The sequence below is a fragment of the Hippocampus bargibanti genome, linkage group LG12 (genome assembly GCF_051943395.1).
Source record: "Hippocampus bargibanti isolate YZ-2025 linkage group LG12, ASM5194339v1, whole genome shotgun sequence".
In the NCBI taxonomy this organism is placed as follows: Eukaryota; Metazoa; Chordata; class Actinopteri; order Syngnathiformes; family Syngnathidae; genus Hippocampus; species Hippocampus bargibanti.
The window spans coordinates 8,614,704-8,686,792 of NC_142745.1; the positions used below are offsets into that span (position 1 = coordinate 8,614,704).

Sequence of the window (72,089 nt, forward strand, 5' to 3'; positions counted from 1 at the left end):
TCTTTATCCTGCACAGTGTAATTATCCCCAGTCACTGTCCATGTAAACATTCTTATGGACAAAGAGCCACTGAGCACCAATCTGCAGGGGACGCATGTTAAAACCATCTAGGCAAACATCTTAGATAGGCACCAAAACCTTTTAGTTTTGGACTTCAGGGATTTTTTTTTTTCAGCGAGTGATTGTCGGAAAACATTTTAATCAAACTGTAAACTTTAAAATGACATAAGTGAAAGGATATCTCTAAGGGTAGTTAAACAAATATGTCAAAATGTGCTTCTTACATTCACTTAAATACAGGGATTCGTGTATTTACTGTATATTGTATATTTTCGGGTTCATTTCACCAAAGCCTTCTACTTCATCAATCCTCTTTCGTGATCATCAAAAACGGTGTCATTCTATTGCAAAAGCATCCTGGAAAAATGCAGCAGAGGATGTACTTCCGGCCACTGCTGAGGAAAGATTGACACAGACGCTGTTGAGTCAGTTCTATATAACAGTCATCGAATTGTTATTGTGCTCATTCATCACGGTCTGGTTTGCTGCTGTCACAACAATGGAAAAAAAAACGACAAAGGAGGGTTCGGACACCCCTCCCCAACAAAAAAAACTTTGGATTATTTGATTATTCTCATTCTGTCACTGCAAAATGCTGTTTCGTCTACTGCCAATGCTCATATAGTCTCTGTGGAAGATCTTTTTTGACCTTTGACCGGTTCCTAGACTATTGCAACGATAGATGTAAAATCTTCACATCCCGCACAGCCTCTTTGTCCCTATCGTCAAGTCTTTGTGAGTCTATGTGTATGCTTGATGCATTATGTCTATCAGCAGCCTGCAGGAACGAACACACATTCACCACGACTTCCTTGTTGAGGGATGGACGAGGAGGTCGGCAGGAAGGCACTTTTGGGAAGTCTTACAACCTTTCCAAAAGTGCGATCGCTGCACCCGTTTGCCCATCACCACCATCTTTTTTTTCTTCTTAATATATAATGTATTCAGGGTTGGGGTGAGAAAATCAATTTTATTGACATTGTTAAAAAAATCTACGAAAATATACAAGTTGCTCAAGTATATATTTAGTATATATTTTGAAGTGATTGGCTTTTTTTTACACCCCTCGTTCAACACTAAACCAGTACCAGTACAGTACTCTCAATAATTCCTGATTTTAATTTCTTTTAGATAGTTATCATATAGGCCGAACTGAAAGTCAACTTGGGCGGCCTGGTAGTCGAATAGTTAAGACGCTTACTTCACAGTGCAGAGTTTGTGAGTTCAAATCCCGCTTTGCATGTTCTCCCTTGGCCTGTGTGGGTTTTCTTCGGGTGCTCCGGTTTCCTCCCACATTCCAAAAACATGCATGGAAGGCCGATTGAATACTCTAAATTGTCCTTAGGTGTGAGTGTGAGAGCGAATGGTTGTTTGTCTCTGTGTGACTTCCGATTGACTGGCAACCAGTTCAGGGTGTCCCCAGCCTAGTGCCCAAAGACACACATGTGCACACAGTTTTGATTTTTGCTGGCAAAGAAGAAAGACTGCATACAACCCCCTACCCCAATGATTATGTCATGTTTTTTATGGTGCCTTCTTCCCGTTACCACGATACCTGTAGTTCATGTTCTTTCCTTTCCAGTTATTCATGTAAAAGTCCATCTGTTTTTTCAGGTCATTTTAACGCAAATATCTTCACACACCCAATGAGGCTGATAGCATTTCTTCCTGGGCCTTATTTACCTTTAACAGCCCAGGTCGCTGCTGTGTGTTTGTTTGCAGTGTGTTCGTTTGCCGCCGTTTGAGGTCACAGGCCAGCGTTTTTTGTTTGTTTTGCTCTGTGTGGACGCATTTAAAATGCTTTAGCTCCATTCACTGCTGCCTGTGGCCCTGCGCTACCTTTCAGGTGTTTGCATTCCAATTGCAGGAGAATTCTTGATTTATGAGGAGGGAAAAGATACTGTAGTTGGAATGCCATTTCTAAGATGATGATGATGAAGTGATGGAGGAGGGAGAGGGGGATGGTCTTTTTTTTAAATTAAAGATACCTGTGAACCGGCCGTATTTTGTCGTATTCTGCACGATTTTTGCACATTTTTAGATGTGTACGGCATACAAGAGTTTGTGAGGGAAATGCAAAAATTGTTAAATATAATTTTGAGATTTTTCCGATTCTGTTTCCCTCATTAAATATTAGCAGTAATGTTAATTATAACAAATATCGCTACTCCGCCCAGAAAACAAATCCGTGTAAAAAGTGGAATTTTATTTTGAAATCAGTTAAATTAAACAGTCTACTGTGTTTTTTTCCCGTAACATCATTCATATTTTTTTATAAACATTATACATTGTAAGAACACAAATTCAACAAATTCAATTTGTCCACAGCCAAAAAAGCCACAATGATCTACAAATAAGAACATAATTGATTATTGCTAGAAAGATGTTATAACTTGTTAAAAGTATTCATGTTTACATGTGAAATTTTGTTAATAAAATTGCACAATGAAATATTACATACATGTATGTTTTTTTTCTATCCGTAAGTAAGGAAAAATTGAGCCATTAGTAAGGTCACACTGTCTTGCGGGTTGACAGGTATGGTTGTTTTTTTTGTTTTGATGCTATTAGTACAAAGAATAAACAGCTTTATTTGGGTCAAATCGAATTGGAGGGTGAAATGTTGTCTCCTTCCCAAGTTGTAGACACACACACACTTAAACAAGTATCGATGGATGGGCCAGGATGATTGAAAATACTCTTTCTCAGGTTTCCCAAGTGTTTGTTTTAGGCGAGCTTAAAGATGGCGATTATTTGGAAACTGGACTTTTTGAAATTCATAATAAATAAGCGTTACATGCATGAGCGGATAGAGTCACCCCCACATTTGAGTATCCCAATTTAACAGCGACTCATGGACAATGTTTTAACGCAAATAGACAAGTGGATGTCATTCGAGTTGTTTTTCTCCCTGTTCAAAAAGTGACGTGATCCATCTGATTTCCAAACCACAAATCAGGTTCAGAATTGCGTTATGAAAGGCAAATATGCTTACAATTGGTGAGCAGCGACATGTGAAGGTTGTCTGCCGTCATGCCTGACGTCTCTGGGGAGCTGTTGTTGTGTTTGAAAGGCTGTCCATGTGTATAGCAAGCCCACACGACAAATGCCCCCTCCTGCCAGCTAGCCACATCCTGTGCATGGCTCGCCCCTCACTTCCTGACTTTGTGGGGGGGCAGGGAGAGACACTGGAAATGTGTGTACTTGGCATGGCATGACTAAAGACCATGGAAAGCAAACTCAGATATTTGTTTGACAGTAACTGCTGAAATCTGGAGCAAAGACTGAACTGTTTTTAGATGTATTATTCTCCTGTTTATTATGTTTGTTAAAGTCATTGTAAGTGCCTTGCACACTGGGTCCGAGAGGACAGTAATTTCATCTGTGCTGTATGTTATGCATATTAGCATATTTGACAATAAAGTTGACTTTGACTTGATCTTGCGCAGTTTAGCAGGATTTTGTTCAAAACGTAAGTCAAGTCAAAGTCAAAGTCATTGTAAAGTATCTTTGAGTGCGAGAAAAGCACTTTCAATAATAAGTGTGAGAAAAGCACTTTCAATAATAATAATAATAATAATAATAATAATAATAATAATAATAATAATAATAATAAAAATAATAATAATAATAATTTAATTATAATAAATTATTATTATTATTATTATTATTATTATTATTATTATTATAGTTTATTTAAAAATTTTCAAGGAACCACAACATATTTTTGTTTCATGTTAATTTCATCATCAAGAAACAACAATATTTCAGGCCCACAATGAAACTGAACTGAACTGTTTGTGTTGCAACAAAATTTGAACCCGGTGACCTTCTATGACACTTTGAGGCTCTGTATCTCAACGTTCGCTTGAGTGGCGTGAGGCCTCGGGAAGATTAAGAAGTAGATTGAAGGTTAAGAAGTAAATGCTGGCGTTTGACTTTGGATTAGATGTTCCGCTGGAGCGCTTTCAAGGCCTAATTGAGGACAGGCCGAGGGCTGTTTGTTGGAGGGGTGAAGGCAGAGTCGGCATCTGGCCGAGATGATACGCAATGTACGCTACATTGCGTAGCCTTGACTGGTGGAAGGACTTTAATGCAACGCACCTTTTTGGAGCGTGTGAGCGATTTTGTGTGTCCTGGCATGGCTCCAATTTTTCCTTTTAATAAAACCTCAGTGACCCACAAGCAACTTGGATCCTTGTGATCCTTATTACGATTTACATTGAGCATCATACTTCGACCTTCCTATTTGTAGTCCACGTCCTCGGGTTCTTGATGGGCATCACGTCACCTCGCAGAGGAAATTTGTTGTATCAATAAAGCTGCCTTGCCTTTTCATTGCCTGCGTTCATTCAGTGTTTTCGCTTTCTTGTTACATAAGTGCAGCGTTTTTTTATGTTGCTTGTTGATACTTGTACTGTATAAAGTTAACGTCGAATGAGTCGAAACGTACGACACATCAGCTTACCTCGATTTAACTAGCATAGACGCCAACACTGCATAAAAAAGGTAATGTAAGGTAGATGACAATAAATACTGAAAGCAGAAAAACAAAAAGGAAGGGAAAACTAAGCAAATAAGATACAGTGGGATCTCCTTTTGTCCAGTGAGCATTTCAATGTCATCGCATCCAAACATGATGTGCTTTGAGTTTTTATCTTGGAAGCTTTTTCGACTTTGTAGGTGTCTTAACTTTATATTGTGCAGGTTTTATAATAAGCATTTTATAAATAAAGGAGTCATTTTCTTTTCCAACTATTTTGTTTATTTTGGAATTACAACAAACTCTGATTAATTGTTGAAAAGGTTTCTTCAGACGTCATCTGTCCTTCTTTGAAGGTGTCGGATGTTTCGCTCCTCATCCGAAAAGCATTGTCAGCTAACCACATTTTTGCTGGTATAGTATTGTGTTTCACTCTGGAAGTTCCACTGCATGCAACAATGTATAATTCCCTCCAAAATAAAAGAATGCAGTTCACTGGAAAATGTGATTCTGCAGAGACAAAATACTACAACCAGACATTGTGAACATGATCACGTTGATTCTCATGTCACAGCCTCTGGTCATCCTCAAATGCCATTCAAGTAGCAAGTTGATAACTATAACCCCCCCCCCCCCCGGAGAACATCATGAAAGAAGTCAGTGTTGTTACAGAAGGAAAAATACTGCAAAGGCTCATTTACAGACAGTCCCGCTCCCATTCACAATCTCATGGAATCTCATCTCATGTCTGTTTAGTGAAACATCAGCAGTGATATAGGGGGAACGTGTAAACACCACTCCGAGATGTCCAATAGAGATTTGAACCAGGATCTCCTGACCTGTCAGATGCGTTAACAACCATCTTGACTTTATCAACCCTCATCTTGATCTGTTCCAAACACAATCATATTTTCCAACATTTTTTTATTGTATTGCATTGCTTGTACAGAGTAAATAAGTGTGGTTGAAAGGATGAAGAAATAGTTTCTAGATTTTTACAGAGTGCAATTAACTCATTCACCGCCAGACATGCAAAAATGTTTCCACTCCAGTGCCAGGGTTTTTGTCATTGTCACTCATAACAAGACCCACAGAATATTGAGCTTTAGGACTACATAAACATTCATCAGAAAAAAAATGAGTTAATTCCTAAATTATATGGACCTGGCGTTATATGAGCTTGAGATTAGGGCAGCTGTCCAAAATACAATGCAATACATATACAGTAAAGTCTCGTTATATCGATATCGGATATATCGATAGTCCCGGTTATATCGATACTATTTCTATGCACGCACGGAGAAAATTACATGCAAACAGGGTCGGATATATCGATAGTCCCGGTTATATTGATATTTTTTCGGACTCCCTTGAATATCGATATAACGAGACTTTACTGTACATATATATTGGTTTGTATAGTGCTTTAAGAACAGCTGAAGCTGGAACAAAGCGCTACCATGGAAAAAAGGGAAACGCTGCCCCCTTGTGGAAAGGAAAGAAAAAAAACATTACCAGAGGCCTGACCAGCGCTTTATCGGCAACCACCCTGCCAAAAAACAAAATCGGGAATGGCGCTCTACGTCATATTTTCAATTCCCGAATAAATTTGTGAATGGCAGTGAATGAGTTCAATCTAAGGAGTTTTATTTGAGTTAGTATTCACAAGAAAGGAGAAAAAAAACAGGATATAGAATCAAATGTAGCCGATAATGTCGTTGCATATTATAGGCTGCCGGCTGCCAGTCTTCATGAGCGAAGTGGCAGTAAAGTGATAAAAGTCCGAGTTGAGTGCATGCAAGTCCGTGTGCGAGGGGTGGAAGAAAGGTTTGAGCAACTGGAGTCCCACAGGGCATGAAAGTCGTTTCGGAGCCTCGCCTGCCCTGTTCCCTCCAGCGGAATCAGCCATTTTCTGGCTCGTTTCCACGCTTTTTGACGTTCCGACCAGTCGCCGTTTCATATTGACCAGAATGTCCTTCGCGAGACGCCGACCGGCATTTGGCTTGAGTTCTGCAGGTTCTGGACACTCTGGTAGGTCCATCCAGTTCTTAATTAGGTCTGCAAAACTGTTGTCCCCTAGAACCAGAGGCTGTCTGTTCCGTCTTCTGCTTAGCAATGCTGTCGTCCAGTCCTCTGGGTCGCTGGCCTCAAAGGAAGTCCAGCGCTCTAAGCAAGCGTCCGAGGTGGATTTGGGTCGGATCCGACTTCCCATGTTTGTACGGAGGCAAGCCGAAGAGGAAACTCGTACGTTTCTTGTCCTTCTCAGAACAACACCTTCATCATGCCAAGAAGCCTCTGAGTAACCAGAGTCAAGGTCCAAACTCTTTTCACTGTTGGGTCGACTTTGAGCCAAGCATCCGTCGGATTCTTCTTCTTCTTCCTCCAACGGGTTGGCGAGACAGCAGGCCGAGTCGTACGTGTTGGCCTCGCTAGCTTGAGACGCACGCTGGGTCAAGAATCGCTCCTGTTGTACCTTCTGCTTACAAAGGCGTTTGACGGCAAAGGAGCGATCGCACGGCTCGCTGAGGGGCCTCGGCCTGCTCGGATGCTTCAGGTCCTGCAGGGACGGCATTGTGCGTTGCGTGTCGTTCTGGAAGCGCTCCATGGAATCGCCCTTACACAGCTGGTGAAACAAATTGAGACAGAGAGAAAAATAATCACAATGAAGGAGTGTACACAACAACGAGGCAGTCTACCAAGCATATCCCATTTGAGAGGAGAGACCTCAACGCTTCCTTACGTTGTTTCTGGGACGGTGGGCTTTTTAGCAGCTGAGATCACCGGCCTCGGTGAGCGCGCAAAAACATTCCTGACAAACCTTCGGGCGGCCATCAACACGTCAAAGCGGTGAAAAAAACTAATCTGCGAGCAGGATGCACATTTTGGATGAGCATAACGCTCCCTGCTTCCTCTGGCAGGAGAGGAAATTTTGAAGGGGGGGAGAAATGCAGCTGAGTCGAATATATCCTCTCCTACAGGATGTTGACTGCTGCGTATGACCGTGCGAACGCAACATTGAGAATTTACACATTGAATCACAGTGACGGATTCAAAGTCAAAGTAAAATCGACAATGATGCAACGTCACGCGTGAATCATATGAACAGAAATGGAAATGCCTGGAAACTCAGAAAGTGAACTTTGGCCACATCCTATCCATAAATTGGACACTTTATGAGGTACACGCACAAAATGTATGCATGATTCATGAATATTGCGCTTTACAGTATCACCATACATCATAAAAAAGAGTTAATTCCTAAATTATATGGGTCTGGAGTTATATGAGCTTGAAATGAGGGTGACCGTCCAAAATACAATGCAATGCATACATATTGGGTTATATAGCTCTTTAACAACAGCTGAAGCTGTAACAAAGCGTTAACAAAAGTTAAATGCTGCCCTATTGTGGAAGGGAAAAACATTGCCAGAGCCCATGGCCAGCGCTTTATCAGCACCCAAACGAGAAAAAAAACAGAACAAATTTGGGGATGGCGCTCAACGTCACATTTTCAATTCCCGAATAAATTTGTGAATGGCAGTGAATGAGTTAAATTGTGTGATATAGATGTTCATAATTGTTTTGCATTTTTTTATTTTACCTAACTTTGTAGATTAAAATGTATGTGATAAATTAATTTTAAAAAATTAGACCAGCTGACTTTGGTGACAAAATACTCTAAACACAACAACCACTACGGTTACTGCTCATGTAATACATACTGCGTCAAAAATTCTGCCTTGATAAATAATGATCAATTTTTATTGACACTACGTTTTTTTGCTGTGGTGTATGTATAATACTACTTTTTTTGGTCATTTAGTTACATAAGAAGTAATAAGAAACATCCTTTACAATAATCGCAGTGCTTCATTATGGCCATTGAGGGTTTGTATTATGACTAAATAGAAGAAAATGTGTTAAACGTGTCCAGCCTTTCAATGTTTAGCCTTCTGAGACTCCATATGACATGATGTTATCACAGCTGTGAGTTCTGAACCATTTGGGACCCTTTTCCTCCTCCTCCTCTTCCATCTTCTCCCTCCTTCCCTGACTTTATGCTCAGTGGGGCAGCATCGCCATTTGCCACACTGCGCCTCAATGACAAAATGTTCTCCTTGACTGCTTTCATACTACACACAATTGATTTGTCCACATGTGGACTCTCAGTGAGAACTGTTAGTTTTCCTTAGGCTGCTGAATGAGTGGGTATTAGCACGCGGCGCCCAACAGATGAGGGGGCAAACAATGTTTTGCTAAGATGTTAAAGATAAATCAAAACATTCTCGCCAGCATGCAAGTAAAACGAGAGGAAAATAAACTTACCATTGCTTGGAAGTGTCTGCAGTGAAGTTAAAAATCACTTCAGTGTTCTGCAAAGCAAAATACAACAGTCATGATGAATACAAATTATTATATTTCCATAGTTTCCTTAGTGTTTATTTTTTGAAGTACATAGAAACATGAGAACTAACCTTGGCATATCCCAGCGAAAACACACCAACGCCAACTCCTCATTTTTCATTTAGATTTTACTTGGGATGATGCTGTGGCTGCTAAATCCTCACTGTTGTGTTCAAATTGAAGTCTGACAGCAGAGTTTGTTGAGGCCCAAGTGTGCGGCTTCAGCCAATGAGAGCAAGGCAGCCACAATTTCGTCCAATGGCAAGACGCCTGAAATAAAGCTACGCCTCCAGCAATTTGTCATTATGAGATCTGTTTCTGTGGTGTGTGACACCCATTCTGCAGAAAATAAAGGGTATTTCCCTTTTAGGGATTGTAATCCGAGATTTACATTTAATCTAATTTAAATTTTTACATCACTAAAACATTCATGCAGCTATTTCCAACACCGTTTATCCTGAAGATTCGCGGGGGATACTGGTGCCAATTGCAGCTTAATTCAGGTGAAAAATAGACTCAACTGTATGTAAAAGGACTTCACACCGACCTCCTTACCGTCACTGATCGCTGCCCCTTCACAAGTCAGAATGTACAACTAATTACACTCGGTGGGGAGGGGGGGTTCTCGAGAGCCATATATTGCAAGATTTTGATCTGTTTCTCGACTTCGACACACCTGATTTAATCGGTTCGCTCATTAGCAAGCTCTATGAATTAAATGTGTCAGGAGAGATCAAAGACAGGCAGTATTTTGATTTCGAAGAACCGGAGTTCCTTGCACGACCTTAGAAGCGAATTCTGTAACCCAGTTGAAATGCAACATTTTCCTGTGCAAACAGTGCATGATGATCAGTTCAAATGTAACTGGGAGGAAGGAGAATGTGTTACATTTGAGATGGGAAAGAAAAAGATGGCCTTCATGACTTTATGCATCCATCCATTTTCGAATCACCTTAATCCTCATGAGGGTCACGGGCGTGCTGGAGCATTAAAAATGGTCATTTTGAAACATGTAAATTGCATATAGGGAAGCCTGAACCCGATGTGAACCCATCACCCCCGATCACGAACCAGCCACCCACCGTGTCACCGTTATTTTTCATTTGGTAGATAATTAATTTATATCTAAGCTAAGCAATGAATGGTCGGTATAAACTGTCAAATAAAAAAAATCTAACGTGGTCGTTGAGCAGCAATTTGAGAACGACCCCTGCAGCGTAAGGCTCCCCCTGGCGGCTGCGTTAATACATCACATCATAAAAGATTAGTGTCTTTTGATGTCGCCTGAATGCAAACAATCTACGCACCTCTTCTTATGACTTTTCGATGAAAATTTAGCATTCTTTGGTATTTCCGGCAGTTTAGAGTTCCATACAAACCATTTGCCAAAGGGACACCTCATTTCGTTTGCAAGTGAGGAATATTAGCACTTAATGTGTTTCAGAACGGAAACTGATGCAAATGAACTCATTCATGTGAGGAACATAGATAGGCATTGTCACACAGGTCCAAAACATTTGCATGCAGTGCTCTCAAATGAATCAATTATTGTCCGTTGTTGTTAAAATTGTGTTTTTGGCAAATACACAAATTAAATAATCTAAAATAAATCAATTAAAACAAATTGTTTTAAAAGTGAGATAAAAACATGCTTAATCGCCAAAACATTAGGTATGTCTGCACTCTGTGCTATCTGATAAAAAGTGAACCAAAAACCTTTAATATTATTTTTATTTACATAACCTTGAAGTAGTCAGTCTATTTAAAATTTAAGAAACAATAGGGATCTAGAGTCCATTCTAAGAATTATTGCCTTTTTCTCCTTCAAAATGTAATCATATATTTTTTGTAGCATGAGGCGTATAAATTGTTTTTCGTTTTTCTTTTAAAATAACAGAAATGTAAAAAAAAATATTGTGTGATCTCACTGAAACATGTGGGATCTAGAATCCTTTCTAAGAATTATTGGCTTTTTCTTTTTAAAAAAGTAATCAGATATTTTTTGTAGGATTACACTTAGTAACATGGTTTGTTTTTCTTTAAAAATAACAGAAACCTCAAATACTATCGTAAATGTGATCGTACATTCAAGTTGTTAATAATGGGACTTTTTTTGGACAAAAAGACAGAAGAGTAAAACCTCACAGGACCAAACTTTTTTTTATTTACATCCCTCAAATGACGTGATTTGTACTTTAAATACCAACAAACATGTACCCCATTATCGTTCAAACTCTGTGCTCGGATGCATCGTAAGCTCTGGGTACAGAGTAGAAATAGCCCTAATCGAACAATGTGAAGAACAAACGTGGAAATACACGCATAAATAGATATCAAGGCAAAAAACATAAAACCAAAACGAGACACTCGGAGTGAAACAAAGAGTACACAATAATCCACGGTAGATCATCAACAGACATAATTTACAACCTCACAGATTGCATTGAGTGTATTCAAACAAGTGATACGTTCCGGGTTTCAAACAGTTGTGACTGGATACGAGCTAATTAATGGAATGTCATGCCGGGGAATACTGTGATAATTATCAAAATTATCAAAAACGATCTTTTTTTTCCCACATCGCAACTCACAGTCTGCACCTGTTGAAACAACTGTTAAAATCAGATCATGTGATGTAAAATCGTCTTTAATAAACCCCAAGGAGAAAATGAAAACCTTCAAAAAGTCACGGGTGAAGAAAAATGGTAACTGAAATCAAAATCACCGCAAGATCTTCTTGATGGTTGAGAAATATTCGTTGTGCATTTTACATGCGTTCCAACGATTCAATAAAAGCCAACTCATTTTTCCCTACGAGTGGCTGCTGAATTCCTCTAATCCAATGAAGGTGCTCAAACATTCATTCAGGGGACTATGAAGAGTACGAGAGGAGGCGCGAGACAACCTTTGTTAAACAGAAGACGAGATGGTCGCCAATCACAACTTGTTGAAGTTCTTCCAGTTTTATAGGGATTACGTCTGTCGTGGTTTTCATTTAAGAAAAGCAGTCGTCGTCACGTGGCGGCTGCTGTCTCTCACGCGGTGTGCACCTCCTGCCGCAAAACACAACCAAACACTGAACTGACAATGAAGCCTTGACACACTCATTACAATCTTCTCAATGTGTTGACAAAAAAAGTGGACGGAAATTTAGGAAGTGGGTCTAAATGGTGGCGCAGGTGGCAGCACGCAATTTTGGTCAAATTTGATCGCTTCACTCATAAATACAGTATGGTGAATATAGCATCCGATTTGATACTTCAGATATGACAACAGCGTGCAACAAAATCACTCATTGTCAAATCAAATCATATAATGCATTATTATTATTATTAACAATATCTTTAGTACTGTTTTAAAGGACTGCTCTGACCAACCGATGAGGAAACGTGTGTGTGTGTGTGTGTGTGTGTGTGTGTGTGTGTGTGTGTGTGTGTGTGTGTGTGTGTGTGTGTGTGTGTGTGTGTGAGTGTGTGTGTATATGTGAGTGTATGGAGGGGGAAATGTATTATTATTATTATTATTATTAGTAGTAGTAGTAGTAGTAGTAGTGTTGTTGTATAATAATAATAATAATAATAATTATTATTATTATTATTATTATTATTATAATAATAATTATTATTATTATTATTATTATACAACAACACTACTACTAATAATAATAATAATAATGATATGATAATAATAATAATAATTATTATTATTATTATTATTATTATTATTATTATTATTATTAGTAGTAGTAGTAGTAGTAGTAGTAGTAGTGGTAGTAGTATTGTTGTGGTTGTTGTTATCATCATCATCATCATCATCATCATTATTATTATTATTATTATTATTATTATTTATTATTATTATTATCACACACAGGAGTTAACTTATTCACTGGCAGACGTGCAAAAATTTGTTCACTCCAGTGCCAGGGTTTTTGTCATTTTCAAATTGCAGGACCCACAAATATTTGAGTTTTAGGACTACACAAACATTCAATGCAGCATAAGAAACCTTAGACTTTCTTCTTTGATTAGAAAAAAAATTGGTTAATTCCTAAGTTATATGGATCTGGAGTTATCTGAGCTTGAAATTAAGGCGGCTGTACAAAAGGCAAATGCTGCCCCCTCGTGGGAGAGAAATACATATCCGGAGGTCTGACCAGAGCTTTATCGGCAAGAAAAAACAAAACCCAAACAAATTTGGGAATGGTGCTCGAAAAAAATCAGCAATTGCAGTGAATGAGTTAAATTTACAGCAGGTCTTCCAAATACCCGAATAGATTTTATATCGCTAGGAAGCAGCTCACCTTCAGAAAAGGCCGCAGTCTTTCAGGTTATTCTTGATGATGACGTCAGTGACGGCGTCAAAGACAAACTGCACGTTCTTTGTGTCGGTGGCACACGTGAAGTGGGTGTAGATCTCCTTGGTGTCTTTCTTTTTGTTCAGGTCTTCAAACTTTGTCTGGATGTAACTGGCGGCTTCATCAAACTTGTTGGCCCCTGGGATTAAAAAAAATAGATATATTTTGGGGGAGTTAATCAGAGATGATCAACCAGTGTTAGTCATCAGTTGTATTTCAATGAAATGTTTTAAATCGGGGAACTTTTTTTTTTTTTGGGGGGGGGGGGTTGCCAGGTGAGCCAATAACTCCCCAAAAACATCAGCAATGACACAATTTTTGTAGAATCAACTTTAAAATTCTTATTTATACATTTAAAGCTATCCATAAACTTGCCCCTCCATACCTATCTGACCTTCAAATTTCTATTCCCTCTGGTTCCCTCAGATCCTCTTCCTCCCTCCACCTCTGTGTGCCCCCCCCCCTCTCAACATGATGGGGGAGAGAGCTTTCAGCTGCTCTGTCCCTAAACTCTGGAACTCACTTCCTCCCAACATTCGTAACATCGTTTCTTTTCCCACCTTCAAATCCCATCTATTTGAAATAGCATTTTCTGTGTAGCTCTATCACTTGTTTCTATTTATAATTGTATTTTATTGATTGTATTCTATTTATAATTATATTTTATTTATTGTATTCTATTTATAATTGTATTTCATTTATTATTGTATCTATGGTTGTCTGTGAGTGTAAAGTGTCCTTGAGAACTTTGAAAGGCGCTTGAAATAAAATGCATTATAATTACTATTGTTACTATTATTAAGGATGATAGATAGATAGATAGATAGATAGATAGATAGATAGATAGATAGATAGATAGATAGATAGATAGATAGATAGATAGATAGATAGATAGATAGATAGATAGATAGATAGATAGATAGATAGATAGATAATATATATAGCTAGCTATAAGCTATATAACTAATAGATAGCAAATAGATAAGATAGGGCGAACACAATTTTGGTCATTTTTCACAAACAAAAAACAAAAAAACATTACAGACATTACAGTGCAAAAAGTTACAAGTAAGCTAGTTCAGTGTGTACCTGTATACTCTGGGAAGCAGATAGCAAGCGGGCTACGGGTGATCTTCTCCTCAAAGAGGTCCTTCTTGTTGAGGAAGAGGATGATGGAGGTCTCGGTGAACCACTTGTTGTTGCAGATGGAGTCGAACAGCTTCATGCTTTCGTGCATGCGATTCTAAGGTAGAGGTCATCCATTGAGAATCCCTGTTGCAGCGTAAAAACTCAAATCGAGATAAGGTTAGCCTAGGTCAAGGCAAAATATGATGTGTGGGCCAAGATATCTGGTACTACTATTGTAGTTTACGGAGAATTACTAACCCACTTTCTTACCACAACAGTAAATTAGCTAGCTAGCTAGCTAGCTATCCATGCTAATATTCCTGTGGTCACTGCAGTGACTATTTGTGTTTAATGCCCTGTTTGGAAATGTGGACAGTGATGCTGTAATTGCCTTCAGATAGGTGCATGTATATTATTTGCAGGTTTTTTTGTCGGGGGAGATATTAACTGGGTGCCTAGTTGATAATTTTAGAAATGATTATACTGTACAGAAATTCAAATTATCTGCTTTTTTGACAGAATTGTTTACCGGAGTCATCCGTTTTTTTCAGTATTCCACCAGAGGGAGATATTGTTCAAAATTTCAAACGCAACGACTCGCATAGGGCATTGAACTCATAACCTATTCAAATAATTGGGGTTAAACGGTTCAAGCAACTTTGGATTTGAACACTCAATTAGTTGGAGAGAAAAATGGATTGCAGAATGATATGAAGACATATTAAAAGCCTTGTAATAACGAGTGAGAAACGTTCGTCATGGGTGTAGATGAACACGCCAGAGCGGGCTGCCCCACCATCCTCACCATCTCTTCATCTTCGGCCAGGACCAGGTCGTACGCACTGAGTGCGACGCAGAAAATAATGGCTGTGACCCCTTCGAAACAATGGATCCACTTCTTCCTCTCAGATCGCTGGCCTCCCACGTCGAACATCCTGCAAGGCAGAGGTGACGCAGAGGACACACATAAGTGAGTTAATGTGTGTACGATATGCAAGCAAGCCAAGCCAGGTCGTACTAGAAGACAAAAATTATCATAATTTCAAATATTCTCGTTTTTTCATACTAAAAGACACAAATTATTATAATTTCAAATATTCTAGTTTTTTAAGAAACAATCGAATAAGTCTGCGGAGGATCATGAGAATTAATTGCAGAAAAACTGCTGTGAATTATTCGAATTTAGTGGCTAATGGGAGTGCTAGCTATTGAGGTAGTTATCTATTTGCTATCTATTAGTTATATAGCTGCGATCTATCTATCTATCTATCTATCTATCTATCTATCTATCTATCTATCTATCTATCTATCTATCTATCTAGCTACAGTATCTATTAGCTGTCCTTAAGAGCTTTGATAGGCGCTTATAGATACAATGTATTATTATTATTATTATTATTATTATTTAATTAGGTAGCTTTCTATCTATTTTAGTTGAGTGAACGCTGGCGCGTGTGGCTGCCGCTGCTCACCCAGAGAAAAACCTGACTGTAAAGTGACCTTGAGTGTTTTCAACGGCGTTTATACAGTAAATGAAATGTATTATTATTATTATTATTATTATTATTATTATTATTACATATTATTATTATTATTATTATTATTATTATTATAAAGAGAGAAAGTTAAAGTGATTTGTAATCCCTGGATGTACATTGACATTTTATGAGTTTGCATGTAGTGGAGGAAGTCAAAAAGCATCTCACTGGGCATCAGTCACAAAAGATTGTTATGACCATTTATAAATACAACAATATTTTTAGATCAATTTTTGCATTGTTACATAAACCTTGAGAATGTCCTGCTCAAGTTTACTGAAAAGGGGTAACTGCGTTACTACTTAGAGACATGTTGTTCTTGTCCATATGCACTTCCATAATTGTTAGGACAATCCCATTTATCAAATATTTGAACACATAAACCACCGCTGTCCATACATCCTCTGTAAGCGGCGGTCTCGGTCCATTAGTATCCCACAGGAGTGCTCTCAGGCTGAATCTCGTTATGTTTTATTGCGGTGCATAAAAAAAAACATGTTTTTTTTTTTATATTAACAGACAAATCTGGTCTGGGAGTAATTTATTTACTCTTTGGGTAATCACAATAATCACGCTTTCAATTGGCATTTTAATTTGGCGTTGTTGAATATTTCAAGGTTGTATAAATGTCAAAATGAGCATTTTTCTGTTGCCGATAGCTTTGTTTCAGAGCAGGTGAGCGCCGCTTTGATGTGTTTTTGAGCGTCAGTGGGCGAGATTGGAGGTCTGTTTATTTATTTATTTTTTCCTGCAGGACGATCCACAACGGCGCGCGGCCTTACTTGAAATGCAGCTCTTTGAACGTGAAGTGAGTCTCCACAATGCCAGTGGTCTTGACACGAGTTCGCAGCACGTCCTGCTGGGTGGGGATGTAATCCGCCTTGGCTATCCTCTCCAGATCGTTCAGGTAACTACAAAGAAAGTTGAGATTGAGTCAATATTTCAGCACGCTCAAAATAATTCCCTTATTTTACAAAATCATCAGTTATTTGCATTTGAGGTGATACTTGTTCAATCCGCGGAGTATTCTTTTGAACATAATGATGGATGAGGCTGTAGATGAGCTGAACGAAGCACTTCTTAGGGGAGATGGCACCTGCTCAACCAAGAGTCAAATGTTCACTCAGCACACCATAAAACGCACCGAAAGCCGCATTTTTTATACTGCTGTTGACAGAAAAAAGAACATTGTGTTTTTTAAAGGTCAACAGCTCTTAATGAAGGAAATTCTCTTCTGCTGCAAGAAATGATGACTCCAGTGCGTTCGAGTATAAATGGCTGATGTTTCGAATTGAAATGAAGTTGTTTAAAAATATAATATAGCTTAACCCCATTCGTCATTCTTCACTCCGCAAGCTGGAACTTTGTATCGCTGACCCCGCTTGTCTACACATTTGATCGAATTTCTTCCAGCCTACACTTGACATCTGATAAGCAGTATGGGAGATGAATGGGTGGTTATTGCAGCTACTGCAGCAGTGCAAGCAGGAGGGGCTGGTCATGTGTCCTCAATGCAGTTGATGCATCACATGTACTTTTCCCTTCAAATAGGGAAGAATTTGTATTCCAGCCTGAGTCACGTTCAAATTATCCAAGGATCTTTTTCAAGCATCTTGTTCTTCATCACCAGTTACGCTCAGGATAGTCCACACATCTCCTTTTCATCAAAACTATAAGCAGAAGTGCCCAACGGCAAAACAAGTTCTACATTGATTTTAAACACCTGACAAGACAACAACAGGAGCAAAATAGGACAGAAATATTACATAACAAAGTCAAATAATTGCATTGCAAAAGAAAATTGAGGCAAAGTCTCCATTTTGATGCTTGGCTGTGATAATTTTTCCACTAATGCTAAACCACAGGTGTCAAAGTCAAGGCCCGGGGGCCAAATCTGGCCCACCACATCATTTTATTCGGCCCATGAAAGCAAATTAAGCGTGTCAAGTGCCATGATGCGTGCTAAAGTCCAAACCAAAATGTCAAATTGTCCCATGTAAACCACAACAACAGTCATTATTCTTGACTTCAGATTTGAAAACAGGTTATTCATTAATTTGTGGTGCGTTCTGTATGTAATATGGGGAGGAGATGAAACATTCTAATGGTGTCCCCAAATTCATAACGGCAACCGAGAGGAAACCGTAACTACAATGTAGCCAGCGGCAAAAAAATTTGTTTGACACCGCTGTGCTTAACGAACCATCTTCCCCTCGTTAAAAATAAACGAGGTTGATTGAGGAGGACTTTAAAAAGATAAAATGTCCAAAGTTTGGACTCATTTCACACGAACAAAAGAAGATAGCAATGTGTAATCTGTGCACTGCAAAACAAAACTACAAATAGATGTCATCAATGGCCCAATATTTTCTTGTTTATCCTGTATACATTGTGTTTTAGTGTAAAGCGAGCCCCCGTTGAGAATCATGTGGTTGTTTGACATACATAACAGCTAACTCTCTTGGTTTGAGGTTTAGTTTGACAATAAGCTTCAACTTGCAGTGGCACCACTGGCATATACCAAAAATAAAACAACAACACTAACATCATAATAAAGCATTATTAAAGTCCCACTTTCGAATTGCTTGCATGTACAGTGAGACCTCAACTTATGAACTTAATTGGTTCCCAGACAGAGTGTGTAAGGCGAAAAGTGTGTATCTAAAAAAAAATCCCATAGGAAACCATTAAAATGGGAATAACCCGTTCCCGGGTTTCCATAAAATATACTTTTCTACTAAATAAGCCTTAAAACTACACACAACATACCTTATTCTATGTATAATAAATGTGCTATTGTATTGTAATGAAAGAAATACCCTGCATTGTATCATAAAGTCACTTTATTTACATTTGTGACAGTCATTAAGGCTTGATGGAATGGCGTTGGAGGTCAAAGGGAATTGCTGTTTGGAAAGAGAGGCGCATTACATGAGGACTGTAATTAAAGAAATAAACTGCGCTATAAAATAAAGTTTTATTGACCTTTTTGGTGGTCGTTGATGGCTTATGGAAGGAGAGTCACCTTCCATAAGGACTGTTGGTAACTTAACCTCTGGTGCTGTTCGGTCGTGTGCTTCCGCCGAAGATCACTCCGCCAGCCGTGGTGGGTGTGTATTATGAAAATAGTGCTTCTTATAAGGTTTAATTTTCATAAATTTGACGTTTGTAAGACGAAACGTTTTCAAGTTGAGGTGTTTGTAAGTTGAGGTCTCACTGTATTAGATTTTTTTTTTAATAGTACTCGTGTTCCGCATCTAACAGCCTAATGGAAAATTAACAGAACTCAATTACATTTGATTGACTCGTCTCATTTAAGTCTATCCGTCAGGCCAAAAAATCATTTGAAATGATTTTGAAAATTGAGTGCCACCACCATTAGCGACTTGGTTTGCAATCAACGGTCATCATAGTTCATCATGGTGAACCCTGGGAGACTTTTCTAAAGGTTGGCATTATCATCTCATCTGAAGAGCTGTGACAAAACATGTGCACTTTCAATAATGAAGCAAAGTATTCAGGGATTCATCATCACGAGGCCTGTTGTCATAGTTTACTCCTTTTTTCCCCTCGCCATCCGGGAAGATGATTGCTCTCATCTGCTTGGCATATTCAAGAATCAAACCGCAGGGAAGGCTAAATAATCAGGTAACAGATGATATCTTGCCAGTCTCTATGGCTCCCCGGGAAGGCCAAAGCAGATTTTCCAGTGCAGACAGAGCACATGAAAGAGGCGCTACTCGTTGCAAAATCTGAAGAAATATCAGGAGGAGGCGTGTGGCGGAAAGCATTCCATGAATAAGCATAATGGTGCAGGAAACATTGCTATCACATAAGTGAACCGTGTTATTTCCGCGACTGGAAACGTGCTTGCAAAGCATACAGATTCCCACTCACTATGCCGCCGAATCGTTGAGTTGGTATTCCCGCGAGCGGGCGAAGCAGCTCTGTATGCCGCCGTCGGCCCACAGCCGCAGAATCACGTTGGACAATTCGTCGGGTAGGGCGCCCTGCTCCTCGGCCGAGGCGGACAGAGCGAAGAGCTGCTGGGCGTCATCCTGCGGAGACCACATGGACACGCGAGGATCCGGGCATTCAAAATTCTGAATGGGAATTATTCGATTTGACTTGAAAAACTCTTTCCAGGTTATGATGCTATTCTCAAATGGTAACATTCATTGTGTTATTGATTCATGATGATCGGGGTTGAGGTCAGGGTTAGGGTTTCATGTTAGGGTTAGATTTGGGTTGTCGTGGGTTTTACCGGTAAGGGGGTTAGAGGTTGTGGTTCCATATTAACTCATTCATTCCGGAATTTATTCGGGAATTGAAAATATGAGGTGGAGCGCCATTCATGAATTCGTCCGGGTTTTGGTTGTTCTTACGCGGGGAAGGGGGGGCTCTTAGGTTTAGGAAATAGAGGGGTTGGATTAGGGTTGTGGTTGGGTTTTGATTTCGCAGTGGGGTTTAGGCTTAGAGCAGTGATGTGAGCCACATTGTCGTTAGGGTTTCCTCTCGGCGGCCATTAAGAATTTGGGGAAGCCATGAGATTGTTTCATCCACTCCACATATTCCATATATAGTGCACAACAAATGAATGAATAACTAGTTTTCAAATCAGAAGTCAAAAATAATGACTATTATTGTGGTCAAATGGGACAATTTGAAATTTTGCTTCGGACTTTAGCAAGCATCGTAGCACTTGACATACTTGATTTGCCTTGACGTTGACACCTGTGCTTTAGAGAAGTGGTCCCCAACCTTTTTTGCGCCACGGTTTAATGTCAGACAATATTTTCACGGACTGGCGGATAAATACAACAAAATAAAATGATGCGACAGGCATGGAAACTGTTTTTTTCGTTCTTTTAAGGAATAATAAATGTGTATCCATTGTGTATTTTTATACAACTTTATTAGCAGAGTCCTGGTAACATCGCGCCACCAGCAACATACTGTATGTAACATCGTCTCTGCCCCTTCACGCTCTATGGCACAGGTGTCAAAGTCAAGGCCCGCGGGCCAAATCCGGCCCGCTACATCATTTTTTTTCGGCCCGCGAAAGCAAATCAAACTTGTTAAATGCCATGATGATTGCTAAAATCTGAGCCAAAATTTCATATTTTTGGATGTCAACCACAATAAAAGTCATTATTCTTGACTTCAGATTTGAAAACAAGTTATTCATTAATTTGCTGTGTGCTCTATATGTAATATTTGAAGGGATTTAAACATTCTAATGGGTTCCCCATATTCATAACGGCCCTCGAGAGGAAACCATAACTACAACGTGGCCCGCGGCAAAAAATGACTTTGACAGCCCTGCTCTATGGTCATCATGGTAATGTTTAAACGTTCCTTCAAAATAAGATACACCACAAAAACAAGTGAAACAAAGACGGATGTAATCTGGTAATTTTTCCTTTTTCAAAATAAAACATAGTTCGGACTCAGATAATAAATAAAACGGAAATTATGTAAATTATTTATTCTTTCTGCGCGGCCCGGTACCAAATTTCATCCAGCCATTCATCATCTAAAAACCGCAACTCCTCACTACATTGAACATTGATTCAATCGAGCCTGTTAAATTATTACGGTCTCATAATCTGTTTCCCTTGTATGGGACAACAAAGTCCTCAGCCTCAAGTTGCCATGGAAACGGTACATGGATCATGACCGTCGGTGTTAAAACGATTTACTAGGCTTTACCGGGATTGTCGAGAAAAAATTTTTAGATTATTATTTTTCTCCCGACGAGCAGTAGCTGCAAGTGTTATGAAAGGAAATATGAGTTGACAAGAGAGATGAACGAATAGACTACTTTTGACTTTCGGTTGTGCTATTTGCACACAAATAGGCACATTCATTCATATACAATATAGCTTTTTCAATTCACGCCAATACAGACGCGCTTCCTTATTTACTGTCTCGTTATTCCACTTCAGATAGCAAAGCGTGAATATGTTCGGGCATGTTTCTTTGAACCAGGACAACTATAACTTTTCACACTCAACCGGGGCAGACAGTCACGACATCATGCAAAACGCATCCATCTATACAATTTCTATTGCGCTCGTCCTTGTTAGGGTCATACAAGACGTTGAGGCTGACGTTCGGACAAACAACTCCATCCACAAACAATTTAGAGTTGCATGCATGACAGTTGGTCATATGAATAATGCAGTGATGGACCGTGGGTTTCATCGCTAGGCTTTCAGTAGTGCTACGTCTGATTCAATCCAGACTGAAAAAAGTGTTGTGTGCTTTACTACAAGTCCACAAGAGGCTAGCCGTGGATTTCATCGCGAGGCCTTCAGTAGTGCTATGTCTGAATCAATCCAGACTGAAACACGTGTGGTGTGATTTACTACAAGTCCACTACAGGGTACCAGTAGCCAGGAAATAACCTTTCTTATTTTATTTTATTTTATTTATAACTTTCTCATTTTTTTCTTGAAATGTCTGTCTTGAAAATCGCTTAAACAATGAATATCCAACCAAATCCATATCTTCCCTCCTTCAGCCATTGTGGGTTGACAAAACTGCCATTAAATCAACACAATATATTTGCTTATGCAGTTCGCTACAGATGCCCGTGATAGCTCTGGCCAGTATGCTCTTGTCACTAGCGGCTTGTGATCAGAGCAATTTTCGCAAACTATGATTGGCTAGTGATTAGTCAATCATAGTTGGTGAAAATTCTGACGTTGACTATTGCCTTCAAGAAAGCGTTGGTACAACTTTTGGGTTGCTAACTCGAAACCTGATTGGTTTGAGCCACAGTTTGATCGACACACATTGATGCGACAGGGCCCGCAGAACTTATTGTAACGGCATCCAGGTAGATTTCTGACCCTGGTAACAAATGTTGTTTTTTTCTTCACTACTGCACCCTCCAATGGGGGAAAAAAACTGTCTCACAAGCTGGTGTGACGCCCCTGACAACTCCTGTGACGACTACTAATAATACATGGTTTCATTCAGAGCTTTTTATATACAACCTGTTAGAACCTCATAGTATCTACATTTGCCAGACATACATCAGTTTTCTCTCCCCTTTGACATGCAAGACTGACGTGGGTCAACTTGTACGTGTTTGCAATTGATCATACCTACCTGTATCGTGTACCCACATGCATCAAAGAATAAGTTTGAGTTGTGCAGCAGGTCCATCTTGCTTGAAAGGCTACTGAATGCATGTGCACGTGCAGTTCTTTTAACGGCTTGAAGTGAGACCCCAGGGGCTTTCAAAGGCCACTGCACGACGCGCAAGGCTGCTATTCTGATGTTGATAACGACACTTTTTTTCCTCGACGCATTTCCGCACCTTTGTTCCACTCTTAATTAGTTTGACTTGTGATCTTGCAGTGAGTGTATGATAATTATGCCACTGCTCATTAAGATGTCCGTTTGAAGCCAGAGTCCAAAGTCTCACAAACACAAAATCATTAAGATAGTACAAATTGATGCAATACGTCGCTGTGAAAAAAAAATACATCGGTAACGTTCAAAGCGGGTGATGGACTTTCAAATTGTCTCAGAGGAGATCTGTGAATTGATTTTTTTTCTGGACGCATTCGGCACTCATTCACACTGGAATAATTTCTCAGCATTTACATATGGTGCCGATCTGGTGATGAAAACGATAAAAGTTTGATGCATTGCAGCCACCACTCTCACAATAATACACTTTTCCTTTGTTATGCAAAATGTGTGTGTGTGTGTGTGTGTGTGTGTGTGTGTGTGTGTGTGTGTGTGTGTGTGTGTGTGTGTGTGTGTGCGCGCGTGCGTGTGTGTGTGTGTGTGTGTGTGTGTGTGTGTGTGTGTGTGTGTGTGTGTGTGTGCGTGCGTGCGTGCGCGCGTGTGTGTGTGTTATATAACAGTGGACCTAAAAGAAAGCGGCCTATGTGAAAAGATTTATGAGGGTTGTTAGAAAATAGAATATTATCGGCTATCCGAATTCTGAGGAACTCATTATAAAGACATCCTTATGGATGCTGAAAAAACACCTAAGCAATCAAATACAGTGTGTTCTGCTAAACAAATTGCCAGCAAGCAGTTTTAAAGAATAGGAAAAAAAGTTTCCTGAAGCTAGTGGAAGAAATTGTAAAACTTTTCCCATGTGAGAGGCTTTCTTCTCCCATTGGTGACACCCTTGACTGCCAGGTTAAAATTATTTTGAAAAAAAAGAGGTAGTTAGTCATAGAACCCCCCCTACCACCTTTGATAATATACCTTGAAGTTATACTTTGCCAGGGTTTTTGTCATTTTCACTGTCTTGACCCACAGAATATTGAGTTTTAGGACAACATCACAATTCAATTCAGGGTAAGAAACCTTAAAGTCTCTTCTTTCATCAGTAGAATAGAGTGAATTCCTAAGTGATATGGGTGTGGAGTTATCTGAGCTTGAAATGAGGGCAACGGTCCAAAATACAATGCAATACATACATATTGGTTTATATAGCTGGAACAAAACGTGAACATGGACAAAAGGGAAATGCTGGCCCTTGTGGAAAAGAAAAACATTGCAGAGGCATTGGCTGGAGCTTTATCGGCACCCCCCCGTAAGAAAAACAAAAACCCGAACAAATTCGGGAATGGCGCTCCACCACACAATTTTCAATTCCCGAATAAATTCGGGAATGGCAGTGAATGAGTTAATGTTGGCAAAGATGTACAATCTGGCAATATACATTCCAGTGCTTTGGTGCTGCTGTTTTGGTTATCATCTTCAATAGCGATGAATTCTAAATTGCCTCGGAGGACAATGTCTGTGTATGACAGATCTCGTTTTTATTTATTTATTTATTTATAATGATGAGGACATGACACTTTGGGGGTGCCTCAAGATAAGCAACAAAGCAAGAAATGCCATCGATTGGAAGTGGAGGACATTTTTTAGGAAATTCTGGTCACGAGTCGAGTATATCATAATACAGGGAGAAAGTTTCCGATGTTAAAAATGTATGCTTGTGGGTGGGATCTTACCACTCTGCCAGAGTTGCTGTAGTCTATCTTGAGGCTGACCATGGCTTTAACGATGGCCATGATGGACTGGATGGTGTTACTGTAAACCACAGCTCGGTATTGCTTACACTCATCTTCCGAGTAGCCGTCTTCGTGGATAATCCTATGGAGATGATCATTTCAAAATGAATGGACCATTTACTTGTATTATTAGAAAGGTTCGAGTGATATGGATTTCACAAGGAAGGATTTGGGAAGGATTTTCAAGAAAGAAAATGTTGATTCCAGGCGTCATTCAGCACGTGAGCTTGCTGTGTTTGCGTCAGCCCGATTGTCGATGCCGCCTCCCCGAGCCTGATTTCATCAATGCCATTTCTGTACACCTGAAAGAAGAATCTGTCTATCTAATGCTAAGATAGAATCTTTCAAACTAATGAATCAGCCCGAAGAGGGAGAACACAAGGTCCGTAATCATATTAAATCTCAAGTGAAAAGTGCTTGCGGCCGAACAACTGCAGTCATTTAGCAGACACATTTAGGAAAAGGATTGTTTTCATCTGCGGCGTCAGGAGGATCCATCCTTGTGTGTCTGTGTGTGTGTGTGTTCTTATATAATCAATTCATGTTTGTTTCTAGTAAGCTGACACAGATGTGTATATGTCTGTGTTAAAAATCATGCCTCAAATAAAAAAAGTGACAGACTGTTTCGGCTCAGCGCTCATAAAAAATGAATCTGGTGCCTGGCTAGCCTGGAGGAATGTGAATAATTAAGTCATTTAAGATCCTACGTGGATGCGAATTGGTGTACTGGCACAAGACCATCCTGCTGTTCTCATATGTGAAGTCGTAAAAGGCAAATACAGCCAATAGAGGCCCCACCATCCCATGGAAACCACCCAAGAAACAAGAGCAGATTTCTGTTATCAAAACACGACATGGTTACTGCAAATATTGAGCTAGTACTTAGTGAGGATGCCAGAATGGTCAGAGGACCATCGTAGTGAGTAAACAACTCGCCGTGGTCGTGTTTGTCAAAAAAAGATTGCAAACCAATTTAAAATAAACAGTCTTATTTGAAAATAGAATACATTGTTTAAACTCTAAGTTCTATACCTAATAATGACAAACCACTGTATACAAAGTGCTGCGCAATAAACAATAAAACAATAAATGAGTAACACAGCAAAACTAAAAAAAAGTCGAATATTAGCAGAATGAGCTAATTTGTTATGATCTTACACAAAAAAAAAAACAAATGCAATACAAATTTAAAATTTCCAGTCTACACATGGAACATTTTATGAATATCGTTAACTTTGGGAACATTTTGATGCTAAGCCATGAGGCAGCCATGACGCATGCATATTAACTCATTTACTGCCAGACAGTGTGAAAATATGTGTCCACTTCAGTGCCAGGGTTTTTGTCATTGTCACTCAAATTGCAGGACCCACAGAATATTGAGTTTTAGGACTATATAAACATTCAATGCAGCGTAGGAAAGTTTAGACACTCTTCTTTCATGAAAACAAACAAACAAAAAGTTATTTCCTAAATTATATCAGAATCAGAAAAACTTTATTCGCCCTATATAACTGGAGTTTTATGAGCTTGAAATGAGGGTGGCTGTCCAAAATACAATGCAATACATACATATTGGTTTAACAAAGCGCTAACGTGGAAAAAGGAAATGCTGCCCCTTCTGGAAGGTAAAAACATTGCCAGAAGTCTTACTAGCGCTTTATCCGTACCCCCGAAAGATAAACAAAGACCCGAACAAATTCAGTAATGGCGCTCTATGTCATATTTTCAATTCCCAAATAAATTTGGGAATGGCAGTGAAAGAGTTAACAATGAGAATGCATAGACGACAGAGGAAAAAAAGAATGTTGTCATCAAACTTACTTCATCTGCTTTACGATGGTGCTTTTCCCAGACTCCCCAGCACCTGTTGGAAAATCAAAGATTTGAGTTAAAAAAAGAAAAAAGAAAACTCTCAGAAATCTGCGAGAGGAACAAAGTTGGATTAAAGTTCAAAGTGTCTCCCAGAAAGCAAGCAAGCCGAGCGTTGAACTGTCAGTTACATCACAGGAGCTCCTCTGGATTGTCGGCTCTCTTAATTTGTAAAATCGCTTCAAATGACTTCGACTGAGCGTATTTTACAAAGATTCCACCGCATATAGCTATATTTTACTTTTTAAGATTCGCGCTGAATATTCCGGAAGTCTTGTTTTTGAGTTGGTGACAAGTCCTCACGTCACGTCATTGAAGGAACGCCCCTGACCGAGAAAGGACACATTGTGGTAGTCCTTTCATTCACGTCAATGCATTTTGCGGCACTTTGTTTGGTCCGAAAACTTCGTGTTGATCCGTGTTGATGGCGAAATTAAAAGGAAAGCACATAAATAACGCGACGGTGAATCCTTGTGTGTTGCACCGAGCATCTATTTGATATTCGCTGACAAAAATTGTCAAAAAGGAAAAAAGGAATTAATCAGCCCGTTTCCACGGACTTTGTCGCCACCTTCCGCCTCTTTTTGGTGCTACATTTCCCCCCCAGATACCTCAAAATGACAGGGAATAAATTATTTAATCTATTGCATACATGTATGCTTTCCTCTTCAGAACTATTTGAATCATATTCATAACTGGATGAGTAACAAGAAAGCATATGGATAGCCGCCCTCATTTCAAGCTCATATAACTCCAGACCCATATAATTTAGGAATTAACTCTTTCTTTCTGATAAAAGAAGAGTGTCTAAGGTTTCTTACGCTGCATTTAATGTTGATGTAATCCAAAAACTCAATATTCTGTGGGTCCTGGAATTCAAGTGACGGTGACAAAAACCCTGGCACTGGAGTGGACACATTTTTGCACATCGTCTGGTAGTGAATGAGTTAACTAGACTCTTCTGTGTGATGTGTCAAGTTTATAAGACATTCATTTGCACTTTAAAGGAGCTTCATACACTTTCAAGCAATTATAAAAAAATATTTGGAAGTGGCATCAACTACTTGACATGCACAGTAAGGGTTCGTCTCTAATCCTGCAGATTGGATGGGGTTTACTGTGGAATATTAACTAACTCATAACCATATAAAATAATTCCATGCAAAAAAATAAACTAAATATGGCATGATTACATATGTGTACATTATCATTATGATTGTTAAGTAGTAGTGGGAATGGAAGTAGTAGTGGTAGTAGGAGTAGTAGTAGTAATAGTAGTAGTATAGTAGGTGTAGTACGACATCAAATTGATTTCAATTAATTGCTCAGTCCACTTCAAAAGTAGTGGCAGACATGTTTGATTTGAATTCTTGTGGCCACATGCCCAACGGTGTCAGGAGCGCACCACCATGCACTGCCCCCATCACGCTACCTTGACCTAGACACCAACAAACGTGAGGCTAGAGTGACGAGGCCTGAGCAAGCAGGAGAAGCAGCACTAGGCAGCATTGGCTCCCTTTGCATGGTCGACACTTGTCATTGTCACGCAATGTTTCAACTACCTCCCACCCCCCCGCTAAGTGACACAATGTGGCATGCCAAGCTGCGGTAGCAGCAGCATGGGTGTCATCATAAAGCCAGGGGTGGCTTTTTCTGTCCGATCAACTGCCTTCTGTGTCTGCCCCTAAGACTGCCGGAAGGACACATTCATTTGGTTAATTCACTGAAAGAGTAGGGAGAGCCCTGGAACAAAAATAAATTAACAAATAAAACCCAACAATTTTCCAGGACATTAACAAGGAAAACAGAAATCTGAAGTTCATAAAAACGTACACAGCAGTGCATTGAGATCAGATGTGAATGAATGGAAATGAGATGAATTCCTTCCTGTGTCTTGCAAAAACCAACAAAAACATTTGTAATGCCACTGAGAGTTTAAAAAAATAGTTATATAATGTATAGTTTAAAAAATTAGTAAAAACTGAGAAAGTGAAGAATGAAACACTTTTTACTTCAATTTACCGGATATTGTGCTGATCTTTCTCGTGCAGGCACCTCTAACAGTTATGGGCAGTGGAATACACACATACAAAGCTACACGAATGACATGTTCAAAATACCCCAGTAAGCTGCAGTTTTATTTGTATTTTTTTTGCAGAAGATAAAGAATATATGTATATATATATATGTGAGTCTCGTCTTCTATGTTTACATGTGTTGCTTCACCATTACTGTTCAGAGCTCCATTGTTTCAAGTGTTCTAATACCATAACACTGATGCACTTTGCGAGCCTTAAGATAAACAGTTTTTTTCTCGTGGGTAAACATGAATGTTATTTATGTTTGTGAATATGTTTTTTTTTAACAAGGCTTAGACAGCGACAGCATTTACAAATCTTAGCTAGTTATAATTAGTTATAAAAAAAACTTTGTTTGCATTTTTATTTTAATTACAAGGCTTAAAAAGGCTACACTGTCTGCCTCCTTGTTGATGATTCACTTAAAAAGAATGATAGAAAGCAGTTCAATAAAACAGTTGAAAGGTCTGGCTTTGGCTTAATCTATGAGTTCTTTCCTCTTACTAACACCCCAAATTTGATGTTGAAATGAACATGGAATCTCTCTGTGGAGACACTTGCATGAAGGTCACTTTCCCGATTCCAGAATAAAACTCGGCCATTAATATTTCAGGCCCAACGGGAGGTAAGCATGTGAGAAAGATGAGTGCAGCCTTGTTCTTCCAGCTCAAGATAGTTTTGAGGAGAAGGGGGACTACCATTACTCTCCAGCTTCAGGGACAGAAACTCCATCTTTTTATATTAATGCACCAAAAATTACTGTTGCTTGGGGTGAAAACAGGAAGTAATATGAATTAGCTTCAGCAGAGTGATTGGGCTTGGTTCACGTTATTCAATTTTTAAGATTCATACAATGTTGGAAACTGTGGATTAGAGAGAAATTATTTTTTGCTGCTACTGCGTTGAAGAAAAAAAATGCACTGCAGTATTTGACAGGAGAAGGAATTGGTGGACCAGCATTCTACTGCTCAGTCTAACACTAGCGTGGAAACCAGAAAATCCAAATGCAGATTTTACCATTCCTGGAATGCAACCCCTGCATACTAATGGGAAGTAAATAGAGCAAGTTCACCGAGGCTAAATAAATTAGCTCATCTGGATCACCGCGTTACATACTGCACACGGCACATGGGCTAGCTATTTAACAAGATCAATCTCCAAGAAGGCTGAGCAACGAAGTGTACAGATACGACTGGGGTACATTATTTTGGGGTCAGAAGCATTATTTAACCTGCCTGATTATACAGTAGGTAACTATATTTATAATTTAGTATGTTCTAGGCACTGAAAAGCAAAGCACGGTGTCTCTGTCGCCAAAATATACGAATGCTATCATTAAATTGAAGCCAAGAGCCTCACAAATATCCATATATACCATATTTTCCGGTGTATAATGTGCACCCAAAAGCCTTGATTTTCTTCAAAAGCTGAACCTGCGCCTTATACGCAGGTGCGCCCTATATGTGAAGTAATATTGAGCCACAACAGGTCTCACAACTACTGTCAAGAGCCACCGATTCCATTTCTCCCTTTAGAACTAGTGACCCCAGCCTCTACTGTAGCACCTTATAATGTGGTGTGCCTTATACGTATTTGGAAAAAAATGTATATATTTTTAGATTACATTTGGAAAACCTTTTTCATTCATTGAAGGTGTGCCTTATAGTCCGGTGGGGCTTATACAGGTAACATCCGTCTTACGACCAAGTTCCGTTCCGACCAAACGGTCGTAAGTCAAAATGGTAAGTAAGTAAGTCGAAATCCATTCAAAATGTTGAATAGACTCGGAGGCTAAATGACTAGCAAACTCCCCCCGGTGGTGCCATCACATGGTCAATTGGTGTGACAGAGTGAGATGCTGGCTGGCTGGGCAAAATTGTTGTACGCGTTGCCGGACTGCTAGCGCATTGCAGTGCCATGCGTAGTATAAACATTTTAAAAATAGGGTCTGCAGGTCATGGTCGTAAGTACGGGTGGTCGTAAGTCGATCCGGTCGTAAGTCGGATATTACCTGTATATGGAAAAAGTTTGAATATACACCATTCATTGAGAGTGCGCCTTATACTTTGTTGCGCCTTATACACCGGAACCTACAATGTATATTGTACATGATGAAAAAGTGGCCAGAATAATTTGCATACCCCAAAACAAAGTACAAAACTGATTAAATCTGTGTTGATCATCACATTACATTTGTCATTACCTAGAAATACACTCCAAAGAAACCTTCGGGTGTCAATTTTGAGCAAGTTATCAACCATGTTGCAGAGGCCTCATTACTTTTCAAACTTTCATCACACGAAGGTCAAATATTTACACGGCGGCGTCAGCAGAGAACATCAAACGTCCTCAGATGATCAACACGTTGTGAGGCCTAATGGATGCATGCAGTCTACACCGCAGTAAGGGTGGATCAGTAGAGTGCAGTTTGCAGTTCTCGCATAACCTCAAAAAAATAAAAGCAGTATTTTAGCCTTTGCCAGAATCATTTTGTGGTTACTTTATGATTTCTCGGTCCAGACGGCTTCGGAGGAATAACTCGAACCGTGTAACATGAGGACGGGCGGCAACGGCACAAACATCCTAAATTCTCATTCTCAGTTTTATTTTTTTAGGACGGCACATTTTGTAGCTGTCCTAAAAAGCAGTCAACCATTTCGGGTGCGGCGACCTGTGTCACTTGAGGGCAGTGTATTACAGACATGAAGGAGATGTTCAAAATTGCTCAATAAGCCGTTACATGAGTTATTCTACGCAGAGGACAAATAAAATATTTATCTGTGAGTATTGTAGTATGTGTTTGTGTGTGTTGCTCTACCATTAATATTCAAATATCTGTTGCTTTAAAGGACAACCAACGTCACTTTTTTGTTTCCTAACTGACACCAGAAAAACGTTTTATAGCATCTAAAATACCCAAAACACGCAGTATGATATTTTTAGTCAAATGCAAAACACCAATAAAAATGACTTAAAGTGTCCAAAAAGGACTTCAATTTGAAACCGGAAGTGGCCAGTTTCACAAGGTCCCGCCCCCATGTTTGTGGTGTCACGGCAAGACGTCTTACCTTGCTCGAGAATCAAAACAATGGCTGCAGATTCGGAGAATATGCTTTATTGTTACTCATCCAGTTATGAATATGATTCAAATAGTTCTGAAGAGGAAAGCATACATGTTTGCAATCGATTTATATCGGATTGCAATAATATTTAAAGAATATATTTAAAGAAGTGAGGGGGGAAATGTAGCACAGAATGTGTGTCATCTGGGGGGTGAATTAGCATCGAAAAGAGGCAGAAGAGGGCGACAAAGCTCCGTGGAAATCTCCGTGGAAACGGGCTGATTAATTCCTTACAATTTTTGTCAGTGAATATCAAATAGATGCTCGGTGCCACACACAAGGATTCACCATCGCGTTATTTATGTGTTTTCCTTCTAATTTCGCCATCAACACGAAGTTTTCAGACCAAACAAAGTATTGCAAAATGCATTGAGGGTATGTCCTTTCTCGCTGAGGGGCGGGCCTACAGTGACGTAGAGTGAGGACTCGTCACCAACTCAAAAACAAGACTTCCGGAATATTCAGCGCGAGTCTTAAAACGTAAAATATAGCTATATGCGGTGGAATCTTTGTAAAATACGCTCAGTAGAAGTCATTTGAAGCCATTTTACAAATTATGGAAGCAACTTGTCCGGAGACGTCGGTTGTCCTTTAAGTGTTACCTTTCGGTTTGCGACCAACGGGTGGCACTGTAGGAACCTGCTTGCCGCTGCAAAGGTGTTGGTCGTCTTAATCAGTGGCAGTTAAAAGGACTCACGGCATGACCATTCAGTGTCGGGTCATTGTTTGTTTCACCTTGTCAGGTTTTTTCATCTTGTCATGTTTTACTCCTGGTTTTGTTTGCTACATTGGACCTTTCTGTTCTGATGACTTTGTTGTTTGAGATTGTGTTCCTGCTGACTGTATTTAATACAATCTGTCAAATACATCCTGCTCTTCCCTCCTGCCTTCATTTTTGGGGTCCACCACCACCACCACCTTGCAAATCATGATACCTGTATTAAAGAGTAAGGTAATAAAACGGAACCAATGTCATTTATTAGCATGTGCTGGATTGTTAGCATTAAGATAAAAAGGTATTTGTTCTTGGTACCCAAGAATGTTCTTTAACATTTGTGTCAATATTTTTTAACCATGTTTTTGCAGCAAATTTCCTTTTTTTTAATGTTCAAATCTTAGCTACTTATAATTCCTTGAAAGTTTGGTCTTCAGTTTGTTAAAAAAATGAAAAAGAAATGTTTAAACTCCTCACAAAAGTGAGTTTACAGCAGCAAAAGGAATGCTTCTCTTGTGGGAGAGGTTGAGCAGACTGTCAGTGCAAGATTCATTTTAAAGCTCACCCAGTTCTGATTAATAATAAACAAGGTTTATTATAGTGGACCATCTGAGCGTATCTAGCTGCTATTAAAAAATCCATACCGAAGCACTGCCAGAAGACACCGCATCTCCAGCTTTGCCACAATCCTGTTCACGTAACACGTGAAAGACAGCAGACGTGCATTGTCGCAGCATCATAAATTGATCGCCTTTTGGCACAACACGGCACAACATTCGCATCCCTGCATACGGCAACTCTCAGTTTGCAGCTGCAAATGGCTGTGACACAATGCATCTAATCCTGGCCCACTGCCCCCCACCGCACCCCTCAACATGATGGTGTCACGGCAACTCATCACCAAGGAGCTTTTACAGCCATTTAAAATGTTAACCTCCAGTGGGCGTCAATGAAACAGAACAGAATAAAAAAGAAGCCGTGTTTTTGCTGATGGACACAGGCTGAATTGATTTGTTTTATGGAGTAAACATATCTTTGTGTCCGTTGGATTTATTTCCAAACAGCAGGTTTGGCTCTCTACCAATATTTGTCTTTAATGCAATTTAATCAAAGCAGGGTCAAAATTGAAATGAGTCACACTCAAGGAATTATCGTGCCTGACTGTGTTAGCGTAAACATTGTATAATCTTTTGTCAGGCATGTAGCGTCAATGCAAATCCTTTTATTGCTGCTCCTCAAATTTTCAGAGGTGGCCATTTCATCAATCCAGACGTAAGCCCATTTTGCTAATGAAAGGCAGAAACACAATCCAATTGTGTGTCTGCGTGCGTGTGTTTGTTCACAGGGACTACACGCAGGATTGATTCCATTGTTTTGTTATGCTCAGAATATCTTGTTTTCTATCCTTTCACTCCCCCCCCACCCCATCCCCTTTCAATTGCTGCTGTGGACTGCAAATTTCCCCATTGTGGGACAAATAAAGGTTTTCTGATTCTGATTAACTAGATATGGAAGCGCCTTGTGCTTCCTGTACAGTAAGTGGCAGTATGCCCCAAACTACTGTAATTTTCCAATGAAGCAAGAAAGAAGAAGAAGATATGGATGATGGTGTACGTCATTTGAGCAGTGTCATTTGGAATCACATCTAAAGCCTACTGACTCCATAGGATCAATTGCCATACAGTGCGCCTGTCAACATGATTGACAGGCCAGGCGGTCTCCCAAAGGTGTACTCTGCCTGTTGCCTCAAAGCAGCTGATATACTCACCCCCCCATCCCTCTCCGCAGTGATACTGAACAGGAGAAGCCGAAATGAAAATGGACAGCCAGATGACCGAGTTTATTTAGGATGAGTGAACATCCATTATAGCTGTGATAATGTGATCACAATGCACATCAATGATTACGTGGGCACGACATGACTCATTCTGCTGCATGACTGGATTGAAGAAACCCTTACCTGTCTAGAGAAATCGATGAAAAGGTTTCTTCAGCCGTCATCCGACACCTTCAAAGACATACAGATGACGGCTGAAGAAACCTTTTCATCGATGGACCACTCCTGTACGACTGAGAGTTTACACTGATGTGTCTAGAGAAATAAATGATTCATTGTCAGAAAAATACAAAGTTGATATAATACAGGTAGAGGTAGTACAGTATCAAACCTAAGATTTTTGCATTGTTCTGCCTGTCAACGGATTTAGCATATTTATATGAGTCAGTACGAGATATCGTCAGGTAAAACCCTTCTTGTTTTTCTTTGACCGAGTCTATGCAAAAGTGAATTTGTTTTTTATTTGAGTAAAAACAAAGATCCACATTAAGAATACCCTGTAGGTGGGTGGCACTAGCAGGCAACATATGCAGAGCCGGCAGAAATATGGTACATAGTTGAGGGTGCTATAGTACGTTATACTGTCTGGAGTGATGAAAGTAGGTCAGCATTTGTGCTCGGAAGAAGATGAGATCCACTGCTGGTCTCTGCATGGAAGCAGACTGCGTTGAGTGTACACGATGTTTCGTCCCTTTGTTCTGTTTCCTCAATAGCGTTCCCTGTACATGGGATGTACGTGAACTGAATGCTTAATTTCCCCCGCACAAAAAATCCCATGACTGTAAAGTGTCCTTGAGAGTTTTTAAAGGCATTTAGAAATTAAATGTATTATTATTATTATTATTATTATTATTATATGCATCTTAAAGCCACCGCGGTAATAATGAATTATTTTTTTTCATGCAGCATTGTGACTGCTGGGATTGATTGAAGGAATATCACTCTGTTCCATTCAGATTTCTGTTTCTACGTTTCCTCTTTAATTTTAACTCATTTACTGTAATTCCTGAATTTATTCGGGAATTGAAAATATATTGTAGAGCGATATTCCCAAATTTGTTCGCTTTTTTTTCTTGTTTGGGTGCTGATGAAGCGCTGGCCATGGCCTCTGGCAATGCTTTTCTCTTCCACAAGGTGACAGCATTTCACATTTTCCATGTTAGCACTTTCCATTCAGCTGTTGTGAAAGCGCTATATAAACCAATATGTATGTATTTCATTGTATTTTGGACAGTCGCCCTCATTTCAAGCTCATATAACTCCAGAACCATATAATTTAGGAATTAACTTTTTTTCTGAGGAAAGAAGAGAGTCTAAGGTTTCTTACGCTGCATTGAATGTTTAAGTAGTCCTAAAACTCAATATTGTGTTGGTCTTGGAATTTGAATGACAATGACAAAAACCCTGGCACTGGAGTGGACACATTTTGCACGTCAGGCAGGGAATGAGTTAAAGGCGCTGCATGGAGAAAACATTAAAGATTGATGGAAAACTTTAAAATAGCCATTATTGACTTGTATGGAAACCATGTTAGTCAGCAGAACAAACCAAGCACGTTGTTTGCTACAAAAAAATAATACTAGCTTGTTTTTACTGGCATTGTTAAGTTGTGGGTCTGAAAAAGAAACAATTAGTTTGTTAAAATATTATTTCTTTGTTTTAAAATGTGGTGTGTTGTACATCGGTGCGATTGTGAGTATTGTGTATTTGTGTCATGTGATTGGCTGCCTACCCCCAGAAGACAGGTGTGATTTGCTCCTGCACGTCCGCGACGGATGAATGGATTTTTCATTACAATTACAGTCCGACGTTCGGCAAGTACTCCAAAGTGAAGAGATGAATTCTGACAAATAAAATGGAATTGGTGCATCTGCAATCTGGAATCTTCAGTGAACCTCGCATTGCTATTATTTTGCGGAACAAAATTCATCCAAATGTCGCATTTTCCACATAGGAATGCCAGTGCAGAGATTGGAACCCAGAACCGCAGAACTGTGAAGCAAATGTACTGACCACCGAGTCACCATTCTTACCTCACCATGAAATATTGGCCAATGGCAATGCCTCTCAAATTTGAGATGCGTTGATCACATATTTGTATATCAAGACACAACAGAACACTACATTCATTTTGATGCCATACGTTTTTCTGACTCTACCACCATGGACAAAGTCAAGTGCATTCAACCCAAATGTGAAGTCTCTTAATTGGTTCTTCTTTGGAGCATATGCGCCATTGTACAGCGTAAGCACAGAGCTGCTAATTGACAGATTGAGGTGACTATCTTTGAAAAGGCTCCGGCGAACATAATTACAGCAGCAACCTGAGCAGCTGTAATATGACATGCGTACAAAACCTCAACATTATAATCAATCACTGCTCCCAGTGGCTTCGCACTGAGGTGTACAGACTGCGGCATAGACTTCAGGTAGTAGTGTTTCATGACCATCCGGTACAGTAAGGTTAGGGTCATTTTCCTGTGAACACATCTGGACCATGGCACGTCTTTCTGCACGGCTAATCTGGTTTTTAATGCATGCCTGTGGCCACTGGGGTGGGTGTCACCGGCACTGCTCTTGACTGCTTCATCACACCAAGCAACGCAATGACTCACCACTGGCAACTTCAGACACGAGACATAAGACGACGCTCTTTGTCTAATCCTTGTCATTTGGAAGATGTCAGTGATACTAGATCAAAGTGAAGCATGTTGCAAGAGGTAGCAACTGATCCCTTAGGGGGCTGTTGATCACGCCGTGGCTGGCATTTCAATTGAGCGACTGGAGGATCTCCCGACGCTGAGGAAGAGGTTGCTGCACCGGCCTGCAGTGTTGTAAATAAATACAACCAGATATACTGCAGACAATTCTTCCTATTTTGGGAATGCAGGTAGATAGGATGTGTCCCTTCCCTCCCCCAGAAAAATCGTTTAAAGACACCATTGAGAGGCTGCAGAGACAGCATAAGAGTAGTAACAATTTCGGACAGATAAGACCTTTCTGCATCACAGTGCACCAAGGCCAGTTTAGCATTGCAACATTATTGTTACACATTGGGGTAAAAAAGCACCATGTGACACATGCCATCCTCAAATGGTTCCAAAGCTTCATTTTATCCTTACAGGTGTAATTAGACATCCGTGAGCTCCTCAAATGACTCACATCGGAGTCGCACAGCCCAATGGTGTTGTGCGTCATGCCACGCGTCAAAAGTCGCCAAGCGTGCACTATTCGTGCCTGACGGAAATCAATACACACTTTCCCTTGCGAGAGTTCCAATGAATCACGCTAATCAAGAGAATGTGTATCGTTAATCGATGGCAACACTTGACGAGCTCTTCAGAGAGGCTGATAAACTGATCCAGCGCAAAGGAACATAACTTAGACTGTAGTGCAGGACTCTCTCTCTCTCGCTCTGTCTTTTTCTCTCTCTCTCGCTCTGTCTTTTTTTTCTCTCTCTCTCTCTCTCTCTCTCTCTCTCTCTGTCTTTTTCGCTCTCTCGCTCTGTCTTTTTCTCTCTCTCTCTCTCTTTCTCTCTCGCTCTATATATATATATATATATACATACATGCATACATACATACATACATACTGTACATACATACTGTACATGCATACATACATACAGTACATACATACATACATACATACATACATACATACATACATACATACATACACATCTCAACAAACTATTTAAATGGACTTGTGATCAATATTTGAAAAATGTGCGAAGGAAGCTTTCGATCTTTCTTACTCAAGTCATTTAAAATAGAAGATATGATTCTGATTGTTTTTTTTCCTGCAACAGAATAATACTATGCCTAAAAGGTTTGGGCAGGCCACAAAAAATAGAAAAATAAATATATAAATAAGCCCATTACAATATGAGCGACATAGCACGGCATCCCATCTGACAGTGATGCCGCTTTAATCTTACAGCTGGTCGAATGCATTAACGGTGATGTGTGTCTCTGAGGTTGGGTTCAAACAATGAATACGATTCATTTCTCCCAGATCAAACCAAATCATTTTTTTAGGACACGACAAGCTTACTGCCTCTTCAGGAATGAAGAATTGATGTTTCATTACTGCTGACCTAATGCCTCATCTTTAGGGAGACAAATGAGGCTTGGCACTACTTGCACTTGTAGAGCGTTTTTAATTGTTGCTATATGAAGGTGTGACCTCATTTGCTATGAACAGTTTTCCCTACTTTCTTCCGAATCAGTTAAAGAAATACAAAAGTAGAAAATGACTTTTTCTTCTCAAGTGCGGCTGTGGATTGACTGTCACCCTCGTAAATGCCTTTCTTTATCTCTTCACGCCGCAACATTGTTGACTTCCAAAAATTGCGTTTATTAAATACTGACAAGACAATGGTTAAAACATTGAGACACAATAGTGGTTTCCAAATGAATCTCTGGGTGAGCAAACATTATAATGAAACAAAATGGAAACGTCATTAGGTACACGTTCCAATTCAGTCTCATTCGTCCATTCATTTTCTGATCTTTTTCCCAGCATTGTTGTGGGACGTGCCAGAGCCCATCCCGGCTGTCTTCGGGGAGTAGGCGGTGGACAACCTGAACCAGTTGCCAGCCAATCGCAGGGAAAAGAGAGACAAACAACCTTCCAAACTCACACTCACACCTCGTGAAAATGTAGCGTTTCATTTACTCTCATCCATTAAAAGCAATTTGCTTCTATGTATAAAATAATATTGAATTGCCAACGACTGCATTAAACATATTGCTTACCTCGTCAAAATGAATCATCATTCGTAGAGCTGTTATATTTGATTTCATTAGCATTTTGCCCGTGAATGCACAGGAGCAGAACAATTCCCTTTAATTCCGGTTCAACAAATGCAATGACGAGATTTGAGCTAATCTAATCAGATGTAAAATATCCACTGGAGTCGGTTTTATTTAACAATGATGAACGGAATGTAAAGCAGCTCTTGGAAATGTCAGAGTCAACAACTTGAATGGGATGAAAAAACATGATCCGAATCAGGTTGATCAGCAAGTACTTTGTTTGCCTGCTTGTTTTTCTGTTTCTCGTGATTCTTGTTTTTTAAAATGAGCATTGGAAAACCTGATAGATGAAGCGAGTATAACCATGGCAACCACATAAAAAAGAAACAGATTGTTGGGTTGCAGTTGGGCAGCTACTTGGCCAATTCTTCCAATTTCATTGAAGGAGGAAGTCAATGTCCAAATTGTCTTGATGCTAATATGTTCTATGTGCTTGCACTAGTCTAAACATGCAACAGTGATGAATATTGAAATATTAACATTGCATTTGTTTAAAAAATTAAACAGCATTGATAGCTAGCACTGATAGCTTATTTCATAATAACAGGTAACATACGGCATTTTATTTAGGTTGCACTGTTTAATCTTCCTGATAACACGGATTTGGAAGTATCTGGATCATCACAATCCACCATTTAGCTGAAAAGCGTCTTTTTTTGTCAGTCAATAGAAACAATCATCGAATACCTTTCAACAGCTGACTCTGGAATCAAGTGCAATTACGCTGATAGATTGGAGTCAAAAGTCAGAGCATCTTGATGAATACTCGTCCTGAAAAGACTTTGCCACTTGTGCGCTCCTCAAGACAAAAGAAGTGTGATGTAAAAGACCAAGTAGGAAAATAAGGTGATATTAGACTTCATCCTGAATTATGAATGCTGTCGATAATGGGAGTGTGACTGGAAAATGAAAAATGGGGAAGGATCCAATTTGGAGGAACCGTGTAGAGGAAGCGTTTAGATGTAACGCCGAATCACATGAAGGCCTTAGGACTTTATTGACTCAAAAGCTGTAATGGAAATTTTCAGGTTTTGTTTGTTTGCTTCTGATCAGTACTTCACCGGGTCTTGTGCTGCATCTGCGACAAGTGAGGAGTTGAAAACAATCGGAGCATCTATTGAATTATGCTCTGTCTATGGCTTTAATGAGTGTCAACCTTCTTTCTACACAAAGCCTTAAAGGACAACCGACGTCTCTGGACAAGTTGTGTCCATAATTTGTAAAATGGCTTCAAATGACTTATATATATAATATATATAATATAGCTATATTTTACATTTTAAGACTCGCGCTGAATATTCAGGAAGTCTTGTTTTTGAGTTGGTGACGAGTCCGTACGTGACGTCACTAAAGGAACACCCCACATCGAAGAAAAGACACATTGTAGCAGTCCTTCCACCATGTCAATGTATTTTCCCCTATTGTTTCATCCGAAAACCTTGTGTTGCAACCAAAAGCCGCCAGAAGAGGGTGTCCAAGCTCCATATAAGGAATTTATCAGCCTGTGGAAACGGAGGTGGCCACAGGAGGTCGCCATTTTGTGCCTCTTTTCTGGTGATCCGTTTCTCCCCAATGTTGCCTCAAAATGGCACAAATAAATTCTTTAATCGATTGCAAACATGTATGCTTTTCTCTTCAGAACTATTTGAATCATATTCATAACTGGAGGTGTAACAAGAAAGCATATTCTCCGAATCTGAAGCCATTGTTTTGATTCTCCAGAAATGCAAGACGTCACGAACTGAGGGCGGGATTTTCTGAAAATGCCCAATTCACAGCTCAATATTTTTGCAGATTTTGGACACTTTAAGTCATTTTTATTGGTGTTTTGCATTTGAATAAAAATATCATACTGCGTGTTTTGGGTATTTTAGATGCTATAAAACGTTTTTCTGATGTCAGTTAAGAAACAAAAACGTGATGTCGGTTGTCCTTTAAGGTCTGTCGATATTTGCATTTGGCCATTTGCATTTACCTCAACTAAGAGTGACGTTTCGGGGAAAGATTCACACTTCCCATATGTACCGTATAAGGCGCACCGGAGTACAAGGTTTATTCAATTAATATTTTTAAATATTCCTTAAATCTTCACAGTTTAATGCTAATCAGTTTTTGCTAAGGTTTTTCAGAAATCTCTTCAAATATGTACAATACATTTAGAAACAAAAGTGTGATTTCACTTTACACAATACAATACATATTGACTCATATAGCGCTTTAACAACAGCTGAAACTGTAACAAAGCGCTTAACATGGACAGCTATCATATACATGAAATAAAGCAGTCACAAAGATAGTAGAAAGCACCAGGGAGTGAAAACAAGACCAAGTCGGAGTCATGCTGAGTCGAATGCCAAAGAGTACAAGTGAGATTTACTCCCACATTTCATCATTCAACACGAGTGCCGCTTTTACAGGAGCAAAAGGGACAATCGTCTCTGTCTCTTCATTCTGCCAAGCAACGTCTGGAAACATTTTGAACATCATTTACAGTACGCTTCTCCACATTCAGATCAGTTCTGAGATTGTCCACCTAGCACATAATGTTCAGGGTGCTTGTTAAGGATTTCACACAAAGGTAGGAGCGCAGACATGCTGGTGTGGGCTTGATAGAGGACACGTGCACGCTCACTCACAGAGATACGCAAACACACACACACACACACACACACACACACACATACACGCTCTCTTGCTGGCCTCTCTTATTGACTTGTCAGCTGACTAGCCATCCTGTAGCTCTCTATCCTGGCTTGCGTTAACAGCTTGTCACAGCAAGATGACACACGTCCTCCAACACTCTCGCGAAACCAAGCATCCTCCCACTTTGCAACGTACGTATACACACTTTTGCACACTAGGAGCTGGACATGATAAGAAAAGATAAACGAGGAGTGGGGTGAATGTGATTTGAAATCATCTAGAGCACAGGGCTAATTACTGTATTGTAAGTTTTAACTTTTTGTGAGCCAAAAATAAACACCTGTGTGGCAAAGGCAGGTCAAGTGGGATTGGTTCAAAAGAATACAGCGATACCTCGGTTTTCGACCATAATCCGTTTCAGAAACCTGTTCGAAAACCGATTTGTTCAAAAACCGAAACAGCACTTTCCATTAAAATACATGGAAAAAATCTTAATCCGTTCAAAGTCTAGAAAACAACTTTTTAACAATTTCATCGCATAAACCGGATACAAACTTAATAATAGAGCAGGTCATGTGTAAAATTCTATAAAAACAAACTTTTATTTTCACCAATTTTCTTTCTGCCACGGGGCGTGTTGGCACCTATCCCAGCTGTCTTTGGGCAAACACAGGGAACACTAACTTTTCAAACCATCCTCTGCTTGCTTTAAAATTATACCATTCAGGAGATCTTAACCAAACATGTCTGCATTTTCGCAAAAATAAAACAACAACAATATTAATGCGTCGATCACACTGAGGAAGACGTGACATATAAGGAAGTGATGTATAAGGAAGCGGAGGGTAGTCGAGTGATGCATTCAGATGCACTCGGTTTGGTTGAGAACCTAATTTCGGTTGGATACTGGGGCATAAAAAATATGACATTTTTGGTTGAAAACCGAATGGGATGAGAACCGAGACGTTTGAAAACCGAGGTTTGACTGTATTTGAATATAAAAGCCAGGTTGGATTGCTGTCTACTGTGATAACGATGTGATTGTATTCTGTAGAAATGTGCAAATATACTTCTTACATAGAGCTGTTTTTAATATGCTAATGACTCAATAAAACAAAGATGGGTAAAGTATGGTGCAAGGACTACATATGGCCTACATCTTTCTTTATTTACGCCCACTGATAACTTAATTTCAACAGGTCATGTAAATTTGTTTCATTTAGTCATTTTAATGAACATTATTCTCCAAAATATAAATATGTATTCATTGATTTTCATGTATATTTTCAATTCATTTATTTTAATAAGTAACTGACTGACTGCACACAGTAATTAAAATATTTTTGTAAAAAAATACATGGATATAATTTTATTAACTCATTCACTGTCATCCCCAAATTTATTCAGGAATTGAAAATATGATGTGGATCGCCATTCCTGATTTTCTTCAGATTTTTTTATTTATTTTTTCTTGCGGGGGTGTCATAGCGCTGTCAGACCTGTGGCAATGTTTTTCCCTTCCACGAGGGGGCAGCATTTGCCTTTTATACAGCCCCCCCATTTCAAGCTCAGATAACTCCAGACCCATATAACTTGGGAATTAACTCTTTATTCTGATGAAAGAAGAGAGGCTGAGGTTTCTTACGCCGCAGTGAATGTTCATGTAGTTCTAAAACTCAATATTCTATGGGCCAAAAACCTTGGCACTGGAGTGGACACATTTTTGCACCTATGTTAGTGAATGAGTTGATGTTATTGAAGCGTTACAAATGATACAATGTACACATGAGTGCAATTGATTTGAACTAATTGATTTTCAAATATGTCAAATATTTCATCATGTTGACATTTTTCCACGTAATTGTCAAATACAAATATATTTATACTGTATATGTATTCATTCATTTGAATTTCATGTTTTGATTTCATGACACCATTAACAATAAAACTAAAAAATAGAGTATTTATGTTAAATAAAAATATATTTGAAATCACCACATTTGTTTTTAATTGATCAAATAATTAATTGGTTTGTTCTTTATAATCAATATAAATATGAATCGTAACATTATGAAGGAGTCAAGTATCATTTGTTCTCATTAAAAGACATAAACTAATCCTTTTTACATGCACGCTTAATTCTATTTCGTATCATTATATAAATATTTGCCCATCCCAGTGGTCGAGCAATAAAGTAGGGGTAAATGATGAGCACCATCACTCAGTATGAGAGCATCATGTGGGTGCAAAATGAGTAAGACTGACACTGTCAATCAAAACCGAGCATCATTACCTTTGCAAGGACATAGTTATAAAAATGACATCGTCATTAAAGTTAACACGTGTACCAAATGTCGTGGTCAGCGAATGTTGCTTTGCCTGCCAAATGACCACCGGGACACATTCTACCTAAATGTAGGGTGAGAAAAATCGAGGCTTGCCTAACAGCAGCAGCTTGACTTCTCTGGCCGCCTTCTCTCCGTCTTCCCGGAGGTTCTTGTCGATCATTTTGGACCTCTCTGCAGCCGCCTTGTCCTCGGCACTCACCGTGCAGCCCATGGCTCCAAGACAGGGCAGCGCTAAACCTTTCGCCCGGCAAAAAGGCTCTCTAAAGACACAAAAACCAGCAGAATTCTTTAAAAAATGTTTGAGGGTGAGAAAAATCCGATGCGGGGGGAAAAAAATCTATGTCCGGATGAATGGGAGCCGAAATGGTTCCGAATCATGTGTGTTGACTGTTACCGGTGGTCCATTTCCAAACAATCAGAAGTGCGCGTGCTGCTCGCCTCCACCAAGCAGCTGAAATGTTCTCGCCTGAGTCCAGATCGCCTCTGCTCTCATCCCTGAAGCGACCTGTATGCTTTTTGCTTCGCGCTACGGTGGCCAAGAAAGCTCAAAGTATGATAAACAAACGCAAATCAAAAAGATTACCTGCAATTATAATAACAACACGTTTTATTTATAAGCGCCTTTCAAAGCTCTCAAAGACATTTTATTTCAATGGGTAAAAATTATTGCTTATAGGCCAATTTAGATTTTTTTGGAAGGGAAGGGAACCCATCTTCCCTTCAAAAGTCAATTTATACGTTTCCCCTGTATTTTAGACGTTTTTTTTAACCATTTCAAATAATGTACGGCATACCACAAATTTTATACAGGAAAAAAAGGTTTACAAAATTGTGAACCGATTTTACAAAGACCATTTTGGCTCAAATCCAGTGCGTCTCAACTGCTAGTAGCCAACGACAATGCTACCGCCGATCGCTATTGTCACGGCAAACCAGCAAAAGTAATCCTCAATCGTATACAGTGATACGTTGGTTTTCGACCATAATCCATTCCAGAAACCTGTTTGAAAACTGATTTGTTCAAAAACCAAAACAGCACTTCCCATTATAATCAATGTAAAGAACTGCAAACAAATGTAAATCATTCCCAGTCTACAAAATAACTTTTTAAAAGCATTTGTAACTATTTTACAACATAAACGGTACACACACGTAATAAAATATTTAGCTTTTACGGCTCTCTTAGTCAAAAAGGTTCCCGACCCCTGCATAGATGGATGGATTTTGGATGTTGCACAAAGCGCTGTACATCCACACATACATATTACATATTAAAACAGTATTAAGAAAAACAATCCAAAATTGTATTGAATCAAGGAATGAAAGTGTTCATTTATAAATAGTCTATTTGGAATTGGCCAATTATTGAACATTTACTAGGATATCACCGACATTTCTTTTATAATGGTCCAAGTCTTACAATTATGACCGACTATCAAAGTTTGCATTAAAACAAACTTTAAAGCCCCAAAAGTATACTGTATTCTAATAATAATAATGAGCATGTAGCTTCTCAAAACAGATATCAGGTGTCGTGAACAAACTTTACCAATAGAGGTCAATAAAAAAACAGTTTTTAAAAAATACATTATAGTATTTTTTATAATGTGCTGGCACAGATTGTACTTAGCAGCTGCCAAATAATTTGTGTAATATGGGTAAATTACAGAAAGGGTGTACTCTGAATAGACACTGGTACCGTACCAGTCAAGACTGGGCCAGTCGTCCTAGCCAACGCGAAATTCCATCGTGGCGATTTGAAGTCATAGGGAGTAAGCAGCTCCCAAAGGTGACGTGGAAGGAAAAAAAAACAGTGAGAACTCCTCATACAGTAAAAGAACAAAAGTGAATGTTAATATTCACACAATTTACTTACAGAGAAACAACCCCAAGTTGAGTAATACAAACATTATTTAACATTAAGGAATAATCATAAAAACACTTTCAGAACTTCAAATATCACAACAGTGCAAGAGAACAGTTTCTTTCGGACCCCAGATTGCAGCATTCACAATAGTGCTCAACATTCCAATTGACAACTTCACGTCTAAAAGTAATTCAATGCAAAACTTTACATGAGGTGAACATGTGAACAAAAAAAACGTCATGCTGAGCTTTGTGACTGCATGCTTACATTTCAAAACTGATGTCATGTAAAATCACCAAGTGCAATAAAAAGCCAAATATCACTGTTTGTTTGTGATCAACAGAAATCTAAGAGATAAAACAAAAGGCTGAATTCATTCTTCATTAGACAACTCAATCAAATGAGTTTACAGTAGCGAGCTTCCTATAATGCAATGTTGTAATGTAATGTTTGTACTCATCACATGAGCACTAGGGAGGTGAAGATTGTCGGCAGAAGAGTAAAAAGTAAAGGTGCCGAAAGGAACACTATGGTAGCTCCCCCTGTGGTGGCTGTGCCAGGCACAAACTCAACGAAGCCCGGCTGTTGGCCAGTGATCCGTGTCGAGATCCACGTCTGATATTCGGACACTCGGGCATAGACTCCTGGGATGTCGGGCAATGCGCATCCTCGTCCGAAGCTCACCACGCCGAGTTGCACCCACCTAGTACTATTGTTTTTACTCACTAACGGACCGCCGGAATCCCCCTGCAAACAGTGACATGTTTTTGTCAAGTCATTCTGTCAATTAGAATGTCTCACAGTACGTTTGGGGTATTTCCGAGATGATAAAAATGATGACATTTTATGACACTCCAATTACGGTTAGGAGACCCTTAGAAGGCCCCGTAATCCCAGATTAAAAACCATTTGAGCATATTCAGCGAAAGTGAAATGTAGTTGTTAAGAGATGCATGGATGAAGTGTTCTGGATGAACTAAAAAAGGCAAAGTTTGAGCTATCCTCCCATTTTCAAGATAATTCTCAATTTCACAAATTTTTGCCCTTTCTACAGACGATAGAGATCTACCAGGCCACAAGATGGCGCCGAAGCCCTCGTCAATGGGGAAGATCTGTATTAATTGATACGTTTGGGTATTTTCTCAGGCGTACAGGAGTGGTCCATCGACGAAAAGGTTTCTTCAGCCGTCGTCTGTACTTCTTTGACGACTGAAGAAACCTTTTCATCGATGTATTGACTAATGTCAATGTTGAAGTAACACATCTAAATTGAGGGACAAAAGTTTAGCCTATGTTGTTTGTGAAAGTTAAAAAGTTTCTTCAACGGTGTGCATGCATAATGTGCCTTTATAAAAATATTTAATAAATCATCCACCCATCCATTTTCCATTGAACTTTATTTATATATTATTTATATCAATGGTGGTGTTTGAAATTAAAATAAATCGCAGATCTTTGGAATTGGAGTTCTTGGTTGGTTTAAAATGTAAACTATGAATAACAGTTATTATGAACACATTTAGAAGTGAACAAAACGTCCAATAGAAGTAAGTGTTAGTGAGGTTAAAATATTAAATATATGGTGACGCAAGTTCACCTGGCATGAGTCCTGGCCTCCACTTTCGGTGCCGGCACAGATCATGTTGCTGGTGATGATCCCGTACACAGCATTGCAGTCGCTGTTGGACACCACGGGAACGGTCACTTCCTGTAGTGCCTGCGGCGACGGCAGCGGGACTAACCAGGCAAGAAGGTAGCCATTTTAAAAATGAAAGTCTATTTTTTCTTCAACAACGTCAAAGACAGCATGCACATTTCACTTGGGATTCATTAGGAAATAAGCCGCCGTTCACTTCTACGATTCCAAAAGAAAGAATACCCCACTCATGGGCACAGTTAAATGGAGCTTTGCATTACACTCCCGCGAAAGATGGCCACAAATTCTTGAACAGTCTGATAAAGCTCAAAGTCGATAAAGCTCATCTCAGAGGATCAGTGCCTCTGTTGTTACTTTGCTCTTGGCCTCTCTTGCTGTCGTAGTAACAAACAAAGGCAGTTTGCAAACATGGATGCAAACTGAGTTGCCGGCTACTGACGTCGCGGCTTGGAATTGAAGCGGATTACATGGGACAGGAGATGTGAGACAGTCTCTTTTAGTCAATGGATGCTACAGTGTTGTTTTTGCTTTTAAAACTTAGCTTGTAGCAGAAGTGCACATTTCATCATGACGTCACTGATCCACTGGTGAAAAGGACGCTTTGATCCTCTCGTCTTTCATCTAAAACGGCTTCATACAACAAAGAGGGTTCTTAAGTTTGAATGACTGACTGTCTGTGTCTTTTGTGTTGTGTTACAAAACAAAAGTCTTCAAGATGATGCTGCGAGAGTGGCTGCCTTTACAGCAGCTCCTAGATTTTGTTTTTCTTTTTGTTTCCTTTTCCTTTCATCACTTTGCTGCTGTGAAATGTAAATGTAACCACTGGGAGACTAATAAAGGGTAATCTAATCTAATCTAATTGAGTAAATTATTTGATAAAATGTAAAGAATACAGAATTACAGAACATATGGAGCTTGCTAAATAGATATACATACCACCAGAGTCTATCGTGCCCCATCCGGTCACCCAAGTTTCAGTTCCAACTGGGACGTCAGTGCCTTGAACGGGAAGGCAGACAGGCCGAATAAAGGTGGTGAACTCGACGGACGAGGAGAGCAGAATCAGGGCAATATCATTGTCGTTGGTATTAGGGTTGTAATCTTCGTGGAGGATGACTTGCGTCACGCCACGCTCCTGCTCGTTGTCATTGGTGCCCTCCTGGGTTTGGCGGCCCAGAAATATCCGCAGGCTGGAGACGGCCGTGCTGTTAACATACACACAAGTCGGTGACATCATCGTACCAGTCGGGACAGAGATACCTTTTGCTTCATTTCACTGGTCATTATGCTGCTCCTTCAGGTGCGTTTGCACTGACCACCTGAGAACAGTATAATACTGATACACGAGTTTTTACATGGCGATAAAGAAGATGTCACAATGGTACATTTAACACCATGAACACATTGATGCTATGCGTTAGCATTTGTTACGGTTTCTCTGCCACCTTGCAGCGCTCAGAGCAAAATAACAAAAATGGTCAAACAATGGCTTGAACTTTCAAAAGTCCATTTAAATGTCGTTTTATAAGTTTAAATTATGTGGGGAAAGGAAGGAAAGGGTGGTTCAATGTACTTCCAAGTGGGGAGAGCCTTACTTTGTCAAGCAGTGAGCGGCACACAGCACCCATTGGTTGGTGATCAGCGATGCTCCACATATGTGGAAGCCATTCCTGTGCAAGCTCAACTGCCAGGGCCAGGCCCCCTCGGGTGCCGTCTCACCGCCCACAATCCTGGAATTGACCAACACTGTGCCACATACTGTATCAAACACACACAAAAAACACACACGCATTCAGAATTCGTATTAGCATTACCACACGTAACAGAATTAGGTTTTTGTTGTGATTGACAAGTTGTCAATTATCTCCGGTGTACTCGAGGACACATAGCTGGAACACTCGTGCAGTTGGCACTGATCCCAAAACTTACGTTTCATGACCTTTCACAACTTCAACCGTTGGAAGAGCTACTAATGCCTGATGTTTTGGAAAGAACTGATCCAGGGAGGTTTGCTTTCGTCCGTTTTCAACAACCCTTCGAAAATGTCCAAGGCAAACATTTGCATGGTGAGAGATCGTCGGACTGCTGAGTGATCCACATTAACGCAAAATCGGAATGCCTCATGGCCGAATGAGGCAAGACGTCTTGGCGTGACGTCACGAACAAGGGGGCGGGGCCTTCTGAAACTCGCAATTTCCAGGGTCATTTTGAAGTAGTTTTGGGAGACTTTAACTCATTTTTATTGCTGTTTTGCATTTGACTAAAATATCAGCCTGTGTGTTTTGAGTATTTTATATGCTATAAAACATTTTTCTGATGTCAGTTAGGAAACAAAAAATGTTGTCGGTTGTCCTTTAACGCTGCTGAAATACCTTTGCTCGATCATTTTCCTTCTACCCAAACGAATGAGGCAAAAGGCCACCCCACACCGAACCTCACGCTATATTTGAGGTCCAACGTGAGACCGATGAGTTCAAGACCTGCTCTATAGTACCTTGAGGTAACTCCAGCTCTGAATTACATAATGAATAAAATAAACTTGAGGCTGTCAATTCAAGGTTTGTGATAAGATTCTTTGACTGCGTGTGGACATGTAAACACACATTTGTAGCTGGTACACCTTACACACACCCACACCCAATGAAAGGGTGACCAATCATTTTTTGCGTCATGTTCTAAAATGCAGTTGAATGGAAAACGGAGCTCACCATCCGATTGCCCAGCGCCACCTGCAGAACACAAAAGCAGAGACATTTCAAGAATGTGGGTGGGGCTTGTTGGACATAAAACAAAAATATTAGACTCATGGAAAAAATACATCAGATTAAAAAACATTCAGGTAATGGGAAGTAACTCAAACATCATGGGAATCCAAACTGGTTTGACTGAATGACACGATTACACAATCTTCATTTTTATTAAAGACTATTTTTGGTTTGTTTTTAAATTTTCCATATGAGTTGATCTGTCCCCATCCGTCACAAATCGCGATGACTTGACAAAATCAATGGAGTAAATTTAACCCATTTTTAAATTGTTTCAATCAGTAAGAAATGTATATGCACACATGTAATTTGTCCATTTTCAAAAGGTCATTTTTTCATACAACTGGTGAGGAAAACTATATGCTCCCACTCAGCAATACTGATGAAAACTGGTCCGCGCCTTCATCATTTGGTTGCCCATCCCTGATGTAAAGAATGATTGACGCATACACATTAATAATAATTAACATCAAGTAGAATGTGATTGAACCATGTCCAAAGAGGTGCAGGTTTCAATTCCCCTCCTGTGTGAAGTTTTTAGGTTTACTCTAAGCCTGCGTGGGTTTTTTTCCGGGTACTTGGGATTCCAAAAACATACATGGGAGGCCGATAAAAACTCTAAATTGGCCTTTGGTATGATTGTGAGCACAAATGGTTGCTTGTGTACCCTTGCGATCGGTAAACCAGTTCAGGGTGTCCCTCGCCGAGTGCCCTAAGATGACTGGGATTGCCTCTACTCAACCTGCGACTCTCGCTCGTGAGGATAAGCAGTTCTAATAATTGATGGATAATTTAAAAGTAAAATCTAAGGATTAATAAGGATCAACTTTAAAAACGATAAAGGTTAAGGGCGGTGCTATTAGATGGAAAAGAAAGAATCGATAATATTGAGTAATATAATAAATTATTAAATTGCACTGAAAATATATCATGATAATGTTAACTTTTCCTTCAATGTGTTATGGTGTCATTTGTGTTGTCTAATAGCTAACATAAAAAAAAGTTAAAATAAGTTCAGTTTCGGGTTTTATTTTTTTCCTAAGACCAAAAATCACAACTTCATATCTCAAGTTGTCATTCAGTCAAATTAAGTTGGACAATCCTGTGACACATCAAATGTCATGACCACCATGTTATTGACACACAACACTGTCTGTAATTACACAAATAAGAAAAGAGGGAATAAAGCAGAACTCACCAGTGACCAAGACGGCCAAAAGCACGAAGCAGAGCTGACAGAATTCCATGTTGTGAATGGAGGGAGGGCAAGAAGACATGAAAATTAAGAGTGTGTCTCAAAGCCGGTACACCTATCCTGTCAGCACGTACACGCCCATGAGGAAATAAATTATCTTTGTTATTACTTGCAGTTGAATGCAGCAGGTGTACACACCTTGCGTTCCGCTCTGCCAAAAACTGTATGGTGTAACCCGCCGTTGTTCACACAATGGATGAAAGACAATGGAGAATGTAAACATGACGCACTTGAACACACAAAAAAAACAAAAAAAAAACAAAGTTAAATATCTAAGATAAGGCCCAATTATTTACTTTCTTATTCGGCACTACGGTATGTATATATATATATGTATATATTTTTATCAGTCAGTTTTAGTGAAACATAATTTCCCTGAATGAATCAAATAGTTTTTTTTCTCCCGTACAAATATTCATGAGGCATTCTAAGTAACTTTACCTATCCTAACAAAAGCCATAACCCCAGTTATTGAGATGTTTTACACATTATGACTATGTACTTAAAATAAGAAATGCCAAAATGACGTAACCTAAACAAAAACTAAACAGAGAGATATCTTAACAATTTCGAATATTTTGTATCCTTTATATCTGTATACCCCTCCCCCCTTTTTTTTTAATTAAAGCCCAGCTTTGGCAGTCCTATGGCTTTATTTAGCAGTCATGTCCGCCGTAGAGCCGTCACGATTGTCGTCACGCTCACGGAAGGGAATTTTTGAACCAGAAAACCAGAACTTCTTGCTAAACGAAAGAAACTCGTACTCCTCGGAGATTGATATACCACGAAAAACAGTTTCGGTGGGCTGTTGTTGGACTTAAACTGAATTTGAATGGAATTGGAGACATTTATTCATCTATTGGTCCATTTTCTAATCCGCTTAACCTCACGTCCTTGGGCAGCATGCGGGCTATATCCTAAAATGGTTGCTAGCCAATCGCAGGGCGCACATTCACATTCATTATCACGCTAATTTAGAGTGATCAATTAACCTATCCTACATGTTTTTTTTGAGAACGTCGGAGAAAACCGGAGTACTTGGAGAAAACCCCATATCGAGAACATACAAACACGCAGGACCCGAAATGCTAACCGGTGCTAACCTTGCTGCCTGGAATAGAGGACATTGGATCAGATTTGTTTTTATTTTTAAGGGCCGCCTTATTTGTTTGTTTGTTTGTTTGTTTGTTTGTTTGTTCATTCTTTGCGTATTTCACCACACAAATTAGCATGAAAGTGGCAAAACAGAATACACGTTCATACAAATCACAGAATAAGCAGCTGCAAGCATTTGTTTTGTTGTTATAACTCCATTCTATATTACATTCTAGCTCGTTTTTATTTTGTTTTGACTTTTATATTTTATATTGAGTTACACTGTACTTTTAATTTGTTTAAAAATATTTCTCGTCAATTTGCTCACTTTTTAAAGGATTGGTTTTCATTTAGTTTTTTGTTTTAGGATTATATTGATCTTTTTCCTTTCTTTTTACAATTAAATAAATAAATAAATACATACATACATAAATAAATAAATAAATAAATAAATAAATAAATAAATAAAGCCACTGTGTACTGTGTAAATTAAAACTTCCAAACAAGTGTTCAATCTTCTGAATTCTGTTCATACAGAAAGACCAATTTGAACACATTTAAAATCAACCCCAAAAGCTCATAAATGAAATTAATCGACAAATAATATTTCTATGATTATTTGTAATATGTTTTGGTGAGTTTAATGAAGGGAACATATACTTTCAGTTCATTATAAGGAAAAGAAAAACTTTTTTTATTTGACATTTATATTGATTTCATTCAGGCATTTTTTTGTTCACTGTTATCAAATATAATAAATAAAATAAAAATAGTATAAAATAAATGCAGAAAATTTATCGATAAGAATAGGACAAAATATTTAAGCATAGTAGAAAAGAATGAAGAACAGCAAATCAGCCACGTCATACATCTGTGGCATTTAGTGTTTGGGGAGAAACAAGTTCTCCTGAGACACAAATGCAGTCAGACGAGTTTACAAGTGCAATCAGGCGTAGCTCTTTGTAGTTTCATATTCACCATTGAGCAATCTTCTTTTTCTTTGAATTGTATATCGGCTGATCACGAATGTGTAAGGAACAATAAGCTGAAAAAAAAGTATGTCTTTTCTTTACACTGTGTAGTACATAAGGTTAATGAAGTCAGGTTTAACCCAGAGAGTTGCCAGCCAAACGCTAAGCACTAGGAGACGCTGAAACAACCATTAGAATGTGCAAGTATTGACAAACTAAAACCGAAAGATGAAAGATAAATAATGTACATGCTTTAAAGGACAACCGAGTTGTGTTCATAATTTGTAAAATGGCTTCAAATGACTTCGACTGAGCGTATCTTAATAAGATTCTTAATAAGATTCCACCGCATATCGCTATATTTTACGTTTTAAGACTCGCGTTGAATATTCAGGAAGTCTTGTTTTTGAGTTGGTGACGAGTCCGTACGTGACGTCTTTAAAGGAACACCCCTGACCGAAAAAAAAAGACGCATTGTAGCGGTCCTTCCATCATGTCAATGTATTTTGCTGTACTTGTTTGGTCTGGGGACCTCGTGTTGCCCCCAAAAGCCGCCAGAAGAGGGCGTCCAAGCGCCATATAAGTAATTTATCAGCCTGTGGAAACGGAGGTGGCCACAGGAGGTCGCCATTTTGTGCCTCTTTTTTCGGTGAGACATTTCCCCTCAATGTTGCCTCATAATGGCACGGAATAATGCTCCCAAACTCTGGAATTCTCTCCCACCCAACATCCGTAATATTGACTCCCTCCCTATTTTCAAGGCTCATCTCAAAACCCATTTGTTTAAAATCGCTTTCAATGTCTAATTCTCTCTGCTATTTTATTATTTATCATTTTACTTATGGTTTTATTGTTATGTGCTGTGTTCTATTGTTTTTATTGTAAAGTGTCCTTGGGTGTTTTGAAAGGCGCTTGAAATGAAATGTATTATTATTATTATAATAAATTCTTTAATCGATTGCAAACATGTATGCTTTCCTCTTCAGAACTATTTGAATCATATTCATAACTGGATGTGTAACAAGAAAGCATATTCTCCGAATCTGAAGCCATTGTTTTGATTCTCCAGCAATGCAAGACGTTTTGCCGTGACGTCACGAACTGGGGGCGGGACTTTCTGAAAATGCCCAATTCGCAGCTCAATTTTTTGCAGATTTTGGACACTAAGTCATTTTTATTGGTGTTTTGCATTTGAATAAAAATATCATACTGCATGTTTTGGGTATTTTAGACGCTATAAAACGTTTTTTCTGATGTCAGTTAAGAAACAAAAAAGTGACGTCGTTTGTCCTTTAAGGAATGTGGGAGGGAACTGCAGTACCTGGGAAAATGAACAGAGTAAACCAGGTGACACCGACCTTCTTGAGTGTGTGTGAGCTACTTCTTATATACTGATTACAAATAACCAATTTGCCCCAATTACCTTTAAAAATATTATTATGTGTTGGTATTATTAAATAATGATGTTCATTTTCAGATATTGGTCATGCATGTTCACGGTGTTTCACCATAATTACAAAACAGATAGAATAAACATGTGCAATGGTTCATTTTTCCATACATCTCTGTCAGTGTTTACATTTTTAAAAGATCATTTTGACAATATTGCTAAAAAAAACATCCTATCACTGGTGAGTTACAGTATTTTAAGAAAAGCTCTCGGGGCAAAACAAAAACATTACTTGAGCAGCAGGATCATAACTAAATAACCAAAATGACCCCAAAAACGTGACTCACCACAACGTCATGTGACAAGGCCACAAGACCACACGTGGGCGCAGGAAGTGGACATTCAAGACAATCAACTAAATATACACAGGTTGATGACATAACATGCTGCAGAGGTCATCTGACTGGCTGATCCGCAAAAAAAAAAGGGCTGGCGGATGTGATCAGATGCAAACAAACAAATCATGAGCAGGTTTGTTCAATTGACTATTCAGTCACCCCTCCCTCATATTTCATTAGTTGTCTATTTTTACAGCCCTTCTTTTAACAATTCACTCATTTGTGTCGTTAATATTGATTGATATTTTTGAAATGTTTAAACTTTTTTTAACATATCCTGATTGGGCATTGAGCAGACTATGTATGCCCTGGGCACATTCTCAAACTGACACTCTCATTGAATAGCAGTGACGTGCAGTCAGTGGAGGCACGTGAGGCAGGTGAGGCAGTGCCTCACCTGTCATCATGGAAAGCTGTCATGGAAATATCAAATGAAAAAAATAAATTAATCAGTTAGATGTATTTAGTGATTTGTACTTTAAAGTTCTTGTCCATTTAACTTCACCGTTTTAGGATTTACCGTTCAAATACGGTAAACGGTAATAGTCGAGACGAACGGTGACGTCATTGAGGACGTCAGTGCCTCACCAGCCATGAACCTCACGCACGTCACTGTTGAATAGGGGTGCAATCTAGTCCAACAATGAATAATGACACACAATGCACGTAAAGATGAATATTATTGATGTCTTAAACTCAATAAAATAAGGCCTTTTCAGAATTCTAGTGAACTATATTCTGAGTTTCATTTTATGTTGAGGGCCGTTTTTTATTTATCCCAAAAAATAAAGCAATGCCTCATTTGAATCGTCCGTTTCAAGTACATTTAATAACTTAGCAGCGGTATGAGTTAATAAGCTGCAAATATTTCATGACGGTACGTGGGTAGAATTTTCTGGCAGGCTGTTTGTGCTTGAATGTTTTTCTCTGGCAGAGGACGAAACTAAATTCAAAGTAAGAACGGAAAGTTTATAAACAGCTGCCTCTACTGGATTACCATTCAAGCTTACTTTTACCAAAAGACCGATCTCGTTGATCTAAATCAGAATCAGAAATGCACAATACGGTACAAATGTCGAATTAATTCTTCACACTACTTTTACAGCTACAGTATTTGATTTTATTGGTCATTTTATTGATGTAATTATTATATTATAGAATAAATGAAGCCACTTTTTTATTTCAGTTAACAAGATACCTGTATTAAAAAATGCTAATAAAATGAGTACTTGTATTAATGTCTACATTTTTGTTTTAAATAATAATAAAGATCAATGTAATGCGATACTCCAACATGTGAACATTTTCAGTGAAGATTGATCAATCGTGTGACTTTTCGCAATCGAAAAATCAGGCTATATTTACTTTTCAAAATCACAAAATGTTACTTTGCAGCAGTAGTGGGGTGGCAGGGCCTTTCATTGCTCATCATGTTTTTTTTCGGTTATAATGACTCCAGACGTTCATAGTAAAAATTTGAACAGTTTAATGACAGTATTTCTTAAGTTTCTTCAACTCACAACGTATTTTCTTGCTTTCGGCACCCTCGAGTGGACGTGTAGTAAATTACACCCCACTCGCAGCTGTGGAGTGATTCACATAGCACGACTGAAGACCTTGCGATGAAATCCACGGCCCACCACTGCTTTGCAGTATATACTAATGTTAACTTGAAAGCGATGCGATAATTACAATGGATAGTTTCCTTCACCACCACCACAACCGCAGTTGTTTTGCAAAGGAACCGCAGCAAGATTGTCAATACGAATTAAGAATAATTGTCATCAGAAAAAAAAAAATCGAGAATGAAATGAAACCTGCAGGTTCTGCACAAACACATTTTTTTTTTCTTGTGCAGATTTTGTTTTGTATCTCTGAGATATTTTCCATAAATGAATATGTTCTAAAAAGCACAATGGACCAAGTGTGATTATATTTTAACCCTGAGGGCACAGCGGTTACAAAAGGGTTAAAAAAAAAAGAGAGATTCGAGAATAAGAAGTTATCATGTTTAAAAGTTTCATGCTGTTGTATGCTTAGTCAACACTTGTGACTCAATACACAATTGAAGCACAGGCAACCTGGGGTCAATCAGGTCAACGGACACAGCAAGTTAAATGGTCAGCTTCACAGGAGTAATTTAGGACTTCAAACTCCTTATCACAGGAAGAGGTCATTAGCCAGGTTACAAACTTATCAGTTCATGGGAAACACAATGTTTTATTGCGTACAGCTGTTGGTGCTCAGAATGTCCAGAAGCGTGGTATTCTAATCAAGAAAACTATGTTTTACTAATGTATCACTTTAATTTGCATGCATTCTCAATAAATAGCTTGGCAGAAGGCCGCAGAATTCAGACGTATATCATGGGTGACTCTGTTTCCTGCCGGCAGTAGGGACAATCTTTCTGGTTCAGAGTCTCTGTCTACAGTGTCTGACTGTCATATCTCTGACAAATATTGAGCTTTTTTTAAATCTGAGTGACATTCAAATTGCTATACTGATTTTTTTGCAGTTCAGGAGTATTGACTAAATGATGACAAATGACAATTCATAGTCGTGCAAGTCGTCGTAGTAGTAGTAGTAGTAGTAGTAGGAATAGTAATTATCATCATCAACAATAATAATAAACAGTGGGAGTACAAGACTGAACAGATGACACAAGCCTTGATGGAAAAAAATAAACATTAATCATTATACTTTATTGTCAAACTAAAACCTGCTATTTACACTTTACACTTTACTATGGCAAATGCAATATGCCTCACAAATAGAAAATGTTTACATTTATACACATCATCAATATAAAGCCAAGTCTCAATCCCCAAAACTATTCAGGAATAGGAATTGCACATTTGACACTTTCTATTCACCGACTTTACAGCATTTCTGTTTTCAAAGGCTAAAGGCATTTTTTTTACTTCTCAAGTGGTAGGTAGTTTGTTGTTGTTTTGGTTTCGTCCCTTCAAATAAAGAACTCTCTTGCACAACACAGGACTGAATTCAAACACTGCAAATACATTGGAAGGGACGGACAATGATTTCCTTGCGTTGTTCATGACTGATATGTGAAAATATCTTCATAGCACAAATCCAAATGTCTAGAGCTACAAATTATTGATTTGAGATACATAAATAAAATCTGACATTTGAAAATAAAATCCTTTTTGGACACAAATAGATCTTTACAAAAATGATCTGCATTCATTTGCTTTGTTCATTTACACTATTGTGTGTACTAGTATACCCATTTACAGAAAAAAGACAACTCCAATCAGCAAAAGGAGTAAATATGCACGCTGTTAGCACTACGTCACCACAATAACATGATCCACAACCCCAAATTAATTATGTTTGAGATGAACAACTGATCATTGACATCAGGTGAGTCAGGCATACCAAAAACACAATTCTGGAAAAGAATTATATATATATATATATATATATATATATATATATATATATACAGTAAAGTCTCGTTTATATATATATATATATATATATATATATATATATATATATATATATATATATATATATATATATATATATATATATATATATATATATACAGTAAAGTCTCGTTATATCGATATCGGATATATAGATAGTCCCGGTTATATCGATACTATTTCTATGCACGCACGGGGAAAATTACATGCAAACAGGGTCGGATATATCGATAGTCCCGGTTATATCGATATTTTTTCGGACTCCCTTGAATATCGATATAACGAGACTTTACTGTATACCATGTAACTCGACTAGTAGTTAAATATAGTTCCTCTGAATTTTAAAAGACAGCAGTTCTATAGACTAGACAGTCGACACCTGGTTGAATATCTTTCCTCGACTTGGTGGGAGAGAGTAACTGCCTAAAGTTTATTTATTTATGTTTTAAGACACTTTCTTTTTTTAATGTCTGAATGTTTGTTTTTACAGTACCGGCTGAGTCACGTGGCTGGATTAGCTCAAAGCTGATAGCTGTATATGTTAATTCATAAAATTAAAGAGCATTATTTCTGCTCTGGTACACTCAATGGGCACAATTAAATTAGACCTGAGGCAAAATATTTGCGTTGGCAAGGATACTAAAACCGAAAGAGGTGATTATTTAAAAAAATGTTTGTTATTGTATTCGTGGTGAAGTGTACTGGATACAACTAGGGTGTGTGAAAACCTCTGTTAATGTGACGCATTGTAGATTTTTCCACATGTAATCATAAAATTATCAATGGCGCTTTGATGTGCCTAATAGGGTAGCCAGTGACTCTATCTGTATCAATAACATTGCAGTAAAATGTTATTTTAGCTCTATCAATACAAGTATGACATTTTGTTTGGCATGTTTACATGCGAGCTCTTAATTCTCGTTGCTTCTCCGTCCCCGAAAACACTCATGTGGGTTTTAGTGGCCCCCGCCGGCATTGCGGCTTCCCGACGTCCAGTCGATTATTATAAAACTGAGACTCATTATCATGAAGGAGACACCCAAGGCGGCAAAGCAGGCGGCCTATAATCAAAAGTTTGGAATAGCATCAATACATCGCTGTAGGACTCACACGATGCAGAAAGGGAAACAGGTCTAAATGATCTCACCAGGATCTTGGGAAGAGAGTTCATGGGTTCGCTTTCTTTGGGAACAATGCGGATGTAGAAGACGGCGGGGAAGATGAAAATAAGGCAAGGAGCAGACGTGGCACCTGGAATTATGAAGCATAAAAGTGTGCAACAAACATTAGCATTACACTATTTTAATCGTGGGAATACTCACACAGCCTAAATTTGTGTGCACTAAAAAAATTACTCTTTTTTGGGAAAAAACGTGCTTCAAATGTGTTGTGAGGACATCAATCGTGTTCTTCAGTGCATCCCTCAAAACGCAAATATTTCCCGAGTTGTCGTTGATGACCCAAAAGTGTCAAAGTGTGTTGAAGGTCATCTCTCTGCCAGTATAGTTGTTGACAGGTAACTCAACATCTATCCTGCTATACCACCGATGTATGTTTAAAGTCATTCAATGTTTGTACCCCTGCGTGTACAACGTGTCCTTGGCAATACAGTATGTCAACGGAAACACTTTCAACTTTCACCTGGCCAAAGAAAGATGACTCGTGTTCCGTTAAATAAGTAGCCCATTCATATTGACTCGATTAGGCAGCATTTTGTTTTCTTCCCCCTTTTCTCTGTCAATATACAATGGTCACGTTTTGGATGTCCGTGTGGGGTTACTGAACTGGTAGAATAAGGTCAGGCTGTAAATACAGACACAATAAGTGACAAAGTAGAAAGATATTAAAGGATAATCAAGCTCCCGGCCCATTTACAGTATTTTATTATTTTTGACAATAATAAGCTCAATACACTTAACTCATTCACTGCCATCCCTGAATGTATTCGGGAATTGAAAATATGGCGTGGAGCGCCATTCCCGAATTTGTTCGGGTTTTGTTTTTCTTGCGAGGGTCCCGATAAAGCGCTGGTAAGACCTCTGGCAATGTTTTTTTTCCCTTTCACAGGGGGTCAGCATTTGCCTTTTGTCCATGTTAGCACTTTGTTACAGCTTCAGCTGTTGTCAAAGCGCTAAATGAATCAATACTGTATGTATGTATTGCATTGTATTTTGGACAGCCGCCCTCATTTCAAGCTCATATAACGTCATACCCATATCATTTAGAAATTACCTCTTATTTTCTGATGAAAGAAGAGCGTCTATAGTGCCTTATACTACATCAAATAATTATGTAGTCCTAAAACTCAATATTCTGCGGGTCCTGCAAATTGAGTGACAATGACAAAAACCTTGGCACTGGAATGGACACATTTTCTGGCAGTGAATGGGTTAACCATTCCAAACACGGCATTTTGATTCATATCGCGTTTGTGTAATATAAATTAAGGTGCAAAATCCAACCAGCCATCACAGGTGCAATCTTATTGAACTCAATATGTTTTACCATGACCTGTCATCTGAAAATGACATCACAGTTGGTCAAGGATCAGGTAACAACCAATCACAACTCACATTTTTGAGTATGAGCCATGATTGGTCAATGTTAGTGGACGGTGACCTATCCTAGTTTACCAGAGTCAGCTGGGACATGTTACAGCTCACTTGTGATCTTAATGTAAAAAATAAATAAATAAAAGCAGTAAAGAAAATGGAGAGCGATTGCATAAGTGTACCTAACATGGCCTGTGAGTATAGACCTTCCAATTAGGTGAAAGCCTGTATTAATAGCACTATAGTATGATAGTATGAAAGAGCTTTATATAACATGCACTAACCAATGATTCCGAAGATGCCCAAAATGTTGGGGGCGAAAATGACCAGCATGTTGATAACCATGAGTAGAACCAGAGCGATGGCGATGTGACGCAGCCAGCTGAAAGCCTTGCTGGGGAACAACATCTGCTGGATGGCTCTGCGCACCTGTGTGTGTACAAACACACACACACACACACACAATCACACATGGCCAGGCAAAATGAGATTAACCGCATTACTGTGCTTCAAAGGACAACCGACGTGACTTTTTTGTTTCTCAACTGACATCAGAAAAACGTTTTATAGCTTCTAAAATACCCAAAACACGCAGTATGATATTTTTATTCAAATGCAAAACACCAATAAAAATGACTTAAAGTGTCCAAAATCTTCAAAAAAATGAGCTGCGAATTGGGCATTTTCAGAAAGTCCCGCCCCCAGTTCGTGACGTCACTCCAAGACGTCTTGCATAACTGGAGAATCAAAACAATGGCTTCAGATTCGGATAATATGCTTTCTTGTTACACATCCAGTTATGAATATGATTCAAATAGTTCTGAAGAGGAAAGCATACATGTTTGCAATCGATTAAAGACGTTATTCCCTGTCATTTTGAGGCAAAATTGAGGGGAAAATTCTCACCGAAAAAGAGGCACAAAATGGCGACCTCCTGTGGCCACCTCCGTTTCCACAGGCTGATAAATTCCTTATATAGAGCTTGGAAGCCCTCTTCTGGCGGCTTTTGGGTGCAACACGAGGTCCCCAGACCAAACAATACAGCAAAATACATTGACATGATGGAAGGGCTACAATGCGTTTTTTTTTTTCGGTCAGGGGCGTTTCTTTAGTGCCGTCACGTACGGACTTGTCACCAACTCAAAAACAAGACTTCCTGAATATTCAGCGCGAGTCTTAAAACGTAAAATATAGCTATATGCGGTGGAATATTATTAAAATATGCTCAGTAGAAGTCATTTGAAGCCATTTTACAAATTATAGACACAACTTGTCCGGAGACGTCGGTTGTCCTTTAAGGTCACCTCCAAACGTAAGAAAGTGGAAACTTACGGGGAAGAGGACGATGGGTACAGTGAGTGTGACGGCGGTGAGGACAGCCACACGCACACACAGGATCAAAGTGTCGTAAGGATCAATGCGGCTGTAAGTGTGAAGCAATTCTGGCTCCACGTTGCCTGCAGAAATACATTCAGAAATGTAGTAAATATTCATTTCTATTCATATATACAGTACAGTTTTTTTATTGAGGCAACAGTATCTGAGCAAATACAAGTTAAATAAATGTGTTATTCATAATCTTGTATTTACAGTTGATGTAAGTATATAAGTAAAAACCACCCTGTTGAGATGGCAGGTTTCTGTGATGTATTAAAAAAAACTTTTGTTGTTAACTCATTCACTGCCAGACGATGTGCAAAAATGTGTCCACTTCGGTGCCAGGGTTTTTATTATTGTCACTCAAATTCCAGGACTCACAGAATATTTGGTTTTAGGACTACATAAACATTCAATGCACCATAAAAAAACCTTCGACTGTCTTCTTTCATCAACAAAAAAGAGTTAACTACTAAATTATGTGGGTCTGGAGTTATGAGCTTGAAATGAGGGTGGCTGCTCCAAAATACAATGCAATACATCCATACAGTATTGATTTATTTAGCGCTTTATTGATTTATTGATTGATATAGTGCTTTGACAACAGCTGAAGCTGGAGCAAAGCGCTAACATAGAAAAAAGGGAAATGCTGCCCTCTTTTGGAAGGGAAAAAACATTGCCAGAGGTCTGGCCAGCGTTTTATTGGAACCCCAGCATGAAAAAACAAAACCCGAACAAATTCGGGAATGGCAATTCTCGAATACGTTTGAGAATAGCAGTGAATGAGTTAAGCCCCCTTTTTTAAGTGACTTGAACTCTAATTGAACATCTGTAACTAAACATTCGTAAAAAAAAAATTGAAACTGTATTTGTATTCTTTCACATTCACAATGTCCCTCTGTTGATAACCGCAACTATAACTAACTATCTGTGGCCCATGACAAAAATGAATTTGACATACAGTACTTGTAATAAAGGCAGTTCTGCTAAAAACTACAAAATAATCAATATGTGGATATGATTTGAAATCACATATGAGGGCTCACCGTAAAAGGTTAGGTAGCCAAAGAGAGCTGCCAGAAAGTACATGGTATACATGACAAAGATGGAGATGTTGGACACCTTTTGCATCTTCTTTTTAGTCGGGCTGCAAAAAAAATAAGAAAAGGTGAGTACCGTTTTGTTTGAGTTTGAAAATGATACAAATATGTATTTGAAACACAAGCAACTCACTTGCGGAGCTCAGTGTAAATGGGGAGGACCTCAGGGTGGCAAACAAAGGCAAACGCCAAGATAGGGATTGTGTAGGCTGTCTGGAGAAACACACAATACATTACACCTTTAAACAGCTTCTTCCCCCAAGCCATTAACTCTTTGAACTCTTTCAATAGTACCAAAAAGGAACTGTATAGTTCCACTTAGCAGTTTTTTTGACAACGATACTAGTGCAGCGTGTTCTACCGGAAACAAATTCCTTGTGTGTCCTACATACTTGGCAATAAAGATGATTCTGATTCTGATTCTGACCTACCAGAAGTCAACGAGTAATAAAAATATTAATTGTTCATTTCTAAGCAGATTGTCTCTAGTTCTTCCACCCATTGATTGGAGAATGCCTTCATGAACCTTTGTTTCCATCTTGAGTATGTGGGTTCACCTGTGAGTTGAGGGTGAACATGCGCGGCGCGCATAGGGCGTCGTCCTCTTCGTGAGTCGTGTGGTGATCGCCAACGTGGTTCGACACGTTCAGGCTGTGGTGGGCCATGGTGTGGTTGAGCGAGTTGAACTCCTCAAAGTGGCATGGAATTTTGAACTTTTTGTAGATGACCTGTAGGAGAGAAAGGGCATTTGAAAGGGCATTGCTAGGTGAAGAATGAGAAAATGGGGGAGCGGTCATGACAGAAAGAAGTGGTGCACTTGCGAATTTAGCAAAACACGTGTTACAACCTGAATCTCATTGTACACTTTCCAAGTTAACTTAATTTGACAAGGATTAGATCGGAAACATGCAACACCAAACAAGGACATCCATCCCTTCGCCTTTCTTTGACTCTTCCAGTCTCTCTTTAATTCTATTGCATTTTGTGACAACATTAGAACAGCATGCTGAGCCGTTTTCACGACAATTTCTAGCTGAACCAGGAAACAGTGTTACATTGGTGCATCAAACATTTTTAGTGCATTTCTCTTAACCATTCACCCCTCGGTCAACATACCGCAGTGAGGAAGAACACCATGCAGCTGAGAGAAAATCCGCTCGTATAGCCAAGGTAACCTGAAAGAAGACACAGTAATAGAGGAGGATGGATGGATGGATCGATAGCTAGATGGCTAGCAAGAGCTAGCTAGCTAGATGGATAGCTAGCTAGATAGATAGCTGCATAGATAGCTAGCAAGATAGTGAGATGGATAATTTGCTAGCTAGATGGATATCTAGTTATCTAGCGAGATAGATACAGTATCTAGCTAGCTAGCTAGCTAGTAAGATAGAGCAACTTTGAGTGAAACAAGATGTGGAAGGATAAATAGCATGTCCACCTACCCAGCTGCTTCATCAGGGCCAAGGGCAGGATTACACTGGCGGAGACCATGATGACCAAGTAGTTGCCATTTAAGTACCAAAGACTATTAAGAACAGGAGAAAAAAAGTGAACTTTTTTTTAGCTTATGGATTTTGAATGTCATGTTCAATTATCATTTTGCTTCCTGTGCAAGTCTGACTGTATTGATTTATTTGAGTGTTTATGCGTTCCTTGAGCTGGTACCACCTTAAACTTTTTATTTTGCCTTGTATTGCCAATTGTGGGATAGTTGACTTTGGAGGGTCCACAAAGTAAACCTTTTGCACCGAATTGTTATGGCCAATGTTTCTTTGAGTCTGTCCGTCATGGCTGACCTCCACTTTTGTGGAATGGACCTCCTAGTATTTTGTTTCCATTGTTTTGACATCCCTTTAGAACAGTTTACAGTCAACAGATAATGGGCAGTCTGTACAATGTGGTTAATGGCGCGGGAAAAAAGATTTTTCACCTGACATGCCAAAGAAAACAGAAAACATCTCGAGGACGCAATGATGGTAAAGTGCAAACATCCATTGTTGGCATCCATGAGGAACGACAGGTGCTCAGTGTGTGTCTGTGTTTTATTTCCAACAATTGCAGGTCATGTCATCTTTTAAAAACCTACCAGCATTTCATTGTGGATGAGTTTTCACATCAAACCTCACCATGCTCAAATACCGTGTACGAGTTAACAGATGAAAAGAACAAGACAATTCTTCCAGATGGTTCGAAAAATATAAACCATCTAACATTTATTTGCTGGAATTATAACCTCATATCATGTTTTGTTTCAGTGTGATGATAAGAAAGTTGACGATGTTTCCTTTTCTCTGTAATATTGGTTCAAAACTGCCGCAAGACCTTATGTGGCCAATCACATAAAAAAGGAACTTTATTTTTACCTCTAATAGTGTGCTCGCATCTTGTACTGCTATATATACACATTTATATCATACTATTTTAATTACTTCTGAAGTGGAAGGTGTCATTTTGTTCATCAGCCACAAGTCATCGCCATCTATTTTAAGAAACATGGGCTGTTGAAGAAAAAAAAAACAACAACACAACTCCCTCACCCCTCATTCCACGCAGGCTGGTCGATGTCATGGATTGAAGCGGCGGGAGGCACGCCAAGTGTACATGAACCTTTGGTGAGGGGCGGCGCGGAAGCGACATGTTCTCGCGCTCGGAATGAAGACCTCGTGTCACCATCTGCTGCTGTCACTTGTATGTGCGTATCTGGTGCAATCTTATTGAACTCAATATGTTTACCGACGGTCAACCCTGCAGTGAAATCTAAGCATAAAATGCACAGAAATGTGAATTGTAGTGTGAGACATTTGCTTTAAAGAGGGGATTGTTTGGCAAGGTGGTTTTGTAAATTTAAACTATGGCCAGACATGATTGTCTGGGCATGAGCTGTGGTCAACATCAGCTCTGATGTGGGTGTGCTCAACATGTGTTTACTGTTCGACCAAAGTTCAATAAAAAGCTGAAAAGAGCATCTGCGACTTTGGCCTTCCTTTCCCATCACTCGTGTACTATTAAAATCAATTATCAAATAAATAAAGTCTCCACTGATGGCCTTGGTCAAGAGCAGAAAAGATTATTGATACATTGGCTTGGATTAGTCTCACAGTGGAGAAATTTACATTTCACAGCAGCAAAGTGATGAAAGGAATTGGAGTGGGATTTGCAATTTTGTTTGTTGTTGTTGAAAACCATTGCTGGTTGCACAGAAAAAAAAAGGTTTTGTTGAAAGAATAGAACTTTATTTCGTCAATTCGTTGCATGCAATAAAAACATCTGGATCACAATATATTTTTTCAGTAATGTGCATTTACATCAATCATCTGAATCCAGATGCATTTTTGAGTAGAATAAACATCCACTTAAAAAATATTAACTGGGTTCAGATGACTACCATCCGCTTCACCCAAAAAAATTGAGTATATTGAACACATCGTTTTCTTTTAATGTGTGCTTTTTATTTGAAATTCATGAAACTGCTGCACACGTAGCACTTATTTAAGAGGGTATTTGTGAACATGACGTCGCTAAAGTAAAATTTTATATAACAGTAAAAATCATTTTGAATACTGTATTTTCCGGTGTATCGGGTGCACTGGAGTATAAGGAGCACTCCCAATGAATGGTGTATTATCAAACTTTTTCCAAATATAAGGTGCATTGCTGTGCGGTCTGATGAAAAGGGACTTAGGCATGACTGAAAGTTGACCTTGCGTCCACACCAAATTAGCTAACAGCAAGACAAGCCCCCCAACCCCCACGCCCCCAGCTCGTTCAATTACAAGCTTCCATTCTGATCACACCCCTCCAGTGCCAGCTGATTGGCCCTTGACTGGGAAAATTGTGAAGTCACGAGTGTTGGGCGAGTGTTAATGCTGGTACTCACTCTGCGTTGGGGTCAGCCTTTAAAAACGCTTGGATGACCAGAGGTAACTCGGACTTCACAATGTACAAGTAGCTGGACATGGCTGCAAAAGAGAGAAAATACTCAACCGTGAGTGCCTCTCACTGTAATAACTGGCACACTTTTAATGGGAAATCTGTGATGTTATGTCATCATTCCAAAAGCCTTATTCCTATTTTTAAACAGTTTCAAACTTACCTCCAATGTTCTGCAGAGTGATTGCAATGCCTGCGGCCATTTTGCCAGGAGTGCCAAAGGCCCTGAAGCCCAGCTGTTCGTAAGCCCGAATTCCTGAAACAAAAACAAATTATCATTAATAATAATAATAATAATAATAATAATAATATATTATTAGCGCATTTCCAAACTCTCAAGGACACTTTACAGTGACAGGATAGGTTTTTCGGTGGGTGAGCAGCGGCAGCCACACGTACCAGCCTTCACTCAGCTAGCTCAATGGCTGGCTATTAGCTATCTTATATTAGCTAGCTAAATAAATTATTACTCAATATCTAAGAGACAATGGCTACAAATTTTGGACCATTTCTCCCATAAGTGTTATTGGGTAAACTTGATGCAATCTCCTTATATGCCACTGAGCTTATCACATAAGTGAAAGAACCAACACCTTAAACATTCTATGAATATCTGTTTTACATTCTTCAGGTGTAATAGAGATGGTCATTTGAATATTCAATGATGTAAAAAAACAGCTAAAATAGTCTTACCCACAATGCCAGAGGATTTGAGAAGCAGATGAATGGAATAAGATGACAATGCAGCCACTGCAGTCAGAAGGAACCTGAAATATGATACAATTAAGTTACATATTCTGCTCGTTTTCTTTTTTCCTTTCGGCTTTTCCCCTCAAGGGGTCGCCACAGCGAATCAGTGTCCTCCATCTTCAGAGGTTCGATTCGCATGTTTGTTTTGGCCAAGCTTTACGTCGGATGCCCTTCCTGACACAACCCTCTGTATTTATCCGGGCTTGGGACTGGTTCTTGTCCCTTTTGGTTGTTCATACAGTAGTTGGAAAGCAGATTCTAGCCTACGACTACACTTCCTATGTTCTGCTGCTGTTTTTTTCGCTATGATTATGTGCTGGTATTGACACGTGTTTTTGTGAATTAGATCATTTGTGATTGTTGATGCACATTTGATTCCAACTTTCTGTGGCATTTGAGGAAAAAATTGCATTGAGTAAAACTTTGGACTGTCATGTTAGCTTCTCATGTTAGCCACTAGCCAGCTAACTGCCGTTGGTATTGTTTTTCACTTGTCATCAAATACTAGAACATCATATGTTTATATACTATGTTTTGACTTTTTAGATAATATTCATGGTTCATTTATTGTTCTACCTGACTATGAATTTGACTGAGTGTTAGTGGGTGGTTAAGGTTAAATTGGCCTGTGCGGGTCACACATAAGCATCATCGATTTGCAGTCTGGTCACCGAGAGGAAAACATCCCCTGCTCCAGATGAAGTCTCAAAAACAAAAAATGAACAGAAAAATACTGGTAGTCATTCAAGGGCTTGGAAAATATCGAGGAAGAACATGTGAAAGACTGACTAGGTGCTCATTTCATTTGGTGGCCTACAGCTGCTTGGTATAAAAACAGAAACAGCTCCTCTGTATCATTTATTGTACTAAGTCAGCAGAGAAGAGTCTTAAATTGTTAAAGGACAACCGACGTCACTTTTTTGTTTCCAAACTGACATCAGAAAAACGTTTTATAGCATCTAAAATACTCAAAACGCGCAGTATGATATTTTTATTCAAATGCAAAACACCAATAAAAATAACTTCAAGTGTCAAATATCTGCAAAAAATTGAGCTGCGAGCTGCGAATTGGGCATATTCAGAAAGTCCCGCCCCCAGTTCGTGACGTCACGCCAAGACGTCTTGCATTGCTGGAGAATCAAAACAATGGCTTCAATTTCTGAGAATATGTTTTTTTGTCACACATCCAGTTATGAATATGATTCAAATAGTTCTGAAGAGGAAAGCATACATGTTTGCAATCAATTAAATAATTTATTCCGTGCCATTTTGAGGCAACATTGGAGGGAAATGTATCACCAAAAAAGATCAGCCTGTTTCCACAGGCTGATAAAATCCTTACATGGAGCTTGATCGCCCGCTTCTGGTGCAACGTGACATTTTCAGACTAAACAAGTACGTCAATATATTGATGTGATGGAAGGACTGCTACAATGTGTCCTTTTTTCGGTCAGGGGCGTTCCTTCAGTGACGTCACGTACGGACTCGTCACCAACTCAAAAACAAAACTTCCGGAATATTCAGCGCGAGTCTTAAAACGTAAAATATAGCTGTATGCGGTGCAATCTTTGTAAAATACGCTCAGTAGAAGTCATTTGAAGCCATTTTACAAATTATGAACACAACTTGTCCGGAGACGTCGGTTGTCCTTTAAATAACAATATTAATGTCTTCCTGAAATAAAAAATTAGATGCATATTTGTGACAAAAGATCAAAGCAGTTTTCAACATATAAGATGGTTAATTTCTGTTTTTGATGTTAAGCTGTTAATATAGAAAAAAATTATATATATCATGGGGACAGTTGGAATTATTCTAAACAGAGGCTCACTAAACCTGATCAGCAGAGAGACATGTTGTTTACGATTGCCAGAATCTCAGCAGAGATCACGTCTAAAAATAAACTCATCTCTACAGTATGTATGTTCTCTTCCAGACTCCAGAAAGGCCACAGACCCAAAAATAACGCAACCTGCAGTGCTAATGTGGGATCTGGATTTGTTCATTTATGTCCTCTTACTATGTGCAGAGTGCAGCTGTCAGACATGGCCTTGGTAGCTGCTGGTCATTTAGTCTGCCTGCCTGCCTGTTTGTTTAAATGCTGGGGGCACCAAGTGGCAGGGATAGATAAAAAGTCTAATGCCTGCCTTAGCTGGGCAAGTGTTTGCTTGACCTCTCATTGGATGTATAATAATCAACCTGTATGGAATCTTTACTACCTCAATTGTTTGGCCTCAGGCTTACGTTCCATGCCTCACCTGAGACAAGCCAATGGGTTAAAACTAACCGAGTTTGCCATTCTCTGAATGTTCCTGTTGTATTTATACGACAGATATTTGGCTGATGTCTTTTGGTTGATTTTTATTGAATCTGCTCAGTTTATTGAATCTCATTAGTCTCCATAGGTTTGCCTAACGAAGTGTAGGTAGGTAATGTGGGTGAATGTGCAACAACCGTTCAGTGAAAAAACACGCAGTCACCAAACATGTAAATGCTTGCGCTTTCGCTGAGTTTAGTTTCTATCTGATATAAGCCAGAGCTTAAAAGGCCTTCACCCACCCTGAAATACTCACTGGATTTAAGGGCTTGGGAAAGGGGATTGATGTCGGTGTACCCTCTGACCAAATAGGAATGGAGGACGGGGAGTTGATTCACTTGTTTATTATGAGAAATGTCATTTTCATCAATGTGAGGGTCACTATAGCCTTGAAGGCTGTTGGATATTGCTGCTTTTGTTGTACTGAAACTACATCCTGTACATCCTGAATTGGACCTATCAGAAACAAAACTACAAAATGTCGGGGGAAATGTTTTTTCCCGAAACATTTTTTAAAACACGTTTTAAGGTTTAATTAAAAAAAACTTTTTAAGGTGACATTCAGTCACTTTCTTAAAATTACCCATGGAAAAGCCATTTCTATCTATCTATCTATCTATCTATCTATCTATCTATCTATCTATCTATCTATCTATCTATCTATCTATCTATCTATCTATCTATCTATCTATCTATCTATCTATCTATCTATCTATCTATCTATCTATCTATCTATCTAGCTGTCTGTCTACCTC

The 72,089-nt window shown here is 39.1% G+C and overlaps 4 protein-coding genes across 5 annotated transcripts in view; all 4 read right to left on the bottom strand.

Moving 5' to 3' along the window:
* Positions 1–4,818: 4,818 nt before the first annotated feature.
* On the bottom strand, positions 4,819–9,105 carry LOC148890336 (PAK4-inhibitor inka2-like). Its single transcript, XM_089010243.1, has 3 exons — positions 9,019–9,105; positions 8,870–8,916; positions 4,819–7,166 (listed from the first exon to the last, which is right to left on the bottom strand). The coding sequence occupies exons 2-3, from the start codon at positions 8,870–8,872 to the stop codon at positions 6,240–6,242; spliced, it is 930 nt and encodes a 309-aa protein (XP_088866369.1). The 5' UTR covers positions 8,873–8,916; positions 9,019–9,105; the 3' UTR covers positions 4,819–6,239.
* Positions 9,106–11,088: 1,983 nt separating this feature from the next.
* On the bottom strand, positions 11,089–44,977 carry LOC148890337 (guanine nucleotide-binding protein G(i) subunit alpha-2). Its single transcript, XM_089009696.1, has 10 exons — positions 44,853–44,977; positions 44,552–44,718; positions 26,848–26,890; positions 24,964–25,105; positions 19,868–20,028; positions 16,753–16,881; positions 15,238–15,367; positions 14,394–14,547; positions 13,251–13,443; positions 11,089–12,000 (listed from the first exon to the last, which is right to left on the bottom strand). Exons 1-9 carry the CDS (start codon positions 44,861–44,863, stop codon positions 13,253–13,255), a joined length of 1,128 nt encoding a protein of 375 aa, XP_088865822.1. The 5' UTR covers positions 44,864–44,977; the 3' UTR covers positions 11,089–12,000; positions 13,251–13,252.
* Positions 44,978–45,037: 60 nt separating this feature from the next.
* LOC148890338 (serine protease 33-like) lies at positions 45,038–52,009 on the bottom strand. Its single transcript, XM_089010732.1, has 6 exons — positions 51,946–52,009; positions 50,691–50,711; positions 49,578–49,740; positions 48,919–49,187; positions 47,923–48,062; positions 45,038–47,072 (listed from the first exon to the last, which is right to left on the bottom strand). Exons 1-6 carry the CDS (start codon positions 51,992–51,994, stop codon positions 46,785–46,787), a joined length of 930 nt encoding a protein of 309 aa, XP_088866858.1. The 5' UTR covers positions 51,995–52,009; the 3' UTR covers positions 45,038–46,784.
* A 7,406-nt stretch (positions 52,010–59,415) lies between these two features.
* LOC148890339 (sodium-coupled neutral amino acid transporter 3-like) overlaps positions 59,416–72,089 on the bottom strand; it is a 17,261-nt gene continuing 4,587 nt past the window's right edge. The window contains exons 5-16 of one of the 2 annotated variants that reach the window (XM_089010299.1): positions 68,961–69,034; positions 68,431–68,523; positions 68,215–68,296; positions 65,780–65,862; positions 65,454–65,512; positions 64,895–65,065; positions 64,471–64,550; positions 64,284–64,384; positions 63,193–63,317; positions 62,145–62,289; positions 60,456–60,559; positions 59,416–60,369 (exon numbers count right to left, since the gene is read on the bottom strand). In XM_089010299.1, the coding sequence (XP_088866425.1) occupies positions 60,265–60,369; positions 60,456–60,559; positions 62,145–62,289; positions 63,193–63,317; positions 64,284–64,384; positions 64,471–64,550; positions 64,895–65,065; positions 65,454–65,512; positions 65,780–65,862; positions 68,215–68,296; positions 68,431–68,523; positions 68,961–69,034 (1,222 nt within the window). In that variant the 3' untranslated portion in view covers positions 59,416–60,264. The remainder of the gene's footprint in view (positions 60,370–60,455; positions 60,560–62,144; positions 62,290–63,192; positions 63,318–64,283; positions 64,385–64,470; positions 64,551–64,894; positions 65,066–65,453; positions 65,513–65,779; positions 65,863–68,214; positions 68,297–68,430; positions 68,524–68,960; positions 69,035–72,089) is intronic. The other variant, XM_089010298.1, reaches the window with a different exon arrangement.

Coding starts and splice junctions, on each gene's coding strand:
- LOC148890337 (XM_089009696.1), bottom strand. Junction 26,891..44,551: donor AGTCAAGCTGCTGCTGTTAG/GCAAGCCTCGAT, acceptor ATTTTCCAACAG/GTGCTGGGGAGTCTGGGAAA. Junction 25,106..26,847: donor ACCATCGTAAAGCAGATGAA/GTAAGTTTGATG, acceptor TCATCTCCATAG/GATTATCCACGAAGACGGCT.
- LOC148890338 (XM_089010732.1), bottom strand. CDS start 51,994: ATGGAATTCTGTCAGCTCTGCTTCGTGCTTTTGGCCGTCTTGGTCACT. Junction 50,712..51,945: donor TTTGGCCGTCTTGGTCACTG/GTGAGTTCTGCT, acceptor TGTGTTCTGCAG/GTGGCGCTGGGCAATCGGAT. Junction 48,063..48,918: donor GGGCACGATAGACTCTGGTG/GTATGTATATCT, acceptor TTGCCTGGTTAG/TCCCGCTGCCGTCGCCGCAG.